The sequence below is a fragment of the Amaranthus tricolor genome, chromosome 10, assembly GCF_026212465.1.
Source record: "Amaranthus tricolor cultivar Red isolate AtriRed21 chromosome 10, ASM2621246v1, whole genome shotgun sequence".
NCBI classification, from domain to species: domain Eukaryota; kingdom Viridiplantae; phylum Streptophyta; class Magnoliopsida; order Caryophyllales; family Amaranthaceae; genus Amaranthus; species Amaranthus tricolor.
The window spans coordinates 1,093,319-1,165,407 of NC_080056.1; the positions used below are offsets into that span (position 1 = coordinate 1,093,319).

At 31.4% G+C, this 72,089-nt stretch overlaps 7 protein-coding genes and 1 non-coding gene across 8 annotated transcripts in view; 6 read left to right on the forward strand and 2 right to left on the reverse strand.

The window, feature by feature from the left end:
• Positions 1 to 76: 76 nt before the first annotated feature.
• Positions 77 to 1,178, reverse strand: LOC130826093 (uncharacterized). The gene has a single exon (XM_057691631.1). The coding sequence runs from the start codon at positions 813 to 815 to the stop codon at positions 273 to 275; it is 543 nt and encodes a 180-aa protein (XP_057547614.1). The 5' UTR covers positions 816 to 1,178; the 3' UTR covers positions 77 to 272.
• A 7,533-nt stretch (positions 1,179 to 8,711) lies between these two features.
• Positions 8,712 to 8,826, forward strand: LOC130826381 (U5 spliceosomal RNA). The gene has a single exon (XR_009047084.1). It is a non-coding gene; the product is annotated as a U5 spliceosomal RNA (small nuclear RNA).
• Positions 8,827 to 9,894: 1,068 nt separating this feature from the next.
• LOC130825900 (uncharacterized) lies at positions 9,895 to 10,869 on the reverse strand. Its single transcript, XM_057691360.1, has one exon. The coding sequence runs from the start codon at positions 10,867 to 10,869 to the stop codon at positions 9,895 to 9,897; it is 975 nt and encodes a 324-aa protein (XP_057547343.1).
• Positions 10,870 to 27,971: 17,102 nt separating this feature from the next.
• LOC130825901 (agamous-like MADS-box protein AGL29) lies at positions 27,972 to 28,445 on the forward strand. The gene has a single exon (XM_057691361.1). The coding sequence runs from the start codon at positions 27,972 to 27,974 to the stop codon at positions 28,443 to 28,445; it is 474 nt and encodes a 157-aa protein (XP_057547344.1).
• Positions 28,446 to 29,719: 1,274 nt separating this feature from the next.
• On the forward strand, positions 29,720 to 34,191 carry LOC130826094 (probable auxin efflux carrier component 1c). Its single transcript, XM_057691632.1, has 6 exons — positions 29,720 to 31,270; positions 32,290 to 32,566; positions 32,648 to 32,733; positions 32,854 to 33,011; positions 33,103 to 33,179; positions 33,663 to 34,191. Exons 1-6 carry the CDS (start codon positions 30,118 to 30,120, stop codon positions 33,733 to 33,735), a joined length of 1,824 nt encoding a protein of 607 aa, XP_057547615.1. The 5' UTR covers positions 29,720 to 30,117; the 3' UTR covers positions 33,736 to 34,191.
• Positions 34,192 to 44,088: 9,897 nt separating this feature from the next.
• LOC130826095 (transcription factor bHLH106-like) lies at positions 44,089 to 48,957 on the forward strand. Its single transcript, XM_057691633.1, has 2 exons — positions 44,089 to 44,499; positions 48,200 to 48,957. The coding sequence occupies exons 1-2, from the start codon at positions 44,197 to 44,199 to the stop codon at positions 48,659 to 48,661; spliced, it is 765 nt and encodes a 254-aa protein (XP_057547616.1). The 5' UTR covers positions 44,089 to 44,196; the 3' UTR covers positions 48,662 to 48,957.
• Positions 48,958 to 54,203: 5,246 nt separating this feature from the next.
• On the forward strand, positions 54,204 to 58,524 carry LOC130826097 (dol-P-Glc:Glc(2)Man(9)GlcNAc(2)-PP-Dol alpha-1,2-glucosyltransferase). The gene is made up of 8 exons (XM_057691634.1): positions 54,204 to 54,583; positions 54,689 to 54,777; positions 56,052 to 56,385; positions 56,472 to 56,736; positions 56,988 to 57,125; positions 57,263 to 57,467; positions 57,958 to 58,100; positions 58,188 to 58,524. Exons 1-8 carry the CDS (start codon positions 54,494 to 54,496, stop codon positions 58,445 to 58,447), a joined length of 1,524 nt encoding a protein of 507 aa, XP_057547617.1. The 5' UTR covers positions 54,204 to 54,493; the 3' UTR covers positions 58,448 to 58,524.
• A 10,756-nt stretch (positions 58,525 to 69,280) lies between these two features.
• The window catches only part of LOC130826098 (CDPK-related kinase 7-like), a 6,139-nt gene continuing 3,330 nt past the window's right edge, over positions 69,281 to 72,089 (forward strand). The window contains exons 1-3 of the mRNA XM_057691635.1: positions 69,281 to 70,362; positions 71,427 to 71,557; positions 71,971 to 72,012. Coding sequence (XP_057547618.1) covers positions 69,877 to 70,362; positions 71,427 to 71,557; positions 71,971 to 72,012 — 659 coding nt within the window. The 5' untranslated portion in view covers positions 69,281 to 69,876. The remainder of the gene's footprint in view (positions 70,363 to 71,426; positions 71,558 to 71,970; positions 72,013 to 72,089) is intronic.

The following is a 72,089-nucleotide window of genomic DNA, read 5'->3' on the forward strand; positions in this document are numbered from 1 at the left end:
AAATTAAAAAACATTAGATTTTCATGTTTAAATCTTGGAATTTTACAAGGATTTCTATTCAAAATTCATTTTTTTAGTTCCAAAATTTCCAAATTCAAAAGCTTTTTGATCAAATGGAGATACATTTTCAAAATGGATGGAATTATTTAACTTATGTATTGTTCATCTTAACTTCATGAACAAATAGTATCAATTTTGTAACAAACAAATATTTATTCTAAATTAAATAAATCTTGGGTTAAATACAACAAACCTAATTAATTCTTGGATAACTATAACAAACGAACATCACTAGAAAGCAAACTAAACATAACCATATCACAAATCTTCCCTTTTTGAATACAGTACTTTTTCAAAACCCCCTCTTTTAAAAACCCTACCTTCTCCAACACCTTTTGTGAACCCTTATTATCCACATCCACCAAAGCCTCAACCCTCTCCAACTCCGGCTGCTCTTCGAATATCGTAGACACCACCATCTTCACCGCCTTCGTGGCGATCCCTCGACCCCAATATTGGGATGCCAAGACATAACCCATTTCTCCCCTACACTTATCTCTACCTTTGTTACTTGTAACAGAAATAGCACCAATTGCCTTATTGTTTAGGCATACTACCCTATAGTAAGGGTGATTTAGGACAAAGTTGTTTATATACTCTATTGCTTGATCCCTACAAGTGTAGGTATCCCAACTACAAAATTTTGTCACTTCATCATCTGATGCCCATACCATTAGATCATCAACATCAGTATCAGGATCTAACTGTCTAATTGAAAGGGTGGAATCATGGCATTCAATTTTTTGATTTGCCATTTTTTTTTTAGTTTTTTGGGATAAAATTTGGGAATTGGATTTGTATTTGTTATTGGGTTTGATTTGATTTGATGATTACACAATTAATGCATACACTTCTTATATCCTTAGAAATGCAAGTTAAGAAGTTTCATAGAAGATGATTTTTTTCTTTTTGGTATTCACTTGTTGTCCAGCCACCTTCATTGACTTATCTTGTTGATATAGTGATAGGATTTAGGAGTGGGTCACAGGCGAATAATCAAAATTTTAGTTTAAAGTGGATCGAATATTCATTTCTATATATAAAATTCAGCGCGTCTCACTCATTTTTGAGCCTCAAAGCGAGAGATGGAAAAGACCCTTCAAACTTTAAGGTGTAATAAATAATATGATACTATTTTGTTTTGTATTGCTAACATCAATTTTGGTACATAAATATATATTTTCTGGGCCCTAAAAAATTTAAGATCCTAGGCGATTGCCCACTTTACCCTTTCTAATCGATAGCTATGATAAAATCAATTCGGTTGTAAATCTGTAATACTCTTGTCATGTTTTAATTTTATTCTATACTATTTTAATTTCGGATGTGTCAATTATATCGCTAAATGTTCTACTTTTTACCACTTTTATTTATTTAGCTCTCTCTATATTTTTTTTAATATTATACACACAATCTAAAGTTATTATCTTATTATCCTAACAAATACTAGTGTATCAATTTGATGGGACATGAGTATATAAACAACTCTACATAGACCATTCCAATTCATAATATCTCATTTACTATGATACATTTTTTAATTTGAAATGATTTCACATTTTCCCTCATATTATCACTACAAATATAGATATGCCAAAACTATCACTCTCAACCAAATTATTTTGTGCTGCGTTGTTTAAAGCATAAATTGTTGTATGAGACAGTCTCACCGAGAGGCGTCGTATAAATGGGTTAAGTATACGCGAGGATCATCATTATCATTATCAGCATACACGGGCAGCTCACCCGCCTAATCAATGGAGATAATGCCATCCATGGAACATATGAAGTAATAGTTACACATTGTGTTTGTGCCGCCATACCTTAACACGATGTAAAAACCGATTAACTTAAGAAGAAACTTATAGAGGCGGGTTAAACATTGACAGACATACCGAATAATATAAGCGCTCAAAAGTCTGTTTAGCATCATGTGAAGTCTGACTGTTTTCTGAATCACCGGAATCTAAAGAGAATAATGATGCTAATAATTCGGGTGTTCCTGGGCCATCCGACTCTATGCCTGTTTTGGCCTCACAGAGGGTTTCATTTGCTTGAACTTTAAGAGAGATTGACTCAGCCGATTGAGAATGTTCGAGAAAAGATGAAATCGAATCAGTTTGTGCAGAGACAGGTTTGGATAGTTTAGCATTAGCATTGATTGTGGGTAGTAAAGTCGAGTTCATGAACTCGACGTTTTTGTTCTGATTTGTTTGTGCAAGAAAATGCTCGGGCAGTTGAGCAGAAGCATTGGCTGTAGGTGGTAGAATCGAGTTCATGGACTTGACTTTCTGATTCCGATCAAGAAAATGATTGGGGAGTTTAGCAGTAGCTGTAGTCATAGGCGGTAACATGGACTCGACCTTCTTATTCTGATCAGTTTGTGCAGGAAAATGACCCGGAAGTTTAGCAGTGGCATTGGCGGTAGCTGACACTGACTTCATGGAATCGGTTCTGTTTTCTGGCTTCTTTGGTGGATTCGTTGAATACAGGATATCGGTAGCTGCCACTGACTTCACCCGAACCTGTCTATTCTCAAATCATTGTCCTGCTGCAGTAAAGAATGAGTGCCATCGAGATTTTGTTGTGCCTGATTGGAGTGAGCAAGTTGAGCCAGAGTCGTCGTATGCATCTGATTCCCTAGGTGAGGTTCCATTAGATCATCGACGAGTTTACTTTTTGCCAAATGCAGCTTGTGAAGTATACTAACTATGTAATCTTCCTGCATGACAATATTAGGGGAAGAAAACTTATCATTTACGAAATCAATCGTATGAATCGAAGTCTATGATAGTAGAAATCGAATTACATGCTTACAAATAAACACCTAAGAAGTTCAACGATATCTATGATCGAAAAACATACGATCAAAATCTGAACATGTTGAGATGGTTTAAGGTGTTCATTTTGTGTGCAATGTACACATTAATCGTTCAACGTAATAACTTTTAAGCTTCAACAACGTTAGAGCCTTAGTGTCAAAATATTTTGATCGTCTACCCGAACCAATATCAGTTCCACAATTGACATATATTATTCAGCAAACCAATCTCCAAACTTCACTTTACATACTTGTATGTTTATATATATTCTTAGTCAATTTATGTAAATCTCTTGTATAAGTCATTATTGAATTCAACTACACATTTGTATAAAGTATATAGCAAATTTAAAAGAACTGATGAAATAATAACAAAAATATAGTAGCTATTTAAGGGCAAGATTAATTTGGATTCTTCATCAAAAGCCATTAACCTTATAGTTGTTAAGTACTACATGTACAATGAATGGTAGATTTTAATTAATATAAAAAATCATAGAACATTGAAGCTATGAACTATTAAGATCTAAATTTTACTAAGGTTAATTTTTTATTTAGCAAAATAAGTTCAATTTAGTAAAAAAATATTATGTGAAATTACTAACATTGATTTTAGTCTTGCAAAAGCAGAGTTTATTATAACAAAAATAAATTCGATTTAGTAAAAATAAATTTAATTCAACGAAATTTACACAGAAAAAAAAACCCTGTTACAACATAGAAATTTCATGTGAATACCTTGCTTGTTGCCTTGCTAACCATCTTCTCCTCTAACTTGTAAACTAATTGATTTAATTTGAGTAAAATATCTGGATTTTTACTGTTCTCTGTATATTCTTTCAATTTCCTAATAATCCTATTAATTAAAAAAAAATTTAATTCATTAAACAGGAAAATAGTTCTTACGAAAATCTAAATATATACAATATTAAAAAATATATAAAAATACATTCATAAAATACAACGTTAATCAAAGATTTATCTTAACGACCTTTTACTGTAAAAAGAGTTAATAAGACGAAGTATCAAGTAACATTGTTCAAACAAAAACGACTTAATAATATTGGGGTAATTAGAATTGAGTCTTTTTATGAATTGGTATAGATAGAGTTCCCGACAAATTTTTCATACTTAAAATTCGTATTTATTAGTGCCCTTAAATTTGTTTATTGTCATTTTGTTTATATTAGTCCGGCCATTTAAAAGATTGTTCAAGATGTGCACGTGAAGATACACAGAAATGACTTAGGAAAAAATTAGCAAAAGCAACAAATATAAAAACAAACTAGTAGCAAAAAAATAATTACACATTATTCAACACTTCTAGGCGAAAGTTGATTTTCAATTCATCCTTTTGATCAATTGTATCCATTCTTTTTGACCACTTAACTATTATTTGTTCCAAAAATTTAAATCAAATTGAAAATAATTATAAGAAAAATAAATTAGGGAATTAAATAGAAAATAAATGGATATTATTATGAATCATATAATGGAAGAGAAAATAGAGAACAAGTAGCATTTATCTGAAATATGAAAAGTAAAACTCGTTAACATGAAAATTAAGAGTTTATATAGAAAAAGTAGGGAAGGGAAAAGGACAACAGAGTTATTGACTTTCTTTTTTTGTTTTATTTGGTTTATTGACTTCTTAATTATATATTGCCTTTCACTCCCCTTTTATAAAATAAGTTAAATTTTTCTTAAATGATATATAGTGCTTAATTTCTCTTAGTTTCTTTTCTTTTTTTTTTTTTGAGATGAATTTCTCTTAGGGTTAAAGCATTATGAAATGGCGAATTAAAAATTTTAATTATGATGTTTAAATTAATTCTTTTTTGCTTTATTTTGTTTGTCCAATTTAAATTTTTTCACTTTAGAAGTACGAAATCTCCAATGTAGTTATGTATGATTGGTGTGAGAATATTGTTGTCCATATAATAGCTAGATGAGATAGATGTATGCTATTGGCTTTTCTTGATTTGTCATAATGAAGCTTTAAGTTAATTAAAAAAAAACTTTCCATGTAAAATAAACTAAAATACCATTATTTATTGCCATTTGCCACCACAAATTTGAATTTTTTTTCAAACATAAAAAATTGTAAATAATACTCTTATATATTGCTCATTGACTTAAAATACCTTAAGCTATTATTTAATTTTGTATACCCTTAAATATTGGAATACTTAACCTTGTATACCGCATCCCAAACTATTGCTCATTGACTCAAAATGTACCAAAATAGCCGGATAAAAGTAACGTGGATAGTGTTCGGTTAAGTATCCCAAAGGGTACACAAATTTAAATAATGAATGGAGGTGTTTTGAGTTTATTAACAATAGTTAGAGAGTACAAATTTTAAAAAAATCAATTGTCACCTTTTATTAATAGAAGAGTCCTTATTCTATTTTTTTAAGAAAAAGTTATAAAAAACAAATTAAACCATGACATATCATTATAAAATCTGTTCCCTCTACTTTCAACAATTCTTCTTTTATTTATTTTGAGCTATTTTTTAAAGTAGACAACAAAAAAAAAGGGTCAGAAAATAAAAGATTTTTGATTTAAAATAATCTAAATATTAGTATCTTCCCAGATAAGGTGATTGGAACCATAGACTAAAATTTGATTATCGCAACATTTCTTGAGATCTTGTTGATCACATAAGATCATGATTTTAATCAATGATCACTTTGAATTACTAAACAATTTATTTTCCGATTCAAGTCTAAAATTTGAATGTATGCCTAAAGAAGATTTCAATGTCGAACTATATATAGTTTGACAATTGCTAGTAATAATGAGATCATTGAATTGTAACTTGTCTTTCAATATAGGAATGACAAATTACTTTCTTGTCCTTGTTAGTTGTTTATCAAATGTGTGATTTATTTTTGTGTTGAGTTTTCATTGTTTGTTAGTCTACTTTTGAATATAATATTTTGAGTTGATTATTTAAGAATTTTTGTATGCATAATCATTTTAGAGTCATATTTATATTCATGGAGATTGGATATGATTTACAACTCTATTTTTATAATTTTTGTTTTAAAAGATCAACTAGACGCGTCTTGGGTGAGCAATCGATCGGATGGACGCTTAAGCAACATAATTCCCTACAACCGATGCCTAAGAGGACTTATTAAGTCTAAGTTAAGAGCCTCACAATGCCTTAGAGTGCCCAGTGATTTTAGTCTCCATGAAAACTTTTTAAATGGCATATATATATATATATATATATATATATATATATATATATATATATATATATATATATATATATATATATATATATATATATATATGAAACGGAAACGAAAACAAAGAAACGAAGACATAACTATACGAAAAAGATAAAATAAAGGCCGATAAATAAAAAAGTAGACCCACGTACAAAATAAAGGGGACAAAAAAATAAAAATAATAAAAGAAACAAGAAGAGTAAGATGGTAAGAACACAAAAAGGTAAACTACGAGGACATTAGTAGTCTATCATATCCCTCTTGTTTTGGGGATAATTTTTTTTTTTTTAATTTTAAGTACCTCACGCTTAGAGCTGTTCAAAACAAACCCGACCCGAAAATCCGACCCGGAATCGAAAATTATCTGACCCGAAAAAATGTAAGTTTTTAAGGTTTACCGAACCGCAATTACCCGAACCGATACTTCACTCGAACCGTTTGATAACCGAAAAGGGCAAAATCGAACTCGAACTGCAACCGAATTTTATAACCGACATATAAACCTTAACCGATGTTACCCGAACTGAACAGTGATCGATCCGAATCAAATCCGACCCGAATTATGCACGTAACCGATTGTAACCTGACTAAAACCGATTAAGATCGATCTGTTTTTAACCCGAACTGATACAAACCCGAATCGATTATTAATCGAACTGTTTTTAACCCGAACTGATACAAACCCGAACCGATTGTAAATCGAACTGTTATAAATCCTAATCAAATTTTCACCTAAATTTAGCAAATTAAGTCCAATTTCAGTTTTCTAATAATACGGAAAAAGGAAGAACACAAGTTTTCGGACTAGGTATTTCATTTTCAAAGTCCATCCTTATTTAAATAAAAAACAATTATATACTAATTCAAAAAACAGTTATTGGAGTAATTGAATTCATGGCTAAAGCAATAAAAAATAATTATATACTAATTCAATCTTGAATGTATTCTATATATGTACACACTTTCAAAGCTAAATATTAAAAAACTAAAGCTAAGAAGGACAAAACTTTCAAAGCTATGAACAAAACTTTCACAGGAGGGTCAAGACACCGCGGTGGGCCTTGGTGGTAGTGCAGACAGCCGTAGCTGCTGGTGGTGGTGCACGAAAAGGCAGCAGCTGCTGCTGTTTTGTAGGCGGGTGTAGCGGGGCTCGAAGCACATATATCTAAAATCAAGAAATATTCAATAATTCAAGTATTCAAGATAAACAAATACATTAACAAACACATTAACAATAACAAAGATTCAATCACTCCAAAAACATAAACAAAAAAAAAATCAAGAAACAATATTCTATTAAAATTCAAGAATCAAAATTAACAATAAAGATTAGAACAACAAGATTAAGAATTTAAGATTAAGATTAAGATTACAATTAAGAGTGAAAATACCTAAAAAAATCAAAAATTTGATTTTTACGGTTTTTGTAAAGAGTAGAAGAGGAATACAGTACAGTCGACCCTCGACTTTCGACCAAGTGAGGCGTGAGCAGCAGCAAGCAGGAGCAGCGCCAGACTGTAGTGTCAGAGCCACCGGCGACAGGCAGTGACGGTGAGGAAAGCAGAATTAGATTAGCTTGCGGCAGGCAGCAGTCTTTTTTTTGGGAAAGCAGGAAACTTGCAGGAAGGAAGATTTAGATTAGCTTAGAAGTTAGAAAGCAGAATTAGAAATGTGAAGTATTGTTAGGCTTAGTTTTTTTCTTTTTTTTTCTTTTTTTTATTTTTTTTTACTCTTATGTCAATATTAATGAAGGGCTAAGATTGAAACCATTTTGAAATCAATGGTTAAAATCCAAAATCCATGTGACATTTATAGTTGTATGTAATTGGTTATTGAAAGTTTTTAAGGATAGAAGAGGTGGACATTATCAAAACCATTCATTCATTCACATTACACATTATCAATGGCTTAAATTTAATTAATGGTAAATACTATTTTAATGAATATTTTCTTAAAAAAGCTAATTAGCAATAAAATTGAATAAGAATTATTTATAATTATGAGGTTATTAAATAACTTATATATTATGTAAACATAATTAAATAAAATTTTAATTCGTTATTAGTGGTTTAATTTCGTTGAATTCATAATAATTGACAACTTGCAAGTTACAATTAAATCTTTAATATACTATCGATTAAGTATCTATGTAAGACAATAAGTCTATGATAGTTTAATAGATTGTTTTGATTAGTTTTGTTCATTCAACTTGATCAAACTTACAATATTCATTCTCACTTACAATTTAACGACATAGCTTCAAGTCTATATTAGACAAGTTCCAATTAAATCTTTATTAAACGATCGATTAAGTATCTAATTGATTAATATTAATTAATATATAGACTAATACTATATTTCTAATAGTTTATTTAGTTAATTTTAGGTTTCATTATACTTAAAAAACTTCAAAACTATGTAAGACTGTAAGTTTATAATAATCTAATCGATTGTTTTGATAAGTTTCATTCACTCAACTTGATTAAACTTACAATATACAATATTAAACTTACATCGGCTATGAAAGATACTAATAAAAGAAAAATCCTTTAAATCACTTCCACATATCTCATATTAACTTACGCAGCCACGTCGTGAGCACAAACCGAACTATTCTTTCGCCTTTTACTAAAGAATACCATGTGCTTGCTGCATTAAGTGGCATACGTTTATTTTTGGAGGAAGCTTTTAATTAAGGTTAAATGGGTCAAATGACCTGAAATATATGAATTTAATGACCTAAAAAAAAAAGCAGGTTAAATGGGTCATTAGCAGGTTGACCCGATCTGCTACAGATCAGGTCGGAGTTTCAATTTTTGACCCATTTAATTAAATGGGTCAGGTTCAGGTCAAGGGTTTATTGACCCATTTATATATGACCCGAACCTGAAAATGACCCAACCCGACCTGTTTGACACCCCTATCTGCTATATCTGATAAAAAAATCGTTAATTATTTTTTGTAAGTAAATGAGCATACATCAATTAAAAACCTGACTATTAACTTATTTCGATATTGACCCGATCAATAGTTATCCGTAACCGATAACTACTCGAAAAATAAAGCTCGAACCCGATCTATACCCGAAAAAACCGAACCAATTAGTAATCGATGACAACCCGAGACCGATTGACACTCGACACGAACTTCAACCGACACCGAACTGATGCAAACCCGATAGCTTGAATAACCGATCTCCAACCGAACCGTGACTAACCGACTCGACCCGAGTGTGACCCGTTGTAACACACAGCCGAAAAATAACCGATCCGAAATGCAACCGAACCGAATAACACCCGCCCGAAACCGACCCGATCAACCGAATGAACACCTCCACGCTCAAATGCTAGTGTTTTCTTGTAGCCCCTAAAGCTTAGACCTTGGAGGACCCTTAGCATCTTAATTAGTGCGCCTTTTTAAAATTGACGCTGAAGATTTAGTTAGTATCGGAGAAAAAACTGAAAATTTCATGTATATCACACCAATTTTAATTATTTCTATATAAATTTCTAATTCCTTTATAGAGGCACAACTTTTTCATATTACAAGAAAACCATCTAGATTATGTCAACTCAAAATAAAGATAACAGTAGTAAATGCATACATGCATTTACACATACTAAAAGAACATGTATTGAAAATTTAACATACATATATATGATATAGGTGTATTTCAATATATGTTCCTAAACATACAACTAGAAAATATCTTTTAATATAGGAAAAAAAATGCAAAGGGAGAAATTCACTGAACCTATTCTTGATCGATCAAAGCCTAAGGGTAAGATCAACTGTTTTAGATTCATTAGGGTGTAGTGATTCCGAGGATTGGTTATTGTTCACAGACCAAACATGTGTCAAATTTGACATGTTAGAAGCTGCAAAAGGATTATAGTTCATGGAACTTGAGCCATTTGTTGTCACAAAAAGCGGCCTCGGCCAGCCAGGGTCATATGCAAGATTCATTGGCCTTAAAGAAGGATGTCCAAAAAACCCTCCTACGTTATGAGTAAGACTTGGTTGAGATTGAACAAAGTTGATTCCTAGGGGGTTATTATTGTAAAATGGTCTTATTGGGTGTTGATGCCATCCTTTAGGAGCTAATCCATGGTAATAAGAAGGATATTGAAGTTGTTGATGTTGTGCATAATAGGATCCTTGAGGTGAAGGTGCCCTAATTATGGTTGGAGATTGGTAAATATAAGGACTTGTTGCATAATCTTGTGCAGCTTTTGCTGCGCGTTGCATCTCTCGTTCATGCTTGTGTGCATTCTGGTGACCACCAAGGGCTTGTGTAGTTGAGAATTTTTGGCCGCAGAACTTGCAAACGATAGGATTTCGAGGTGGAAGGGATGGTGGAGGAGATGGTGGTGAAGGTGGATCTTGGGGATGATTAATAGATGATTCTCCTTTTGTAGAAACTTTGGTAAGGTTTGAATGAAAATTGTTTTCTAAATGAGACTGTTGGCTATTTGGTTGTTTAGCGTTTGTTTTTGGTGATACTTGCTCATCAAGTAAAGCTTCCTCATCATTTTTTGGTGCAATTTTTGGGTTATCTAAGGGAGATGGTGATATTTCAGTGGAGTTTAAATCTATATTTAATTCATTTTTTTCTGTTGGCTCATCATCAAGAATACCGGTTGCCTTCCCCTTGTCCGTTCCACGTTTCTTTGGTGGTAGCTCTGATACCCCCAAAGAGCTTGAATTGGCTTGAGAGGATATTTGAGATCCAGATGTTTTCATTGCGTTTTTGAATTTTTAACCCTAAACGCTATAGATGGATTGAATGTGTGAAGATCAATGAGGTTCAAAACATAGTTTTTATAGAGATGATAATAAAACTAGCAGTAAATGCATACTCTCAAATAAGGTGATAAAATCGGTATGAAAAAACTTCTCAAGATTTATGGTCATATATGGTATTTGTGTAGAAATTAAAATGAATTCTCTTAATGATACTTCTTAAGATGTTTTATGATAGCTTTCATAACTTGATTGTAATCATAATATATTACACAATTATACACCAACTCATTTTTGATCTTGTTTTTCTTCTATTCATAGAAGGAAGTAAATAATACTTGCAATATGATTGTTTGTTGTGCATTGATGATATATGGTAAATAAAATAATGCATTTTGCTAGCTAATAAGACACATTACTATTTTTAATCTTCAAATGTTGACTAAATAATGTGATGTTTAAAACTATAACATTATCTAACACTTAAATAAAGAAATCAAACTTCTTTCCTCCAAAAAAATAATTTTGAAAAGTTTCTTTTGATTTTGTTTTTATTATGTTAATTGTACTACCAATTATGCAACAATCAATCATAAATATTTCCTTAATTCATTGCTTCTTTTCTCATATGAATGAATGTTGATTTCTTTCTTAGATAAGCCTTGAATAAAAGGTGTGTGATGTACATATGGTCCAGTAATTGAGATATTTATTTAAAAAGTTGCAACTTTCTCCGGTAAAGAATAGAGTTTGATTCTCACTTGGCTGTTTCCTTTCATTAATTTGAAAAAAATATTTATAAAGTTGCGAGTCGCAATTGATAAAAAGTGCATTATAAATCATATGACATCCTATTAATTGGATTAATTAATAGTCGATATTATAGAAAATTTCAAAATTTTTTTCTAATTTTATATTAATTTTTTGTCTACTTTTTTGGTGAATTACTTACAATAGCGGGTTATCGACTTACTCTAGGCAAATGTTCTTTAAAATTGAGATTATTCATGATTAATCAATAGGTAAAATTATTATAGGAAAATCATATAAATATTAAATTATTCTATATAATTTTTTCTAATTTAAAAATCTAATTTATAAAACAACTACGACATAGCGACAATATACAACTATATAGTTGAATAGATATGCTCTCTGCATCCATGTCACGCAATTTTGGTACATTTTATATGAGGATGTGAACTTATTTGTCTTATCCTATTTCATACTAAAAAGGGTAAAACCAATGGGATGGAAGTTCGTTTTGCCATTTAAATTTTATCTATAACAAAATTTAACTCATTTTTGTTTTTCGATTTAAAGTCAAATTCAAATCTCATTCGATGGAAATTCATTCCTAATTAAATTTTCAAATACACTTTAAATCTAAACCACAACGTAAATAAAAAAACAAAATATAATTAAAACCAGATTCATAGCATTAAATAAAGAGCTCGACAAAAATGAAACTCAACCTTTTAAAAGTGACTAAAGGTCATATTTTGTTGTTAAACATGTCTAAGGGATGTTTGGCAAAATAAATTATTAAACAATTTTAGCTAATTTTAATACAAATAAGGGTTGGGAGGTTAAACCAGTCAATGCTATGTTTGGTAAACAAGTTGATTGAAACAATTTATTGATATGAATAAGCTGTTTTTAAACAAGCTGCTCACAACAGCGGATTCAAAATTAGCTGGTTAAACCGATTAATAAAACCAATTAGTCTAATCAGTTACTATAGTCAGTTATCAGCTACCAGCTATCAGTCATTTGTTAAACGTTAATTTGCTTATAAAAGTCTTCTCAATTGCATGTTAAGCTGGGCATGATGACATGATCTACTTTAAATTTAGTAGTGTTTTAGCCCAATTCAAAATATTTATTCGTACCACCTCCATCCAGCCCATCTGTCCAAGTTTTTCTAGAATAATGGTATAAAATAAAATTTAAGAAAATCTTTCAAAATAAATTTATTCATGGAGTAAGTGTCGCTATATTCGAACCTAAGGTCAAGGTTTGTTCGATGTTAATAACATCATGCAAGAGAAAAAATTTACTACAATTGTGTTCATTATTACTACCAACAAATAAAAGAAAAACAATGTCATAACGTTTGAAAGGACAAAAAAACCCAAATAGTATAAACATTTTGTCCTTTTAAACTCATAATTTTATTTTCTTTTTGTTCTCTTTTAGGTAAACTTTTTTTTTCTCTTGTTCGTTGTTAATAACAGCAAACAACGTTTAAAAGAAAAACAATGTCATAACGTTTGAAAGGACAAAAAAAATCCAAAGAGTATAAACATTTTGTCCAATTAAACTCATAATTTTATTTTCTTTTTGTTCGCTTTTAGGTTAACTTTTTTTTTCTTTTGTTCGCTGTTAATAACAGCAAACAACCATAACTTTAGGCCCGGACACGAACACATGTTAATAATACCAACTATTAATTAACCATAAATATTACCAATTTAGGAGATATTTTTCTAGAATAATAACAACTTTAGTTTATTAACTAATTTACTAATTTTTTTGTCTTATAATCACTTAAAATTTAAATTTTAACATGTTAAGAATTTTCTAGGAAAACACTTGATATTATTGATGGTTAATCAATGATTGGTATTATTATAGCGAAATTAATAAAAAGTTGTATTATTCACGATAATTTTTTTTTTCAAATATGTAATTCACGATAATTTTTGATCAGTGCATATATTAATATATTAATATTTATTCCATCAACGGTTTTCTCGTAACCTCCTCGAACCGACTGCATATTCATACCGTGCGGAGTTTTAAGGAAATCTCGGGTTATAGCATCAATGGCTGCCGGCGAAGAGCAGACAAACAAATCTTTCAGGTCTCGCCAAGCCGTCTCTGAAAAGCGACGTATAACAAGAAATCACTCAGTTAATGAGTTAAACAATGATAAAGACAATCCTGTTCAAAATCCTAAGGTTTATCAATACTTCTCATTTCTTCTCAATCAAATTGATGAGATTGTTTCATTTCAATTCATTCAGTCGTATTATATAGATGTTTGATTTTTTATTTTTCTTCAATTTTGTAGACGTTTTCGTTTCGTTCAAATGCAAAAGGAAAACGTTTTCGTTCCTATTATTGATCGCAAAGTTGGTGATTCTCCGCCGTTTGTTGTACAGTTCACGGTTCTTCTCAGGTGTGTTGTTGATTTGCTTGGATTTGTGTTTATATTGTTGGTTTAAATTGAATTTGTGCTCGTGTAGTTGCTTTTAGTCGAATTTGTGTTTGTGTTGTTGGTGTTATTGGTTTTAATCGAATTTTTGTTGATTAGTGATTGATATAGTTTCCTGTTTGTGACTTTGTTCTGTGTTTTTGCTACTTGATATTGTTATGGTAGGTAGCCGGTAGGAAAGCCCAATTCATATTAAATTTACCTGATGTCCACAGGCCTATTACTATTGTATCAGGTTTTCTTCATCAGAATTTTCGTAAGTTTTATATTCAGACAAATGATGTGTTTTCCTTAGTGGTTAATAAGGTATGAATGATAACTAAAGCAATAACATGCTGATTCTGTTCTCTATTTCTGGCCTGTGGGGGGAGTGTTCTATTGTTTTAAAATTCTTGGTTGTTGGGGATTTAGGTTTACTGAAATAATCTAATCGGTTGGATAGCTCTTGAAATGGAGTAAGATGTTGCCTTTTTTATTCTAGGTAAATAAAGGCATGTTTAGTTTCTGGAGTTCCCAAAATGAAATTAATGCCATGATTGATTGTGCAAAGTTTTCTGAATTGGCTCTGTTTCCGATTAATGGAAGTTATGGCTTTGAAATGGTGAATTTCTTTCTAATTTCTCTTTTAATTAAATAATGTTGTAGAGTCAAATATTTATAGCTACTTGATTTTTGATTATAGCAAACCAATAAAATGACTCATTATATGACAGACCTTAATCTTATCTTAAGTTGAAGATTTTATCTTTTGATTTTTACTATTGTAAGGGTGCAAACATTCAACCCTCTTAACTTTTAGTAAATTATTAGCATTGGGGTAACACAATATTGTTGTAGTTGTATTGTTCTAGATTTTTGCTCTACCAAATTGGTTTTCCGTCACTTACTTTCCATGAGTGAGACTAGACATGAAGAATAATTTGGCTCCATCATATATATTTAAATCCTGTTCCTGTATGGTTTTATAGGACAATTAGTTAAGAATTTAATCCCCTGATTTATAATTAATTAAAAATTAATTATTGGTGGAAGTCTGTCTTTGCTATCTTGCCAAGCTATGCAGTAAGATCTTTTGAGAAGATGGTTGTTCCTGTAAAATGCAACAAGGGGTTAGCAAGGCTCGGAATGTTTTTCCGGAGATCCACTCCAACATCCAAGTCAGTATCAGTTTGAAACAAATTGCCTAATAGCTCATTCCAGGAGCACTGTGGTTGCAAGGTGGATTACTACTTAGGACTTATTCTAACATGAGGTCTTTTGTGATTAAAATCTGACAAATGTTCTTTTGAAGATTATTTATGACAATAGTAATTACTCTCTTAGATTTATGATTATGCAATTTAATGTTCTTTTGAAGATCAATATGGGTCCTTGAAAATCAAATGTAATAACTCCTTTGCAATAAATTACTAAGAGTTCTTTATATCTCTCTTAATAGTAGAAATTAGTTCAAAATTAATTAATTATCTCATTTATGTGCTCCTTGATGTGTATTTATAGTCTATCATTGTACATGTAGAACATTTTTCTGTTATTTTATCAATCCCCAAAATTCCCATGCATGCCACTGTAGTTGTCTTGGACGTGTTAAGTTCCTTTTTATTTTAGTGATTTTTCCTTTATTTTTCATGGCGCTCTTTGCTTCTCCTATTAACATGTGTCCTGCTAGCTTATACTGACCTTCTATAATTGACAAGTGTCTTCCAACCGCACGTGACCTTCCCATGCACTAATATTACTAATGTATGTTCAATAATTCTTCAATTCTCCCAGATGAATGTAGTCAGATTACCTTCTAAACTTATTAATTCCGCCCAGATTAGCACTAATTTAACCTTTCCGGACGGTTTTCTTCCACAATTACTTGTGACTAATATGTTACATATACAAGTCCTAAAATGATATTTGAGACATTGTTAAGACTTTCTTAATTTTTTTGACATCCTTAAAGTTATCTAAGTGTGTTAAGAAGCGAAATTATTCTACTTGTGTTGAGGTTGATTTTCGAAAGATGGTAAAGTTGTTGAATTTGTCAAAGTGACGATAATAATTCTGAATACATTGTGTCAAATATACTTGATAAATCCTTAATTTGCCCTTGCCTTGTAGCTTATTATGGCTTGTTTGCACTTGATTTTCATTCATATATATGTCTTTTTGTTGGATTTACACCCTCTTCGAGGGTAGCATGTTTTTGCCCATGTATTTGCAGGTTTTGCACATATTTTCGAACCAAAGCATGCTAGGGATGGTGGTTCCTAAACCCCGAAGGTGTCAAGGGAGGAATGAGATCAAGCCATCATAAAAAGATAGAATCCAAGCCAAGACAAGGAAGAAAACAAGATTTCAGCAAGAGAACGACCACCCGTTCCCAGTAGAATGACCACCCGTTCTCTATTGTGCAAAGTCAGAAAGTGGAATGACCAGCCGTTCCCAAGGGAATGACCACTCGTTCCCTAACCTTGAGCCACAAGTTGTAGAATGGAGACCAGAAAAGGGAACGATCACTTGTTCCCAAGAGAACAACCGATTGTTCCCGAGGGAACGACCACCCGTTCCCTCAACCTTGGACAACAATTTAAAGGATTGAGATCAGAATGTTGAACGACCGATCGTTCCCAAGGGAACGACTACTCGTTCCCTCAACTACATCAGCACCATGAAGCCAACTGAAAACGACGATGTATTAGAGTTCGAACAATGTGTTTCAAACTCCAATATTACCAAGATCGAGTGTATGAAGTTTTAGTGACAAACAAATTACGCTATCAATGATATCAATGTTTGTAGGAGAAAATAAAGCAATAAAATGACACAAAGATTTAACGAGGTTCACCCAACTAAGGCTACGTCCTTCGGTGTGTAGTATCTCTTATATTATCAAAAGGAGTTCAAAGAACTCTCAAATATGGAGAATTACAATAGAGAAGAGATATAAGCTAGTGTTTGGCTTGGGGTGTATTTGTGGATTATTACAATGTGAATGAGAGCTCTCTATTTATAGGAGAGATCTCACTAAGTAACATTAAGTACATTAAAACTATGAATAAATGATAATGAAACATCCCCAAGTATATGAAGAGTCAAAAACAGCATCCTAGGAGCATCAAGAGTTAAACCTTTGCACTTCTTCATTAAGTCCCATAACTCCTATGAATAACTCATACTTCATTACCTCATCAATCCATACTTTTAATCACCATCATAAATCACAATCATCAAGACTCAACTTAATACACCCATTTATGACAAACTTATGGGATTTCATCCCAAGAGTCACTACATGAATGCACACACCAAATGTGCACTCAAGTCACACAATTCATAACACCAGCATAGATCAAAATGTGGAACGACCGATCGTTCCCATGAGAGCGACCGAGTTCCCTCTTCGAAGAGGGGCTTTTTGGCTTCACTGCTCTCTTGACGGCCCTTTTACGTCATTTGAGGGATTATTTTCTGTTTGGAAGACCTAGGTTACTTCATCTTTGAGCACTACTATATAAGGGAGAGGTTTTGTAATATGAGAACTCTCTATCTTTTACCTTAACTTTTACATTACTTGTTCTAGCTTATTTTAAAGAATCATCTTTATGCTTCTAGTTTATTTTCCTCTTTGTTCTTAAATCCAAGGTTTTATCTTCTACAATCAACATTGAAAATCACAAAAATACTTCAATCAAAGTTTAATTTAGTTATATAGTTGTTCAATCTATATTGTTTTATTGCAAGTTGGGGCTTCTCTTCTTCATCAACCTCCATTGTTGAAGGTTTAAGCTTTGATATTTTTGTGGGTTTTTTTTATCTTTGTTCTCCAATTGTTCTCATCTTTTGTTGGTATCTTCTAATACTTCTTAGTTATTATTGATAGTTTATTTTTGTTTTTATGTGTTTTTGTGATTTTCACCATTGTTGCTCAATAGCTTTATCATTTTGATTTTTGTGTTTGTTGATCATTCATTATCTTTATATATTATCTATTATGATATTTTTAAGCAATAGAATGAGTAGTGAGTAGTTTTTTTAGGATTAGGATTAACTTAACCCTTGTGATGACTTGATGATGATGAAACTCTAGTTAATTTTGGGTTAATTAAGTGCTTAGATGAGGGGTTATTTTACCCATTGGTTAAGGATTGTTACGATTGCTTTTAATATACCAACGAAAGTTGAATCGGGTGTAAGGGATTAATGAGGATTGAACCTTGCATCCACCTTCTCATCTAAGGGCTTTATTCCACCTACGAGAGTAGGAAAGGATAAGCAAGTAGTGGACAATTTATAGCCCAAGCCCTTCATCTTCAATCACGAGAGTGAGGATGGTGAATAGCTTGGAGGCAATCCCAGGCCCGATCCAGGATTGGATTGCTCTTCTTAGTGCGATTCACTACCCTTTAATGACCTTTAAGAAGCTAGTGTATCGCCATCAAAAAGTCATCATGAATGAGTTAACCCTACCTTCTCTTTTTCATTGATTGTTAACCCCTTATTTATTTTGCATATCTTTTTGTTATTGTATTCAACAATCTCCTTTTATCCGACTAATACGCAAAGAAAATTGCATACCCTTCCTCCTTGTGTTCGACCAGTATGCTACAACATTGTGCACTTACGATAACTGACTCATTGAGATAAATTCGTGTGAACAATACTGATACCTAATATAGGTGAACCGACATCCCCTTTTCTTTTGCTTGACTTCCTGACACTCCGTAAAAAATTTCCTGAAAAGGAGAAGTGAATGTGAGACAAGTGTTGTATTATGGACATTTGTTTTGATACGAGAAGCTGTATAATTTGACAGGCTACAAAAGAAAGATTGGCAATAAATCATAAGAACAAAGAAATTTGAGGACAAGATCCTTATGATTGATGTTATGTTCATCATAACATGGGCTACTGTGGTTCTGTGGACACCCGGAAGTTTTTCGACCATCGACAACAGCCTTGCAACCTCGCGAACTTCCATATCCTCTCAATGATGATTACATGGTACTGCACTCTTTCGTACTTTTTTCGTGCTCTAACTTCAACATGTTGCCTTATGAATTCTTTGGTTGGTTGGATGTGTGTCTTGAAATAGAGTTCGCAGTTCTCTTTGTACTTGTTTCATATCCGGTTGAAAGAATACCGAGAAAAATCAACCCATTATTTATCCCCAAGTTACTTCAACAAGCACTCCGATCTGACTCAAAACCCAAACACATTCCTAAGAGAACCTCGACAGAGATCAGGTTATTGCTGAGGGATTAATCTGAGGAAAAATGAAAACTGATTTTTTGGGTTAAAAGGAATACTGTATTGTGTTATTTTTCATTGTAATTACAGCCCTAATTTATACAGAGACTATGAACTAATTAAGGAAATACAAAACTTGGGAAACCAGTAATTCCCTAATATATTGGACTAATTTGAGAAATAAATTATTTGCTAAATCAGAAAGATATTCCCTAAGCTCAGAGAATATATTTCCACACTCCCCCTCAAGTTAGGTTATGGGATTCACAATACCTAACTTGGATAAAGTAGTTTCAAAGACTTCAACAGGAACGGCCTTTGTGAGAATGTCGGCTAACTGATCTTCTGATCTTACGTGTGGAATGCTGATGATTTCGGTTTCCAATTTTTCTTTTATAAAGTGTCTGTCAACCTCCACATGCTTTGTTCGATCGTGTTGGACCGGATTTTCTGAGATATCAATGGCTGCTTTATTATCGCAAAATAACTTGCAAGCTCCTGTTGGTGGAAAGTCGAGTTCGTATAAGAGTTTTCTTAGCCATAGGATCTCTGTTATTCCTTTTGCTACCCCTCTGAACTCTGCTTCTGCACTTGACAATGCGACTACCTTTTGTTTCTTACTCCTCCAAGTAACCAAGTTTCCCCCTACAAGGGTGAAATATCCAGATGTAGATTTTCTGCTGTCTCGATCGCCTGCCCAGTCAGCATCTGTGTAAGCTATGAGATCAAGATGATGATTTTTACCAAAGAAGACTCCCCTATTGCTGGCGCCTTTCAAGTATCTCAAGATTCTCATAACTGCTTCCATATGTGGAGTTTGTGGTAGGTGCATGAATCGACTCACGACCCCAACGGCGTATGCTATGTCTGGTCTAGTGTGAGATAGATAGATCAGTTTGCCTACCAGTTTCTGATACTTCTCTTTGTCTGCTGGTTCTCCTCCAGGAGTCGTCTGGAGTCTATGATTAGCAACTATTGGTGTTTCTGCTGGTTTGCAGTCAAGCATGCCTACTTCTGCTAACAGATCTAAGACATATTTCTTTTGATTGATGAAAATGCCCTTCTTGGATCGGAAAACTTCTATACCAAGGAAGTACTTTAAGTTCCCCAGGTCCTTCATCTCGAACTCCATGAATAGTTTCCTCTTAAGTTCCTTTATCTCTTTTTCATTGTTTCCTGTTATTACCATATCATCGACATAAATGATAAGACATGTGATCTGACCATTGTCTTTCTTTAGGAATAAAGTATGGTCGGAATGGCTCTGTTTATACCCAAATTTCTTCATTGCTGAGGTAAATTTACCAAACCAAGCTCTTGGAGACTGTTTCAAGCCATACAACGCCTTTTTGAGTCTACATCCTTCTCCTGGAGCGAATTCACCAGAGAAACCTGGAGGAGCATGCATATACACTTCCTCTTCGATCTCGCCATGTAGGAAAGCATTCTTTACATCGAACTGGTAGAGAGGCCAATCTTTATTTGCAGCTATGGAGAATATAACCCTGATGGTATCTATTTTGGCAACTGGAGAGAAGGTTTCGGAGTAATCAATCCCGTATGTTTGTGTATATCCTTTTGCCACAAGACGAGCTTTGTATCTCTCAATGGTTCCATCTGCATGATATTTTATCGTAAAAACCCATTTGCATCCTACTGGTTTCTTTCCTTTAGGTAGAACACACTTGTTCTATGTATTATTTTTCTTCAGTGCTACAATCTCTTCTTTCATTGCTTCTTGCCATTTGGGATTTTGGAGAGCTTCTTCAGTATTATGAGGAAGAGAACTTGAGTATAGACTGGTTTGGAATGCCACCGCCTTATGTGCTAATTTATCCATATTAAGGCTAACTGGATATCGAGATCTTTGTGACTCAAACTCTGGATCATACCGCTTTGGAGGGATACCTCTTTTGCTTCTTGGAGGTAACTCATACCTGCATGGGGAATTAACAGTATTGGGTACATCATCAATCTGAGAGTCAGGTTCAGTAATTACCTCTTGAGTGTCATGAGTTTCACAAACGGCCTCTTGTTCACTGGATGCTTCAGACAGGGTCAGGGGAGTCCGAGGAGAAAGAAGAACTATGTTTTCAGTGGCAATATCTGCGGGACTACCTACTTGCTCTTCGGGGTTCAGGCCATCAATTACAGACTGTGTAAGCCAGCTCAAGTCATCACATATAATCTCCCCCTGAGGACGATGCTGGGAGAAAAAATAGGAGTTTTCAAAAAAATCACAATCCATTGTAGTGTAGAGTTTATTTTGAGTAGGGTCAAAACAGCGATACCCTTTCTGGTGAACACCGTAACCCACAAAGATACACTTAATAGCCCTGGGTTCAAGTTTATTTCTAGCAGGTTTAGGTAAATGGACATACACCACACAACCAAAGATCCGAGGAGGTAAGGAGTGAAGAGAAGGAATGATTTTGTGATGATGGAGGGTTTCAAGAGGAGTTTTGAATTTTAATGCTTTTGAGGGTAGTCGATTTGTGAGATATGTGGCGGAGGCGATAGCTTCGGGCCAGAAGTGAGATGGGACATGGGCTTCAAACATAAGGGCTCGGCTTATTTCAAGAAGAGTACGGTTTTTTCTCTCAGCAACCCCGTTTTGTTGTGGTGTATAAGTGCAAGAAGTTTGGTGAATAAGTCCATGAGCGGTGAAGAAGTTTTCCATGTTTTGATTTATGTATTCCCCCCCATTATCAGATCGAAGAATTTGAGGTTTAGTCTTAAATTGGGTAAGAATCATATTATAAAACTTAACAAATACATCAAAAACTTCAGATTTATGTTTCAAAAAATACACCCAACACATCCGAGTACAATCATCAATAAAGGAAACAAAATATGAGTAATTGTGATTGCTAAACTCAGGAGCAGGACCCCAAACATCAGAATGTATTAAAACAAAAGGTTCACTACTCTTATTATGACTCGGGGGATAAGATTGTTTATGACTTTTGGCAAGAACACATGCTTCACAGTCTAGAGTAGCATTACAATTGTTTAATGATGGGAAAAGACGTTTTAGATACCCTACTGACGGATGTCCCAAACGTCGATGCCATGTCCATAACTGTTGATCGGAGAACCCATGAGCAAGCGAAGTATGACCCTTTTGAATCGCCTCGTCCACATAGTACAAGCCATCTCGTTCAGTACCACGCCCAATAATCCTCCCGGTCTGAGCATCCTGTACAACACAATCAGAAGAGGTCATAAGCACAGTACAATTTAATTCCCGAGTCAATTGACTAATCGATAATAACTTATGAGATAAATCAGAAATTAGGAGACAATTTCTTAATTTTAGAAATGGAGAGATAGAAACGGGCCCAGATTGATCAACATTTACACATTCTCCATTCGCTGTTTGGATATAGGAGTGGGTTTTTTTATGGGTGGATAGGAGATCACGAGGGTCAAATGTCATAGTGTCAGTGGCCCCACAATCAAATATCCACTGAGATTAAACAGGTTTACACATAAGGCCAACTCTTTGAGGTATTAATTTTTGGGTTGTAAAGTAATGGGCTGGTTGAATATTGGGTAAGGGTAATTGGGCCGATTGGGTTGTGGGTTTTAGGGTTTTATTTAGGGCTGGGGTTGGTGGGTTATATAAGGGGAGTTTCTGGAAGGATCTCACTTGTTCCCCTTCTCCTTCTCTCTCTCCTGGGCCGTTTCTCTTTCCCTCTTCGATTTGTTCACCTGTATCGCCATTTTTGTTATCCTTGACCTCCATTCTGTGGGTTGGTTCATCAGTTATGTCGGAGGTGTGAGGAGCACTGGTGGCCATGTAAGCCTTGCCGCCGGTTCTATTAGTCGGAGCCTTGGTGGCGGCTTTCCATTGTCGGTGTTCCTCCCACCACTCCGGGTAGCCGATAATTTTAAAATATCCCTCCTTTGTGTGTCGACTTCCTCCGCAGTGGCTGCATCTTAGGTGAGTCTTGTCCTCCAAATCACGCCAGAATGATGAATTTGACCGGTGGTGTTTGACGGCCAACCCACTTCCAATTTCTGAGGAATTTTTTTCCGATGATGATGCGTGGATCATGATACCACGTCTTGAAACCTCTCGCCTGATTGTAGCATAAGCTATATCAACAGTTGGGAGTGGATCAAGGTTCAGTAAGTCCTTCTTTTCTTTGTCAAACGTCTCATTTATTCCGGCCAAAAATTGAAAAAGACGTTGTTTTTGGATGAAAGTGTTAAAAATGGTGATGTCTTCATCATGTACCATCGGGTTTGGTTGTCGTCGGTCTATTTCCTTCCAGATTGTAGTCAATTTCCCATAAAAGACCTCTAATGGATCTTGGTTCTGTTTTAGGTTATTTGCTTGTGAACTCAGATCAAAGATCTGGAGTTCGTCTCTTCCACTGCTTAATAAGACTTCAATTCCCTTCCATAAGTCTTTTGCAATATTGTAATCTAGAAACTGGTTTACGAGTTCAGTATCAATATTTGAGATAATCCATGATAGGACTATCGAGTCCTTTGCTTCCATGTTTTGTAATTTGGATCAGTAATGCTAGGAGGGTCGTCAATGATGTGGTTGAGACGCCCTCTGCATTCCAAGGCTATTTGCATCATTTTACACCAAGTTGTGTAATTTTGATAATTTAATTTTTCGGCCAATTTTAAGTCTGGTGAAATAGTTTCGAGGGTTGTGTTTGGTTTTTGCATCTGTTGAAACAATCTGAACATGTGTTCCATTTGTTCCATTGTTATGATCTGGTTTGGGTTTGTTTCTGCCATTGTTACAGGTAAGGTTTTAGGGTAAATGATGATGCCAAAAAAAGGTTTTAATCCCGGATTTGAACCTTTGGCTCTGATACCATGAGGAAAAATGAAAACTGATTTTTTGGGTTAAAAGGAATACTGTATTGTGTTATTTTTCATTGTAATTACAACCCTAATTTATACAGAGACTATGAACTAATTAAGGAAATACAAAACTTGGGAAACCAGTAATTCCCTAATATATTGGACTAATTTGAGAAATAAATTATTTGCTAAATCAGAAAGATATTCCCTAAGCTCAGAGAATATATTTCCACATAATCTACTCACTTAACTTCTGCCAATACATAAGTAAATGAACCAATTTCTTGTTTGTTTACATTGCTGATCAATAGTACTTGCTACATATTTTCTTATTCATACTAATGTGTAAAAACATCAAGTTTGATCTCTATCTCTCTCCGTTTTATCGTTTTTTCTTTTGACTCCACCTTGGTCCGGTCGCGCGTTTTACGCGACTGAATGTTAGAAATCACTGCAAACTTTTAAATGGTCGTCATTTCTCGCTTGATTGTCAGAACTGGGCATATAATATGTCTTTGGAAAGGTCTTGAAGTCTAATTTCTAATGCCGCAAACTTTGCTTTAATACGTTTTTCCTATAAAAATTTATGTCCAAAAGATTGAACATGTATCAAATTTCAGTACAAACAAACTTTAAACGATCGTCATTTCTCGCTCGGTTATCAGAATTTGGCATATAATATATCATTGGAAAAATCTTGAAGCCTAGGTTCTAATACCCCAAACATTAAAATCATATGATTTTTCTATTTAAATTTATAGCTAAAAGAGTGAACATGTATTAAATTTTAACACAATCATATTGATTCTGCAATCATATTGATGCTCATTTTGGTTGCCATTTTAATTCGATTTTTAATTTTAGCTTGTTTTAGTTCAATGAATGTTCGATGAGAGTTTCTAAAGAGATGTTAGAAATTGAAGGTTTGAAAAGTAATCAGGGGCAATCTTTGAAACTCAATATATAAAAGGTGACGATAAAATAAAAAAGGTGGCGAAGTTTAATAATAACCTGGTATGATTACATTGATTAGGAATAATAACCATAGAAATCAGAACTCAATTGTTTAATGGGAGTATATTTGCTTGAAGTGATTCAACCAATAAGAAAAGATATTATATCATGATGATATGTTTTGCTATGTAGAAGAAAGGAAAACAGAAAGAGGAAAAAAAGAGAGAGGCAACCGCAGCTCGAAAAGCAAAAGAAGATTGTTGGTGTCAAGATCTTAAAAAAAAATCACTTTTGTCTTCCGTCTTCTTTTAAACTCTCTAGTGCTCTACCTTTATATTTTCTTAAAAATTATAAATTAAGAACCAAAATTAGAATTATATAAAACTTGGCTAAATTCCAATAAAAGCTAAGAATTATTCGAGATTGTAATTTCTATTTTTGGCTAAATTCTAATAAATTAGATTAAAAAGATTCAATCCAATACAAGGAAAAAACAATATTTAATTCTTAATTAACAAAGTTTCTTTTTTCAACTTTAATTCACATAAAAGATCGTATTTCTATTTCTTTAATCAGTTGAACGGCAATTTCTAGCTCTTTGGACTGTGAATTGGGTAAGATATCGGTTTTTAACCCTAGCCTATAAAAAACATAAATGCCGTCGAAAAACGGTAAATATGACGAGAGATGATCGACTTAGCTCAGAATCAGATTCATAAGGTGGCATTGTCAATCTCTCTAAGAGACTCGAACCCAAGAGATTAAGAAATAAAGCAAGTGTCTCTACCTTAATTCTAACCTAAAATACCTTGGAAATAAGATCTCCGTAAAAGCAATTAACTTACCGTAGCTGTTTTAGTAGGAAGAAATTGAAGCCAAATTAGAGGTAGTTGAACAAAGAAATCTTATCTGAAATTCCGTAGCTTTTGTTCTTCTAAGTTCTAAATTTTTTAAAACTATTATTGGCTTTTAAAATTGAGCAAATTTTGTAAGAGATCGTCTTAACATAAAATAGACTCACAATCAATTTAATTTTTATAATTGATCATTTGAGTGTAAGTGACCTTTTAAGATTATAGATGGTCATTTTAAGACTACAAAAGTAATCATTTTAAGATTATTATGGGTCATTTTAAGACTATAACAATACAGAAAAAATTGGACGAGACGGTCTCATTATAAGACTGTCAATTTGGGCCGACTCAATTCGCGCATGTAATAACATTTCAATTTTCTGGGCATTTATCAATTTTGACCTTAAAGGTATCAATTTTAAAAATTGATACCTTTAAGGTTAAAATTGATACCTTTAAAATCCAAATTGAAAAATGCCCAGAAAATGAAAAAAATGCCAAGATTGTTACACGCGTGAATTGGGCCGGCCCAAATTGACAGTCTCATTATGAGGCCGTCTCGTTCAAAACCAGCTAATAACAATATATTTGATCAGTCTAATAGAAATGGTATCATCGTAACATTGTTTCATTTGAAATTTATGAAATGCCATTTTTACATGGGAAAGAAGTCATTGTGGACTTGTAGCCTAGTGTTCGGGGATGGGCTTAGCCGCTTTGTGGGGGGCTAGAGGATGAGAACGAGAGGACCCAAGGTCATACTAATTGGTTATGATCACAAACAAAAAGGTATATATATGTTAATAATTTGTATTAGTTAAACTATTTAGCCTATGTATAGAGTTCATCTTCCAGTGAGATTTTCTCATACAATAATTTGTGAGATCATAAAGGGGCAAAAAGATCTCGGCATAGGACCTAAGATCATAAAATGCTCGAGGCTCATTAGGCAAAAGGGAGAGAATCAGTCCTTTTGGTAGCTCAAAGATGATTAGAATCGAACCCTAAATTCAAGTATGGAAGAAATAATCTACAACCACTAGCCTATGATTCACACCTATTAATGTTTTAAGCCCTATCTGATACTTTAATTTCTATCTACATTTAATATCTAGTTTTTTAAAAAAAATAAAGAAAACCTGATTGAGTTTGTATTTCAACTTCTCCTAGAAGAGAATTAATGAAGTTGAACATTTATACTTTGTCAGATTTAACAGACATATGCACATTTATTTAGTTTCTCTAACCATTTAACAAGGCAGTACTCTCTCTCTTCATTATTTCTCTAGAATTTACGCTATTAATATCTTCAGATGATCAATGAATGATCAATAGAACTAGAAAAAAATTGTATACATTTGGTGAGTATCGACCTATTACAAAATTAGATTGAAAAGCATTCTACCAGTATGTTAAGTTGTCAACTCAAATAATTTTATGTAACATTTTATATGTTATATATAAATGATAATATAGATGAAAATTAATTGGTGAATAATGATATCTTACTAACAAAACTCGAGATTTTTAAAAATTAGTCAATAAAATTATTACGAATTACGAATTGAGTCTAAAAGTAAAATCAAACAAAAATAAAGAACAGAATGAGTGTTTTTCTAGATACTTCATTGTGCTTACTTGAATAAACTTGACAGTTACAATATAAACAATCCCTATTGGCTATTAGGATATAAGTAACTTTATATCCTTATCACTTTCTAAATGTAGTATATATGATATCAAAATGAATATCAAAAAAGATTTTCTTCCTATTATAGAAATTATATTAAAATTAGTTCAATTTAGGGAGTACTATCTTAACTCCTATTTGGTTTAACCAAGTTAAATATAATGGAGTGGTTGTAGATATTATTAGAGTGAAAATAGACATTTTATTACAAATAGAAAGGTATGAACATCACTTGTTCTACTTAAAATTGAGTTTCCATCCATTGTTTCTTAAAAAAATTAATTTGGGAATTCCTAATCTTCAAAATTCAGGGGCAATGGGTCGTAAAAAAGTTGAGATGAAAAAAATTGAAAATAATTCATCAAGATTAGTGACATTTTCAAAGCGTCGATCTGGTCTTTTTAAGAAGGCAAATGAGATTTGTACCTTGTGTGGAGCCAAGATAGCAATAATTGTTTTTTCTCCTGGTGGAAAACCCTATTCTTTTGGCCATCCAAGCATTGAGCAAGTTCTTCATAAATATCAAAATGACTTTACTCCAAAGAAATCTAAATCTCACAAGGTTAGAACTGCTAAACTTAGACAAGAACTTGCTAATTTGGATGATCTATTAGAATACGAAAACAAAGTTGAGTTTACGAAAAATCAATCAATATCACAACTTGATCTTGATCAACTCGTGAAATTACAAGAGCAAATGCAAGATCTTTCAAGGAATGCAACTAGGCATGTGCAAGAAATTGAAGCATCACAAGCTCTATTGATGTTGGCAAATAGTTCTTTTGAATAGTATATGACTTAATTTAAGAGTTAATTAAAAATAATCTTTTTTCTAAGGATAAAGTTTATAGTAACCCATCTTTTAAATTTATTTATGCTAAAATATAGATAGAAGTCATTTTATGATGTTGTGAATGCTTTATTTACTTGAACTTGTGATTTTATGGTTTAATGAATAAAAGTATTTCATAAACGCCTAGTTTTATGTATATTAATTTACAAATTATGAAATTCAATGTGTGAATTTTATATTCAATCTTAATTGTTTTGTAAGTTATAGTTTTATAACCGTTTTATATTATAAGGACAACGAATAATAAAAATTTAGTAATAATCAAGCGAAAACTCACTTATGCCAACACAATTAAGGTTGTTATCTAAAGATTAAAATAATGTCTATGTATAATACTTGAATCAAATCAAAGCACTATAACAAAAGTTTTAACTGTCTAAAAAAAATTACAACCAATCAAATAAAGTTCATAAGTCTAAACTACAACTTTAAATAATTCAAATTATTTCTAAAATATCAACTATTGTTTCTCAATGCATAAAACTAATCTTGAAAACATTGATAAAGATAATGGAGTTGTACTCATGCACATATTTACTCTTGGCGTCTTCTTTAATACTCTTTTGAGGCGACACGAGGAATTGAGGATTAAAAAGCACACAACAACATAACATGCATTTAATACTAGTTTCTGTCAAACAAGTTATTTTTATTGGAAATCATAATAACAAACTGATTCATCTAACAATTTCATTATTAAACAGTTTTATTTTCGACCAAAGTTTGATTCTCATCACCTATTGCAATGATTTTTTAAATAGTAAAAATACTTATTAGAGCACATTATTTTAGTTCAAATTTTTTACTTTGCCACATTTTCATTATGGGTAATCTCTCCACCTTTCTCTTTAACTATCGCACATCTTCGATTAACTTTTTTACATTTTAATTTCATTCACACAAATTTAAGGAACTTAATATTTTTCAAATTTTTATATCAATTTCCATAGTAGGAAACTCTTGGAGATTAAGGGACTGTAAGGTGTTCATTCGGATCATCGAGTTAATTTTGGGTTGAATATTTTGTGTTGGTTTAAAATCGAATTTTGTGTCCATATTATTTTTACATAATTGTTAATTATTTTAAAATTCGTGTCAAATCAAATTTGTTTACAAGGTCGTTAAATTTCAAGTTATTAAGTTTATTTCGAACACCTATTATAGATAGATAGATAAAAATTAAAAAAAAAAAAAGGCGCATGGCAAACAAAGAACACAAAGAACCAGCTTTTACATTCTTGTCTCCCATAAACCAATCCTCCATAAATATACTCTTCTCTTCACTTTCCTTTACTTCCCATCACCACTCTCTTTTCCTTACACCTTCTTTTCCTATTTTCTTGAGCCCAGTGTCTTTTCCCACTAAAAAGCTCCTAACTTTGCCTAAAACTCAATTCTCAATCCATTACCCTTCAACATTTATCCATTTTCAACCTCCAATCTCAAATGGGTTAATCCTACTTTCCCCTTAAACCTTTCAAAAACCCCATTTTCCCTCCATTGTTAAACCATCTTACAAGCTTACAACCATCAAAACCAACCCAAAAACTTACTTTTTTCCCCTTATAAACAAAACCCATCAAACATCTTCCTCTAAAATCACAAAAAGATGATAACCTGGCTAGATTTATACCATGTTATGACAGCAGTTGTTCCTCTTTATGTAGCCATGATCTTAGCTTATGGTTCAGTAAAATGGTGGAAAATTTTCACACCTGATCAATGTTCAGGTATTAATAGATTTGTTGCACTTTTTGCTGTTCCTCTTCTTTCTTTCCATTTCATTTCAACAAATAACCCATATGCAATGAACTATCATTTCATAGCAGCTGATACTTTACAAAAACTTATAGTTTTATGCATCTTATTTTTATGGGCTAAACTTAGTTCTAATGGGTCTTTAGAATGGTCTATTACCCTTTTTTCCCTTTCAACTCTTCCAAATACCCTAGTAATGGGAATTCCTTTATTAAAGGGTATGTATGGGGATGATTCAGGTACTTTAATGGTACAAATTGTGGTTTTACAATGCATTATTTGGTATACTTTGATGTTGTTCTTGTTTGAATATAGAGGGGCTAGGTTATTGATTTCAGAACAGTTTCCTGATACTGCTGGTTCAATAATTTCATTTAAAGTTGATTCTGATATTATATCCCTTGATGGGAAAGAACCATTAGAGACTGAAGCTGCAATTGGGGAAGATGGGAAACTTCATGTAAAAGTAAGGAAATCAACAAGTTCAAGATCAGAAGTTTTTTCAAGGAATTCCCATGGAGTTTCTTTGACTCCAAGACCATCTAATTTGACTAATGCAGAGATTTATTCACTCCAATCTTCTAGGAATCAAACTCCAAGAGGGTCTAGTTTTAATCATACTGATTTTTACTCTTTTGTTAATGGTAAGGGTTTGAGTAGTGTGAGTCCTAGGACTTCTAATTATGGGAATTTGGGTTTTGATGAAGAGAATGGTGGTGGTTGTGTTGGTGGGGGCCCACAATTTGGAGCCAAAGGTGGGACCCAAGGTGGTGGTGGGTATCCAGCTCCACCAAGTGCTGGAATTTTCTCCCCTGGTGGAGGGCCCACTGGTGGAAGAAGTGGTGGTGGAAAGAATAGTAAGAAGGGTGGTGATGGTGGAGGAGAAGATCTTCATATGTTTGTTTGGAGTTCAAATGCTTCACCTGTTACTGAAGGTGGTCTTCATGTGTTTAGAGGTGGAGCTGCTTATAATCATGATCATGGGACTCTTCCTAATACCAAAGGTTTGTTTCATATTTTTCATTAATTTATACCCTTGATTTTCTTTTTTATGTTGATATTAATTGTTTTTTTATATATCTCCTCTAGTTCAAATTAGTTGTTGCATGTAAGTATTATCCATCTATCAATAATGTTCTACTTTTTATTCTTCGTTCATGTCAAACATTTTATTATTTATAGTCATGGGTAACTTAGACAAATGGGTGTTCAGTAACATAGCTTATTATACAATTTTTTTAGTTAATTTTGATATAAATAAATCGTTAATTTTTTGTAAATTAGCTAAGTTGTTTGTGAACAAGTTGCTCATAGTATATTAATAAAATCAATTAATCAAATTAGATATTGTTATCGACTATCAGCCGTTTGCTAATCATCCCATATAGTTAAATCAGTGCATGTAAAAACAAGACCGGTAGCAACTAATATATAGATAAGTATTGTGAATAGGTTGTTTAAGTTGTGTGGAGTAAATTGTAAGTCGTTGACTAAGTGTGTTTTAGTAAGATGTGTTTCAACCTTATTTTTTGGTTTCTAGTGATTTTTTTGGTATTTTTAAGTATTAATTAAATACTGAAATAACCTGTTGATGTTGCTATTTATGTTGTTTTCATGTTTTAAATTTTTTTGGGTGTTACTTAACCTGTATTTGTGGATTGTTGAATGCCTATGATTTCTCCTTAAATTATGGGAGGTTTTATTGGCTTATGTTGGGGATTTTGTGGCAATTTGACTCTTGTCTGTCTAAAATGTCCAGAATTTTGAAGGCATGATTTTTTTTAAGCTCATGATTTTTGGCCTTATGTTCTAATCTTGACTTTGAATACGTATTTCATGTCTTCCTAGCCCGCAACCTCATTATCTCCTTAATATGGATATTGACGGTATTCCGTCTTCGAATTCTTTTTGGACTCTGATAATAACTTTGATGAGTGGGATATATTGCGTATGTTGATGTCTGATGATGATGTCATTATGTGATATTTTAGTGAATGCTTCACTAATATCTCCTATGTTATAGATTATGATGATTATGGAAGAGATGAGTTTAGCTTTGGGAACAAAAATGGTGGTAACGGCCTTGAAGTCGATGGCCCGACGCTGTCAAAGCTTGGTTCGAGCTCAACCACCGAGCTTCGGCCTAAAGCCGCTACTCATGTTGAAGCAAAACCTACTTCCATGCCCCCTACTAGTGTGATGACTAGGTTGATATTGATCATGGTTTGGAGGAAACTAATTAGGAACCCTAACACATATTCAAGTGTCATTGGCCTTGCCTGGTCCTTGATATGCTTCAGGTGTGTGTAAAATTCAAAATAGTATTACATTCGCTATTGAACTATGAAAATGTAGCAATTTGAGTCGGATTTTTTTGGAAGGTGGCACGTTGAAATGCCTGCAATTGTGGCAAATTCAATCAAAATTCTCTCCGATGCTGGGCTCGGAATGGCTATGTTCAGTCTAGGTTAGCAAATATGCTATGTTCCCTTTGTGGCTACGTTTTTTCGATAGATTGGAGTAGCAATAGTTTTTTTTTTAACTCGAGCGCACAACAATTGGGCTAACTCTATAGATCGGAATGTAGGTCTCTTTATGGCATTGCAGCCAAAAATCATTGCGTGTGGAAATTCAGCGGCTACTTTTGCTGCAGGCGTAAGGTTCATCACAGGGCCGGCTGTAATGGCGGCTGCATCCATTGCAGTCGGGTTGAGAGGAACCCTCTTACACATTGCCATTGTGCAGGTATTTCTTACAAATTATAAATCACCCCAAATTTAACTATGTTTTCACTTCGATTTAACCTATCTACGTAATTTTTGTATTTGCTTTCTAGGCTGCTTTACCTCAAGGCATCGTCCCATTCGTGTTTGCCAAGGAGTACAATGTTCATCCCGCAATCCTTAGCACGGCGTACTAATTCTCTCCCTCCCATCCTTAAAAACTCGATTCTTTAAATTGATTGTTTAAACCATAAAAACAGAAAGAATTTACGTAACATAAAACTACTACAAACGTAGCATTGAAAAAAATCATCTTCACTGAAAGGCATTATATTATTAGACCATCTGTCTTAAACACGAACATGATTTCTACTTTCTACGCATTGTTGTCCTACATGTTATTTTAATTTTTTTGTCTTAACCGCAGTCATCATCCTTTAAATATTACTCAAGGACGTATAACTTCTCAAGGCTGGTGGGGGTCCGACCCTCGTGGCCTACGCTCGTACCCCTTTTTTGAGTCTGACCCAACAATTTTCGCTCAAAACTCAAGTTCATTCCATTTATATGTTTTCGGCTCTTTTAACGTTTACAATGTAAACTGGCGTCTGTATTTTCGTGCATGTAGAGGTGATGTTGACTTGACTAAAACATGCAAAGAATTTGAATGCAGGGTGATATTTGGGATGTTGATAGCATTACCAATCACATTGGTATATTACATATTGTTGGGACTTATGAGATGAAACACCAACTAGCCAACAACATCAGCAAAGCCATGATCATTAAAGGAGATGCTTAAGCAGCCCCACTTTACAGTAGATTCTTACCTTTTGCCAGTTCTTTTTTTTTTTTCTCATTTTTGGAAGCCTTTTTTGTAATTTATTATTATTATTTAAGGAGAAATTCAAGGAAATAGAAGAGTTGGAAGGCAAAAAAAAAAAAAGAATGAAAATGATGGTAATGAGACAATTTTCTCTAGGAAAACAAAAAAGAAAAACAGATGGAGGGAGACTAGTGGCATAGTAGGGGAATTTTTAGGGTTTTTGGTGTTATTGTGCCTCCCATTAGATCTGAACTTGGTGCTTTTTGAGGCCCTTTTGAGCTCTTTGGTGAACAAAAAACGTAATAAAATCTTAGTATGTATTTAAAAGTTTGTTTTTACACAAATTATTATAATAAGACGGTCTTTCTCTGTTTCATATTAATTTTATAAAATAATTTCTCTGTTTCATAATAAATTCTATATTAGAATATTGTATTATTTATTAATTAATTTTAATTTGTAATTAATTACTAATTCAATAGTTAAAATATAGAAGAGTAAGTAAATGTTAAAACTATGTAATGGACTAAAGGCTTTGTGACCCTTCATATATATTCTTATTTGAAAAGCCAATTTTAGGCCGGCTATTGAACACTCATCCTGGCTTTGTGTACTAAGCCATGCTGATTTTCATGTAGAGACAATTATGACTTATAGCCTAATAATAGAATATTTTATTGCCTTTGTCTTTTTTAATTCTTTAATCAACACCTAAAATTCTCTATTTAATTTGCGTTACATAGAAATATATATAAAAATATTAAAATTATAAGAGCATAGAAAAATTGAATATAAATATGAATTTAGCGTTTAGATTTAGTAAAATCATTTATTAATAAATCGATATTATTTATATAATCTATTAAAATCCTAATAACACATTTAAAAAACTATATTTAAATTTAGATCTAAAATTTATGCATATGTGAATATGATCGAACTTAATCTAAATTTGATTTACAATTATTTCAATTTTCATGGAACACAATTTATTATGATCAAAAGTCTACAAATAAAAAAAAATTTATATCTAAAGTTTTAATGCATAAACTAATCAGAAATTCAAAATTTATTTTAATGATGATGATTAATTATGAAAACATCTTAATCAAACTATCAAAGGAGACAATTTCCTGTTGTTTGTTGGCTGCCCTTGTCATCTTGTTTTCTCTACTTTTTACCACTTTTTTCTTAATTTATTTTAGTCACTCTGATCAGCACACATGCTTTGAACTACTTTTAATATTTTTTTATTTTATTTAAATATAAAAATAAATTAGCTTTTTGATATTTTTGTAATGTTAGTGAATGGTGACAAGAATGATTATACCATACTTGTTTGTTTCATGTGCAACACATTTTCATTTTTGCAGAATTATTTGGGGACTTATTATATTTCTTCCCACGAAATTACGTATTTTCCCCTGAAGTTTAAAAAATTACAAAATTGCCACTCCTTAAAAAATTTTTATTTATAATAATAATAATAATAATTAACTTTTTATATTCTTAAAAAAGAATATAAATAAAATTAATAATAATAACAGTAATAATAATAATAATAATAATAATAATAATAATAATAAAATTAAAATTAATAATTAAAAAAAAAAAATTGAGTCGCCCAGAACTGTGCGATTGAACCATAGTTCAGCCGCCCAGAACCGGGCGACTGGACCCCGGTTCAGTCGCCCAATTTTGGGCGACTCAATTTTTTTTTTTTTTTTTTTGCTTTTTGGAAAATAATAATAATAATACTAATACTAATAATAATAACTTATAGATTAATGTGGCCTATTAGCTCAGTTGGTTATAGCGTTGTACTAATAACATAAAGGTCACAGGTTCGAGACCTGTACAAGTCATTATTTTATAAAATTAATAATTATTAAATAATGACTTGTACAGGTCTCGAACCTGTAACCTTTATGTTATTAGTACAACGCTTTAACCAACTGAGCTTATAGGCCACATTAATCTATAATTTATTATTATTTGTATTAGTATTATTATTATTATTTTCCAAAAAGAAAAAAAAAAAAAAAAAAAAAAAATTGAGTCGCCCAAAATTGGGCGACTGAACCGGGGTCCAGTCGCCCGGTTCTGGGCGGCTGAACCATGGTTCAATCGCCTAGTTCTGGGCGACTAGACCCCGGTTCAATCGCCCAATTTTGGGCGACTCAATTTTTTTTTCTTTTTTTTCTTTTTGGAAAATAATAATAATAATAATAATATTATTATTAATTTTATTTATATTCTTTTTGAAGAATATAAAAAAGTTAATTATTATTATTATTGTTATTGATATAATAATAATAATAATAATAATAATAATAATAATAATAATTATTATTATTATTATTATTATTATTATTATTATTATTATAAATAAGAAATTTGAAATGAGTGGTAAAATTGTAATTTTTTAAAAATTAGGGGCAAATTCGTAATTTCATTTGAAGGGGGTGGCGATAAAATGAAAAAGATGGCGAAATTTAAGGATCGGGATTATTTGTAGTAGTGTTTGTTGTAGAAAATCGTTATTGGATAGTAAGTGTTTAACAGTTATAAATTAAGTGGCATGGTGGTCGGATAGAAGATTTATTTGCTCATTACATGTTTGTTCTTCCATAGCCACTTGATCTACACTTGTATGTTTCCTATTATATTATATACTTTATATTTTTTAACAAATTGATATATTATTATTTATATTATATACTTCCACTTTTCTAAGAAAATATCGGAGAATTTTTGAAAAGGATAAAAAAAAAAAACTGATAAATTATTGAAAATTTTAGTTAGGTATGAAAGAATAATCCTACTAAACCATTCATTTTACTATTCATATTTATCTCTAGCTAGACTTATACCTCACAATAATCTTGATTAGCAATTAAATATTTTTATTATTCTAAATAATGATTTTCAAATTAAACTATATACTCCCTCTAATTCTTTTCAATTGTCCCATTTGGATTGGGCACAAATATTAAAAAAGTGGAGGGGACCACCTTAAATAGTATACCATGTGATGTAATGCATATTGGAGGGTTAAATAGTATAGTTTAGTAAAAAAATAAGGAAGTTTTAGTAATTATATGAATGATATAAGAATTATTTGGTCTAAAAATTATATTCTAAAATAGAATTTGGACAATTAAAATAAATTGCCCAAATAAAAAAATTGAACGATTAAACAGAATCAGAGGGAGCATCATGCAACAGCATGTAATTAGGCAATTGTCATCACATGCTTGTAAGTTAAGTTCACAAGTGGTGTTGTGAAAATGGAAAAAAAAAAAAAAGACCATGTTAGTGTCCACTATTTGAAGTTAGATACTTGTAAAAAAAAGGTGTGTTCAGTATTGCGGAATTTTTTCCCGTAATATTGCAAAAATAAAAAATATTTTCCACTGTGCATGAAATGGAAAAGTATTTTTCACAATACCGTTCATGTGGCAATTTATTTTTTTTAAAAATATTTTAGACAAAACCGCCAAATGAGATGGCGGTTTACCTTAACCAGTAAACCGCCACATGAAGTAGCGGTTTGGTTAAGGCAAACCGCCATCTCATTTGGCGGTTTTGTCCTGGTAAACCGCCATCTCATGTGGCGGTTTGCTCTGTGCTCGTCCAGCGTTTTACTTTTTTCTTTCAATTCCCATATAGTTAGCGCAACCTGCATTAAACTAGTTCAATACCATCTATTCCATAATAATCAACCACGAACTAGCTTGATTTGAAAACATTAATTATGAAAATAATGCGAAGATATATTACAATCATGGAAAGTGATACAAGAAGTTCAAATCATATAAGTTGATACAAAGTTTGTTAGATTATAATCCCTGGCCCCTTTTGTTGTGCGCACCGGTGGTTGATGATGGTGTATACTCGTCAACCTCTGCAATGACATTAAGAGCAAGAGCTCGTCGTTGACTAGCACGCTGATATGTGATGATCCTTTGCGGAGGCGATGGATGTGGAGGAGGAGTGGTCATGGAAGCTGGAGGAACGAATGGCGACATAGCACCGCATGTCGATGGGGATTTGGAAGACCGGCCTCGAGTAGATGAACGCTCGCGACCTCTTGTGGACCGAGTACTTGATCCTCCGGAAGAGCTACCTCGGTGGCCCGAACTCCGTGGAGAAGGAGTGTGAAATGTGTCATCTACCTCGCCAATGATGGGTGGAGTCGGAATGAGGTACTCATACCCCGCCTGACTTAATGCATCGGTCAATAACGTGTTCATGGAGCCAAGGGTATGAGAACATAGCCGATACCCCACATCAACTGGCGATGTAGCGGCCCCGTGAATCGTGTCATTGCATTGTATGAGCACCGATCGGATGCACTCATCCTGTATGTTATCATTAAATTGTTAAAAGAATCACATAAAAGTATTACTATATGTTATGAGTGTTAAAAGAAGACGTACCAGTAACGTAGATGTCGGATGGTAATGTGATCCTGGCTGCGCAAATGTGGTGTTCGTTAGGCGTAATATGGAGATATGCCTATACCAATTCATGTACGTACCAGAGCTATGACCGGTGTAGTTATCTCCTCGAACCAATCGAGATGCTCGGTCATTCCACGCATCTACCTGCGATCTATGTCGTACGACGTAGTTCTTGTCCCCAGTCCTCCGATCAATCGCATGTAGTTGAGGTTGGGTGTCACAGGCATGCGGAATAACCTGCTCTAAACCGAATTGACGCATGACACGATCCGAGAGATGTAGCTCGACGATGTCAAAGCAAATAAGTGGACAACACGATCTCCAAATCTCGTGGCTCGATGTACATATGTGTGGCAGAGCGTCCATCTTAGCCGCTGTGTAAGGCTGTCATGTCATCTGTAATAGAAATCAATATACTCAGTAATATATACAATTTATTCATAACTAATACAAATAGTAAATGTTAATAACCTGCTCGTCCCGTTGTCGATCAAGTGCGTCTCTGTAGTAGACGAGAGTATGTGGGGAGTGGGACCTCGAAAGATATACACAAAGCCAGCTGCAAACAAATGAACATTGTTTAATATTTTCATGTATCATAAAATAGTGAAATTTTTGAATTTGAATAGTGAATTGAGTGTTGCTACCTTACCGCTAAAGGATCCATCCCACGACGATGCTGTAACACCCCCGAATTTCCTCCCGTCCTTTACGGTGGTGTTACAGATGCTGTGAACCTAACACCGGTTCAAAATCTTTCGCGTCATCTTCCTGATCATGTTGCCCAGCAGGTCGAATCGTCCGAATTATAGGCCTTCCTATATGAATATGCTCCCACGACCATATCTGTAACAACATCAAGCAACCTCCAATGTCCTTGGCACCCTTACGAGATGCTCGACATAAATTACGATACAGATACGCTAGGGTATCACTTCCCCAACTATACTCATCTACCCGCTCCAAGTCTCCTAGTAGAGGGAGATAGATCATTGCACCGACTCACCGCTCTTGTCTGGAAACAAGATGCATCCAAACAGGTACAAAATGTACGCTCGCGCATGTCTATCCACCGTAATATCATCCGCGTCATCCTCTAGCGCGCTAAAATGCTCTTTGAGCCAAGTCAACTTCAACGACGATCCAGTGATGATCTTCGGCTATGTGGGGTCTTGAGGGTTTTCTGGCCAAACCCCTAGTAGCTCATGAACTAATGTTGGCCAATTTCCCTCTCCATGACCTATCACTGTTTGTTCTTTAATGGGCAGTCCCATTATAACTGCCACATCTTGCAACGTGATCGTTGCTTCGCCAACCGTGAGGTGGAAGGTATGAGTCTCCGGCCTCCACCTCTCCACTAATGCAGTTTATCATTGTTAATTCAGGTTTTTTCAATGTGTTTAACTTTGGTTGCTGGTTAAAGTTTTAATTTGTTACTTATTATCATGATGGTGTAGCAAGTGTTTAATGCTTCTCAACTTATTGTTTTTTATCACATTAAATCCAATATTTCAATTGATGATTAATAAATTTATCACAGTGTATTGTTGAGTAAATGGAAAATCAAAATGATGGTGGTTCTAGTCAACCTACTAAGGATCATATTCATGAATCATATGGGGAATTTGAGGGTAATGTTGATGATGAGATTGAGAATGAATCTACAGAACAAATAGTGCTAAAAGTAAGAAATTAACTTCAGAAGCATGGACTTATTTTTAATTATTTATGTGAATTTTATTTTAACTTGAATCCATGTTGGTGTGTGAATTTTGTTTAGGTTTTGTTATGTTCCATATCCACATATCAAAGGGGTTCTTGCCAAGATATTATTAGATTGTTTTTCTCAATTCACCTTGAAAAATAAAATCTCTTCGATTGTTGTTAATAATGCTACCACAAATGATGCAACGATGAATGTCTTGATGGATAAATTAGAAACTAGTTCTTTAATGAGGTGTAGTGCTCACATTCTTAACTTGATTATGAGAGATGGTTTAGATGTCATTGATTTTTCTATTTGCAAAGTTCGAGATTGTGTTGCATTTTAGATGTCTACTCCTAAAATAAATGAAAAGTTTGAGGAAGCTTGTCGCCTTTTGAATGTAAAAGGGTGATTTGTAAAAGCTTGCCAAGACTAAACCTAAAAGAGTGAAATAGAATATTTTTTAAGCCTACATGGTGTTTAGTGATTTGTTGATCCTTACACCATGGTCCCCTTCTCTGTCTTTTAGTACAACTACATGAGTAAGGTACGAGATAGGTGTGGTGCTTGCCTTATACAAGTATTTACAACTTTTCTGAGTATAACAACAGTTGCTTCCAACCACGTCGTCATTTTCGTTGTCATCATTCTGTAGGATTAATCATCCTATAGGTATTTATATTTTTCATTCTCTGCCAAGGTCCTTTTGATATGACCTTAATGCTTCTGTGAGTCCTGTAGTCCTGAACCTTAGCTAAGGAGTAAGTTTAGTCTTCTAGGGAGCTAAGTCGTCCTTAGGGAGTCTGGACCTCTGAAGGGGTCCTAGTTGCTTTGTCCAGTCCTTCGTTTATAGTTGTGATTGGGGTTTCTTCTCTTTCAGGGTCTTGGGACTAAGGGTCATGTTCCAACACATACACCCATCTTTTTACTTCTCCATAAAGCTTCTAGTTTTCTCCCTTACCTTAGGTTGCTTAGAAATTATACTTGTCATAAAAAAAACATGATACAGATGGAGTATGACCAACCCCATAGTAAACTCGGTCCGATCTTTCTAATGGGCTTTAGACAGACCTCGTACCCCTTATCAAATTATAGAATCAATTCTTTATTGAGGTCGTCTCACCATGAGGCGATTTTAATTGGGTTAATCCAAACTATTACAGTTGGGTTTGGCTTGTATGTGGGAGTTCAGTTTTTCTTTTTTTGAGTAATTTTGCCCAATTGACCGTTTGTATGAACCCCTTTTACAATGAAATGCTCTCATATAAGACCGGCTGATTGTGGATTGGCCTATAAAAGCAAAGGCCCAAAAAACTACATTAAACTTTAGACAGACCTCATACCAGTTCAAATTAGAATAGGAATGGCCCAACTCACGTAGAATATAATGGGCTTTTTGATTTTTTTTGCTTGTTCAAATAGGAAAATCCAGATCCTAAATATGTAACAATTTTGTTTGGGTGGTTTGGCCTGGTCTGGTGGGATTCGAGTTTGATTGCTGCACATCCCTAAATGCAACGAGGCTTGAACATGGTATGATTTTGTCCTTAAATCATAGAAATATCAAATTATAAATAGTCCAAAAATTCTTAATGAGAAGGTCATATGGTCGGACTAATTCTATTGGGTTGGATCATTACATTTAGTCTATCAAAGCATCACTTACGATTTCAAAGTGATCAAATATAAAAATGAGCTAATTATATGAGTTCATTTCATGATGAGACGGACTCATACAAAATGAGTTGTAAATTGTGGGATAGAAACTTAAATTGTATCAACTCATTAAATATTGCGAACCATAAATCAAAATATGTTATATTATTACCATCTTAATTTTGTTTCATAAATTTTTCTTTAAATTAAACTCCTATAACTTTTAGCTTTAAAAAATAAAAATTTTAGTAAAAATATATTTATTTGTTTGCTATATGACCTTTTAGAAAGCTAGATGGACACATAAAAATGTGAAGATATAGTAATAATTGGTTAGCAAATGGGTGGTGAGAATGGACTCAAATCACTCAATTATACTTCTTCCAAGTCAATATTACCATAATATAAAGTTGCATGACGGAAAGCGATGAATAAACTTAGTATAATATATTTTAGAATCGACAAAGCTAAATTTGCCATAGATTTAAATCTCTAAAGGTTGATTTTAGATCTTATCTTATAATATCAAATTTATTGAAAGGCTTAATCTTAAGAACTGTAAATATCGTATTGATTGTATATAATGGTCGTCCTACACATGTTGTTTCCAAAAGCTCACTGTGTTATTTCAATTTCAGTTGGAGTAAGTATTGTTTCTCTCATATAAGATTCTGAAATTGATACTCACCTAATTTTTTTATTCTCTCAGTCTATTATATAATCCCCAAAAAAAAATGTTGTAATAAAGAATTACGATTTCACCTAGTACATAGTTAAAGTAATTCTCGTCCAACTTCGTATTAAGGATTTGATTCTCAATGCATACAAAAGATTAAATCTTTCATCTATCCTCTATGTTATATATATACCCAAAAAAAATGTTTTTTTATAAAAGAGTATTAGAACAAAAAAGTGGTTAAAGTCATGATTATCATTTTTCTTTAGGTAAGATCATGTTTGGTATCAGTTGGAACAAGTATCATTTCTTTTAGGTAAGATTCCAAGTTTGAACAATGTTCATAGCTAGAACAAGTTTTGTTTAGTGATCGATCACCAATCGTTCATGTTTCTTTTTCTCATGGCAATGATAGTGAACACTTTTCAGATTGTAACATTTGACAAATTTATATGAGAATTTTCAAAAAAAATATTATAATTTTTATATGACGAAAGATATCAAAGCTAAAGATGTATTTGTAAGATAATTATAATTAAGAGATCATAGGTAAAAGATTGTGTATTGAGTAATTGTATGTACACAAACACCCATTTTGTTCGGGACCAAAGTGGTGTATACGGTATCTATCAATAACCTCATTATTCCACGTTATTGCTCTATAAATAAATACTCGTACAAATGAGTAAGAGTAAAAAAGATAGCAATAGATGACCACATATTCTATAATAACCACACCATTTTTTTAATTAGCCCTTTTCACCGCCAAGTGACGTGGCCATTACGCCTAATTGACGTCGGAAAACCAAGGGCTATAGAAGACACCACCAAAAGGAAAAAACACACTAGTGGGAATTGTAGACCCCACCTTCATTATTCATACTTGAGTAAAAAACTAATACATATTATAGACATAGTCTATTAAGTTTGGACTATTTTTTTGATAGATTGACAAGAATTTAGGATTAAAGTTTGATATGGATTGAAAGACAACAACCTCTCTTATTAGATGATATAAAAATGTTATAATCAGTAAAATTTTCAATTTCACAAAAAAAAAAAAGCAAATAAAAATAAATAAATGGAAAACAAAAATGTATTACTCTATTGTTTCAGAACTAGTATTAAATTTATATTTTGTATGCGTAGTTTGACTATGCTTGGAGAGGATTAGAAGACAATATACCACACCATTATACTTTGTGTCCTGTGATAAGAAGTTGTAACCACCAACGAGAACTTCAATTCGAGAAAAACTATAGACAAGAGAAGACAAAATATGCACCAAGATATTAAGGCTAGCTAGATAAAACAAGTATTATGGCTAAAAATTGCTTTAATTCTCCTATAGTTCTATAATACCCAAAAATAATATAACTTCTCTTAAATGAGATCGTCTCAACATGAAATGAACTATAAAATTAACACATTTCTCTAATTGATCAATGTACATATCAGCCCAATAAAATAATCTCACCGTGAAAATGTCTTACTTAAAAATTTGTGAAAAAGATCACAATGTGAGAAAGCATTGATGATACATCATCAACCCTTATAGGCCTCAAGTACAACAAAAAGAAGGTGGGTTCATCATCCTACCCTCCAAGCTTTGTTTCCTCCTCCTCAAAAGCTCCAAAATAAAACAAACAAAACCCTAAAAATAACCTTATTATAATATAAAAAATACCCATTCATACTTTATTTTATATATATATTTATATATATATATATATATATATATATATATATATATATATATATATATATAACCAAACATATCATCATCTTATAAACTGCTTCAATCTCCATCAGCTTCATCTTCATCTTCATCTCTCTAGAAGCTTCCTATTTAATTATACATAATATATATAAAATTATATGGAGCAGTTTCCAGAAGATTATCCAAACAGTTATTCAGAAATGGATATGTACCGGTATTTAAGTGGCGTAGGAGGAGTAAACGACGTCGTTAATTGGCCAATGAAGTTTAATAGCAATAATAATTATAGTAGTAGTGGAAGTTGTAGTGCGTCGTTTTATCAAGGTTTTATGAATGAAACGACTGAAGCTAAAGCTTTAGCTGCTTCAAGGATTCATCATAAAGAAGCTGAGAAAAGAAGGAGAGAAAGGATTAATTCTCATCTTGATCGTCTTCGTTCTATTCTTCCTTGCACTTCTAAGGTATTATTATATTCCTACTTTTCTTTTTTAATTATTAATTTTTTAAAATTATTTGTTATTATTACATATTATAGGCCGACAGAAATGGAATATTAAATGAGAATCAAATTTATGATTATTTTTAGTTTGTGATATTTACCCTCCAACTGAGATTGTGTTTATTTTTTTAGTCATTTTTATGTTAATTTTCTTTTTGTTATGATTTTTAATATCTGTATATAAATCATATATTTAGTATAAATTAGGTTTTTTAATAATTGAAATTTTTAATGGGTACAAATGGATCATTTGGGTGGTTATTGAAATGAAACTTTATCTGTAGAAATTTATATTTAATGAGAAATTATTTCCTATTATTTTTAGAAATTAAACTACATTATTTTTTGATCAAAATTTATAAGTAACATTTGAATTTGTAATGACCAATTGTAATCTGGTTATCTAATTAGTAATTCCAAAATTTATAGTTTAGATGGTTGACCATAAAAATTCAACACAAAAATTTAATATGATTGACTGAAAATTTTAAAAAATTTATGAAATATATACACAAATAAATATTTCCTTAATTTTTTTAATATTCTTCCCATTTAAAATATTTTATTTTGGAGAAAGAAATTTGATTAAAATTTTTAAGACGTATATAGATGATAAAATATATCCATGTGGAATCTTATTAGATTCGTCTTAAATTATACTTTTTTATTATATATGTTTTATTATTTTTTATAAAGCGTATATAGAGATATTAAGACTCAAAGTATACTTTGAAAACTGTACAAAAAGGAAAGGACATTAGAAAACGAGGAAAGTAATCTTTTAATGTATTGTATATGTTTTATGAGACTTAATTTTTTGTTAGGTTGATATCTGAATTTTTTTTATAAAATTATTCAAGCATCAGATATGATTATGTATTTATGTATATTGATTTAATTAAATGCTAAATTCAAAATTAAATAAGAGTTTCAATTTAAAATATAAGATAATTAGGTCTTACATATATAGCTTAGCTCAATGTTACTTACAAATTAAAGTCATGTTGGTTTGTCGATTAATCTTCAACGTTACTAACTTTAAGATACTTCCAACTAGTTAATATGTAATATAATGAAATAAAGTACTACTAATATTATGACAAATTATATATTTTTAAACCTATGATGACAAAATTTAAGTGTATATTTATATCTCGATTATGATGTAACCTATCATAATTTTAAATTTTAAAGTCAAATTTTAGTGTGTTGTTTAGGTAGAAGCGGTATGTTATATATAAACTAAGTTTAAAGTTCGTCATAGCGAACATAATACTTAAAGTGTGAACCGCTTAATTGTATTTAATTTGGTTAAAGTACAATTTATGACATGTATATGATAAATAATTAGATTAAAAGACATTTTACTTAACCTAGTTTGCCAATTTTAAAGGAAATCTAAAGAACAAAACTATAAACATATTTGATTGGGTTTAAGCGAACCGAGAAGATTGAACCCATTTGAACTCGATTAGCTACTTATCTAGTTCATTGCACACGTCTACTTATGACATATAGTATTCCTACATAAATACTCTTGACTCTTGAATTTTTGTTATATCAACTAACTTTGAGCATAAAAAAGAAACGAAGATTTAAATTGGTATCCCTAAACTGATTTCTCGTAATATATTAATACATTATTTATAAACAACGACATCTTATATCCTTATAAGAGTAGTATTTGCAGTCCACAAATGAGGATCGAACTGAAAGTAATCAAAACACAAAGTTGGACTTTTTTATTACGGTATGTTGAAGGAAGAAGATAATTTGATAAAAATCGGACCTAAGACCTTTATAACTTATCCCGAGAAAAATAATATTTGTTTTAACTGAAATAAGACTCGATATCCAATAATGTTAGACATAAAAGTTCATTTTATAGTTTAACATTTATATGTAGAGTATTTATTTATAAAATAGATTTTAAGCTAAATGTAAGTATAAAATAAACTTAGTATATATAATATTTTTAGTAAGCAATATTTTGTAATCTAGTATCCATAAATCTACACTTCTCATCTTTTACTTCACTTAATTACACTTTCTAAAGTCCTTAGAAAACTAACTCTTAAGATACAACAAGCCTTAATTTCACCAAAAAGTAACACTAATTTAATTAAAAATTAAGATTTTCTAAGAAATAATTTTTTTCGGTTAGAGCAGGTACCACTTTTATTAAGTAATCTTAAGTTTGATTTTTGTTTTTTATTGATAAATGTGGTTATGGAATTGGTATTATTATTATTTAGTCCCATGAATTTCTAAATATATTTTCGTTGAATACCTTAAAAAACTTGTGCGAATTAATTTCTTTCCCTTTTAGTATTCATTCTTAAAAATGACAAAAAAGTTGAATGAACAAAAAAAAAGTTTTGACCATAGCAAGCTAAGCTTCTAGTTGTAGTATTTGCAGAGATTCTTTTAGTTTCTGATCATCTCACAACATTCTGTGAAAATTGTCTCACTTTCTATACACAAAAAATTACATTTTCTTTTTTCACATAAAAAGCAAATCTTCTATAAAATGGTTTCATTTTGAGATATTTCGATCATATTAAAAGCGTAAAATAAATTAAATTTTTTTTAATATAGAAAATTTTCTTAAATTAGAATTTCTGAAAAACAAAGTATGAACCCAACATCATCATCACGGCGTGAAGCAAAAGAAATGAAATTAACTTATTCATCATGCCTACTTTTTTAAAAAGATATTTATAAATTTATATTTATTTTAGTTTGTTTATTGGTTTTAGTGGGACAGTCAAAAAGAAAAACATTCAGAAGAAAACATGCTTTTTCTAGAATTTCAACCATCCTCATCATCAACCCTTAGGATTCAGACTTAGGGTTCATCACACAATAAAAGTATTTTACCTTTTTTGAACTCCTATTTTGAATATTCCTTCATTTAATTATTGTATATACGTACTTAATTTCGATTTGGGTCAATTAAATTTTATGTGTATTTTGGCTTTTATACAAGGAAAACGATATATATATTGTCCTAAGGACTGTATATAAGATAAAATTTTGTATTTTATTAATGTACTTTAATATAATTTTTGCTTTGTGAACATCAAAATTTAATTATATTTTATTATTTTAGTGTTTATTTTTTCTTGGAGAGTAAAAATAATTATATAAAATATTAATTTTTTTTTCTACTTTAAGATAAGATTCTCTTGAAAATTTAAAATTATTAATAATAAATAAAATTTGTTTTTATGTACAGCCCTGAGGGTTGTATATATTATTTCGCTTTATATAATTATAAATTAATATTCTGGTAAAAGTTGAACTTGATTAGAAAATTGGTTCAATATTGAATCGTTAAATTTATTTTAAACACCTCAACGTATAACAAATCTTTTATTTTTATTTTAATATGTTTGTTTAGAACACTTAGACACTTTTTTTGAAACGGAAGAAATATTATTATAAGGTAAAAAAATAAATTTTAAAATATCCTTATTTTGTATTTCTTATGCATTGACCACACTAATTTTGCATTGATAAAATAATTAATATTAATTATATTATTTTTGAAATATTTAAAATTTATGTGTGAATTTATGTAATTTTTTTGAAATGAAATGTATATGCCCTCATCTCAGTAATAAAAATTAATTTTGTAATATTATATTGTTGAAAAACAGACGGACAAAGCAACGCTCCTTTCCAAGGTAGTGCAGCGAGTAATGGAATTAAAACGACAAACATCGGAGCTTCATCAACATGAGAACTTAATGATTCCTTCCGAAAACGACGAGTTTGCTGTTTACATTCATAATAGTAATAATAATGAATGTGATAATAATAATAAGAATAATAATGAAAATAATTTATTAAAAGCTTCATTATGTTGCGAAGATAGGCCGGACCTATTTAGCGATATAAATGGGGTATTAAATTCCTTAAATTTAAAAACCGTTAGGGCTGAGATATCGTCTCTTGGAGGCCGAATTCAAAGTGTTTTTATGGTTAGCTCTGATAATGGATCATGTAATGACCAATGTGCCCTTTTTTTGAGGGATGCTTTGAAGGGTATTGTTAACCGATCAGGTTCTGAAGAACGATTGAAAAGACGACGTAGGGTATTTGATGCTGCCCATTCTTAAACTAACTAACTCTCCAACTCTGCTGCCTCCTTATTTTTTAAAGGAAAATAGTATTCGGACTCTTATTATTATTATTATTATTATTTCTCTGATAGTCGGTCATTAGCTAACAAGGGATATTGCTTGGTTGTTGGCTAAGAGTAGACTAAGCTAGTTTATGTTACTTGTTTTATAGTTATGTATATTTTGGAATTTGGTTCAAATTTTATATGCTTTTTTGTTGTTTGGTTTTTATGGGTATAACTTATAATATGGTGAATGGAGGATATTGTTAAATTCTTCAACTTTGAAGGCAACTATTTTCTTGTGATAACACCTCTTGCTTTAACTTATTATGCTTCTAGTTTGCTATGAAAATCATATTCATACTCTTTCAGGCTATGTTTAAGAAAATTACAGTCTAAAATATTTATATAAATTAATTATGAGTTCATTTTAAAAAATAAATATTATGAGTTATCACAATTTTATTATAAATTTTACTCCCTCCAATTTAGCACTAACGTTTCATTTGCTTTTTGGATACTATTTATCTCTTACTCTTAATTTGTATTTTATTATTAATCTATAAGTTAAAATATAGTCATGTGAAATCTTGTTTGATTCATCTCAGTGCAATAGGATTATTCATATTAACTTTCCATAATTTTTAATAATACACAATTAAAGATATTAAGAATTCAATAAGTGCATTAGATAGAGTACATAAAGTAATTGGAACATTAGTGATGAATTGGAGGGAGTATAATTTAATATCAATTTATTTATCGAAATCTTTAAAATATAACATGTTTTTCTAACTAGCTAGTATATAAATAACATGTCATGGAGTTGGAATTTTTCTCCCCTTTAATTTTAGCTTAATTATTTTTGTATGCACTTATTATTGGAGTCACACTTTTGCAACTTAATTTAATTCAATGTACGGTAAATTTCTATAAATTCTAATAACTTATTGAAGTAAACTTAAATAAAAATATTTGTAATATGTTGTGTAAATTTAAATTGAATTAATAATTTAGTAAAACTAAATTAAAACTTCTAAAATTTAAAGAGAACAAATTTCTTTTAATTTTAGTACGTTTACTTTATTTAATTTCACTCCCCTTATAGTTTTGTTTTCAAGACGTTAAGCTAAAATACAAATATATTTGATACTTCGTTGACTTTAGAAAATGGAAACAAAATCATAGATTTGGCAATCTTCTTAACCTAACCTTTTCTTATCGTGCTCGTGGAGTTGCACATCAAATTACCGAAAGATCATCTAATTTAAAATTGATGTCATTTCATTACAAAATTTTAATTGTAGCGATTGATGTTACGTTATCTACAAGTCAAAGTTGAATTTTTTTTTAACCCGCAATTAATAGCACTTTAAGCTGTATATGTACTGGTAACTGAATAAACTGTAAAATCTTGATTTGTAACCCTAGTCAACAAAGAATTACAAAACCTATAAACCAGTCAAAAACTAGTCTGATCAGATAATCTGGAGGTGGCATTTTCAACTTGTCCAAGAAATCCGAACCTAATGAACCAACGAATATGACAAATGTTTCTCCCTTGATTCAAACCTGAAATCTCATGAAAAGAAGAACTCATGTTTCTTTGATTTTGCTATACATATGTAAAAAAAAGCTTTTATTTAATTAAATTTCGGCAATGTGGCTAAATTGTGAGAATTATGAGCTGATATACTATTAGAAAATATTATTATAGGTTAAATCCCACTCATTTAGCTTTATTTGTTGTTTTAGTTCGTTTTACTCAATGTGTATTATTTTTATTTTTATTAATAGCTTATCACTTTTTTTATTATTTTATATACATTTTAACTATCTTTTAATTTATTCAAACAAATCGATTCTTTTCTTATTTATTACCAAATATTCATGTGAAAAAAACAGCTACTCTTGTGAAACACCGTCTTTCAAAAAGATGATCTCCAAACAAAAAGTTTATATTCTTATTTTCTCTTTAATTTGTGTTAATTGGGATCTAATGCGTCTTATGTAAAAAAATATACATTATTTGTCTCTGAAACCAAATGAAGGGAGGAAACAGTAATACTTCTATTGATCATGACAAGAGAACAGTGCTCCAATGTCGTAGCCCGATTTTATTTGATGATAGTCAATGATGACTAAAGACTACAAAATGATTTCCTCTTTGGTAGCGTGACTAACTTATGGTCAAATGTTTCAGCTCCCTTGATAATTACTCCTCAGGTAGTGGAATATTTTTAACAAAAATAAAGTTAAAAAATGAAATAGAAATTGAATTATACTTCTATAATAAGATTAATGTTGGAAGGGAGAGAGTATAAATTATCAACTCAAAGTTTTTGATATCATTAATTATGAATTTCTAATTATAATTAACGTTAAATTTTAAAAAAATTAATCAAGCTCTTTAATTTAAACGTAAACTATGAGTGATTGAGTGAAATAACCAAAAAAGGTTTTTAGGAAATAGTTTTAGGATCAATTAAAAAGCTAAAGTTTAAGATAAAAGCTAAATATTATTATGGGTAGTTTTTTCATTGAGTTTTGTATTATTTTCTAATAAGCAACCAATAACAAAAAACCTAATTTTTTACTAAATATCTTCACAAAAATTAACTTAAATATTTATATTATCACTCATTACTTTTAGCTAATCAAAACAACCCATTATTAGAAATCTACAACAAACGAGTATTTAGCAACCAGTGGGAGATGTGAAAAGGGACAATAAAAGGAAAGAATAGAAGAAACCATAAAGACAATGGTAGTAAAAGAGAACGTGGAAAAGGTTGGGAATGAATAATAGGGTGCAAGCGTGAATTAAGGAACACAAGACCTTGAATTTCACCTAGTCTTGTATAAAATTACCATATTAAGAAAAATAAATTTAAATAATTAGCTATTTTTGTAATTGATCACTTTATAATTATCAGTAATCATTTTAACATATCAAATATATATATGAGTAAACTAATAAAGAATATAGTTTCACCGTAAAATCGTTTCAATTAAAATTTGTGATGGGATTTTCATTTACATCATTCACAAATTATCAACAATTACAAATTAGACTAATAGACCAATTTTATTAATAAAGATCTTAATCTTCCTATTAGATTCAGCTTTTTCTGTAGTTCTATCAATTATATAATAATACGGTCTTATACCAAATTTACTTATTAATATATATATATATATATATATATATATATATATATATATATATATATATAAAAGTGACCGACAAATGACTCAAACATGAATTTAAATAATTAATCTTCTATTAACGTTATTTTAGCCACTATAACCTTAATTAAAATTTATTATTTAATTATAACTCTGTTTCTTCGACCAATGCTTCACATCCCTCCAATAACCAAGACGTTGAATTTTAACAAGTCTAGGTACATTAGTGAACATATATAATATGTGAGATTATATATGAATAGTTAAAAGGCAATTTTATTTTCAATTTATGGTAAATAGGTTAAATATAAATGTGATTTTTTCATAAATAATTTTACTAAACATATTCATTACTGACTAATACAACCAATTTGATATCTAAAAAAGTTAATATCATGAACTAATCAAACTAACTTAATCAACAAATAAACCAATTGTAGAATAGTTTAGTGTATGTAGTTGTTTTCAAAACACTAAAACATATAGCCTTCTTAAATTAAATGTAGTATTTTAAGATCTTCTCTATATTTCACTAAATTGATCATATTTTAACGGCTATCACAACTACTGATTTATCAAAGAAACATCTAGACATATAAATATTTATTAACTATAATTAAATTTTTAACACAACTCAAACAATTAACAATTGCACCATAACTATCTTAAGTTGAAAACGTAAAAGTATTCGAAACTGACCCGATATTCAATCGACCTTGTAACCGAACTCGACTTCAAAATAATATTAAAATAATGTAAAAATCAAAATGAAGTGTGGACACAAAAATCAATTTGAACCAATCTGATTTGATGATAAAAAAATGAGAAAGAGAGTGAAGGTAGGTGGAAGCATAGGGAGAAGTGAGTGTCCCCCACACACCCCTATTGTTGTTTAGTAGTACGCCGTTGTTGCGCCTGTTTAGCGTGCTCTATGTATCTTCTACTTGTTCCCCACGCCAATCATTATTTTCTCACCTTTTGTCTCTTACTCTCTTCACTTTTTCCTCCTTCCCTCACTTGTTTTCATTGTTAAATAAATGTAATTGTGCAAAACAAGAAGTATAATTTATTTATCCTTCTGTATATATAGTTGTTGGCCATGAAGATGATAAGAAAATTAATTTATGCTGTAATTTTTAACGATACTTATTATATTATTAGTATGCTAATAAAACTTTAATTATATAAAAAGATTTATTTATATAATATTATATTAAAATTCAGTATCATATTTTTAAATGATAATACATTAGAAAATACTTTGAGAATAAAATGAGATGAAGAAGAAAAACAAGCATGATCTTTAAATTTGTAAGACTTTTTTATTAAATTACATAAACTTTTCATTATTATTCCACCATCTAATAGCGACTATGAAATTGACCTTCAAATTAGCTCCAAATTCTAATTTAGTTCTAATGTTGTTTCACTTTTTTGCATGACTTTTTGTTGGTGGTGTTTTGGGTGTCCTATCGTTGTTTGTCTGTTTGTTTTGTACGAGTGTTTAGCAAAGTTAATTTTGTTTTTATAACTTTTTTAAGAATTAGACTCTGTTAACTTGAATATGAGAAGCGTTCAATTTACATAGCAATGGTAAAATGAACGGGCGAATGCAAATATCATGTCTTTTATATACATTACACGAAGTTACTTATTAGACTATTGATCCGACTCATCATGAGAAAATTTGAATAAAATAAGATGTTTTAACAACTTAACTCAAAAAATAAGCTTCGTGAAAACTTTAATCTCAAAATAAGCGTTCGTACATCCCAACCTAGGCTTGGTGTAATGTCGCTGTTACTAACAGCGACTTGAAAAAAAAATATTTTTTATTTTATATTTTTTATTTATTTTTAAGTCGCTGTTGCTAAGCAATAGCGACTTAATGCGTTTTAAATTTCCAGTTCTCAGTTACTTCTTCATTCCAACCTACGAGATTAAGGAGTTGACCAGTTAATTTTAAAGTCGCTGTTAGTAACAACGACTTTAGGCTTTACTAATTTTTTTTTATTTTGCTGTTAGTAACAGCGACATTACACCAAGCCTAGGTTGGAGTGTACGGACGCTTATTTTGGGAATAAAGTTTTCACCAAGCTTATTTTGGGAATTAAGTTGTTAAAACATCTTATTTTTTTCAAATTTTCTCATCGTGATAAGATTTTTTTTTAGCAGACCCAATCTAATTAGAAGTCACCCATACCTGAATCGACGTGCCTAATTGAACATCTATATAAAAAAAAATTCTTATACGAGACGATTTCATTGTGAAATGCGTCTTATATATAATTAAATTATCCAATAATAAAATTATTAATGTATAAACTTATTATCTTAGAGTCGTTTCACCAAGAGTAACCCTAAAAAAGCTTACAAGCTCGGGAAGAATTAGGCAACTTGAATAACAAAGGTGAACATCTGCCTAATTGGGCTGTTTTCCTAACCCATCCAATACTCAAATTGAGCCCATATTTCCGAACAGATCCAACCCATTTGAACCATATTCGTAATTTGTTGGGCGGTATATCCAACATACTAACTGGATCATAGCAGATGAACCAAAACCCACCCGGATTCAATCATCTTCTTGTGGTTCTTCAAGAAATCAATTCCAGATTTGCCGGGTTTCTGGGGAAAAATGGGAAGAACAACAGTGATTTTGATTGTGAGTTTGTGGGTGATTCCAATTTCAATTCTTGTCAATAAAATTGTTCCTAATTCTTACATGGTAATCATTTGATTCTTCCCAATTTTCTGTATCAAATCTTTCTTTGCACAAAAATGTCTGTTTTGTTTATGGGTACTGAAAAAGATTTGATTTTGAATGTTACAGGATGAAATATTCCATATCCCACAAGCTCAACAATACTGTTATGGCAATTTCAAGAGTTGGGATCCAATGATTACTACTCCTCCTGGCTTGTATGTCAATCTTCTTATTTAAATTTTGAATTTGATGGGTTACTAAAGTTTTGATCTTTATTTTGTTCTGCATATTGTTTAGATTAAGGTTTTGGCAATGTTGTTGTAGTATCTCATTTTCCTTGAAATGCCTTGATTGGTCTTGTACTACTCAAAACACTAGGTTAAGCTGATTATGGAAGTTTAGGAATATGTGATGTTCTACATTCCACATACTCTATCATGCTTCATAATACAAGAGCATTTGGGCTAAAAGTGTGTATGCAGCATATGACGTCTAGGCCGCAAAGGTGTTCATTCGGGTCATTGGGTTGATTTCGGGTTAGGTGTTTCGAATCTGTTTGAAATCGGGTTTTATGTCAATGTTGTTTTTTACATAATTGTAAATCATTTTCTAAGTCGGGTTAAATTGGTTTCGGTTACAAGATTGTGTAAATTTCGGGTCATAAGGTTTGTTTTGAACACCTCTTTATTAAGGGTGGATGAGAATCAGACTCGTGACCAGCTGTCAGCATTTGATACCATGTATTGAAAACTAACTACACTAAAAATTTTAAAAATTTTGGTTGAGTTGGTTCTTTAATACCCGTTCCTCATGAAGTGATCTTTATGTTTGTTTTTGAACATGCTACCTCCTTGTTTGACTACAACCCTGTAGGATAAGTTACTAGCTGTGATGTGGGGGTTTCGATTTGCTAATCAGTTGGTGATTGAGACTTTGAGATGCTAGATTATGAAGCTATTATTTTGTTTGAAAATTTAAATATGAATGTAGGAAGAAAGTTAGTTATCATCCATTGCCATTTTTGCAAATAATTTCGGTTTTTGCAAATAATAGTATACCGAATTTTCCCAAATGTACTATTATGATTTTATGCGAGTACTTTTGTAAGGCGCTATTACAGACCCATTCTTCTCAACCAATTAGAACCGAACTTATAAGTGGTGACTGAACGGTAACAGTGGTAAATTATGAGCAGTTTAACATAATTCACGATGCGCTTAAAATGATCCTAAAATATGCCAAAACCGACCATAATTCACTATTTTTTATCCGCGATTCGCGAGGATATTAGTGAATCATGTGATAGTAGTGATTATGAGAGATGAAGTAATGGGCGAAACTTAAATAAACCTACTAAAAATTAATTGAACTGAAAATACGTTCTAATAAGTTGAGGAGTACGGGTTGAATTCTGATTTTTCATATGCTGTACAAATTGTACAGTTGTACCTTCTGGTCTCATAGATTTGGTAATTTAATACGTTTGCAGGTACTATCTTTCACTTGCCCATGTTGCTTCTTTGTTTCCAGGCTTTCTTTTGCTGCAGAAGATCTCAAAATTTTCTAATCTATGTTCAACGACAACCCTTCGCTCCGTCAATGGTGCATTAGCGATTATATGCAGCATTCTTGTATATGAGACCATCAAACATTTAAGACCCGGACTTGACCGAAGAAAGGCAACACTTTACACTGTTGTACTTTCATTGTACCCTCTCCATTGGTTCTTCACTTATCTTTACTACACGGATGTGGCATCTCTGACTGTGTTTCTTGCTATGTACTTGGCGTCCCTGAAAAAGAATTACCGTTTGAGTGCTTTGGTAATGACATTTGCTAATATATCATGCTTTTACTTGCATTACGTTTGGAAAATTGATAATGACGTTGGTTACTCGGATTTATGCAGCTCGGGGCATTGGCTGTTTGCATTCGACAAACCAATGTCATATGGATGCTCTTCGTTGCATATGATGGCATAATTGATACGTTGCTGGTCGGTAACCAAAATATTCAAAAATCTAATACGTATATTGCTGAAAAGGATCAGGTGACTCCTAAAGATGATTTTGCAGCAAAACCGGGATTAAGAAGACGAAAGACGAAGAGCACAGAAGAAGTTTTCAGACCTGAGATTACTCATCCGATTGCTCTTTCACAATCTCATTTTTCAGGTGACTTATGCACTTTTGTCGTTTTTGTAACTTATCGACTTGCCCCTAGGCGCTAATACCATTTACAACAGATTTTTTTAATACATTTTTGCATGATTTTTACTTTAATTTCTGTTCGGCGCCTTACTTCGATGCGACATGTGCCTCACTCTTAGACCTTGCATCTAAGTTCTAATACCATTTACAACCTTGGTGCGCATTGCACCTTTTGAGCTTGGCTAATGCTAACTTTATTTACTCTGATTATGCAGGGTTGCTCGATGAATTTCAGTATTTTTTTGTACAAGCATGGCGTTCAAAATGGGAACTTGTGGCTTACTTTAGCCCCTTTATCTTAGTATTGGGATCCTTTGTTGGATTTGTTTACTGGAATGGAAGTGTTGTCCTCGGTAATACCTCATATTCTGTTTCATCTTTCCCGCAATACTTTCAAATCCTGTCTTCCTAGTTTTTTGTCTTACCTCTCCATCATTCTACTTATCGTATTAGGGCGTGCATCGTATTTTGTCTCATCTTTATGTTTCAGGTGCCAAGGAAGCACATGCCGTATCTCCACATTTTGCACAGATATTGTATGTCGCAATGGTTTCTGCATTATTTAGTGCGCCCTTCCACTTCACTTTCAGCCATGCTGCTGCTCTGCTGCGGTCGTTTTGGAAATTTAGGCCACTAAGTTTTCTCCTGGGATTTGTGGCCTTCGCTGCTGGTATACTTTCCGTACATTTTTTCAGGTGCGAAGAGAAAATTTAATCTATGTTCTTTTCAAATGCTATAAATTAAGGCTATACCGTAGTCGGTTCAACGAATGTAACATAATTTGCTAGCTAATTTGCCTTTTGAATTCTGAATTCGCTAAAAATTGTCGAAAAATAATTCGAAACCGACCGTGATTCTCTTTTTTGGATTCGTGATTCGCAAGAAGATTTGGAATCATGTGACATTGGGTTAAGCACATACAAATTTAAGTATTCGGCCCGCCTTATAATAGCGTCCTGGATTCGCCAATGCTTAGGAACCAAAGAAAGATGTATGCCTTGATTGTGGTAATAACCGAATCTATGCTGATGTTCAGTCGTTTAATTGCCGTTGTATTCTACACACAAAATGTGATTTCTACAACTTAGGACTTTATTATTTATTGTACGATCGATGAGTAAATATGGAACTAAGCCAAATTTAACTTATTGATACTTATGTTTGCTTGTTGGTTGAATTCTGCAGTATAGCACATCCTTATCTTGTGGCGGATAACCGGCATTACACATTTTACGTCTGGCGTAGGATCATCAACGCTCATCAACTGACGAAATACTTCCTAGTTCCATTATATGTTTATTCATGGCTATCAATCTTGTACATTCTAGGTCAGTAACGAACCTATATTCTAAAACTCGGGTTTTGTCTTCCAGTCTATAATTTGCTAACTACCTCTCTACATTTCCCGTCAACAGGAAAAAACCGAAGCAGAATCTGGGTGTTGGGCTACTTTTTGGCTTGTGCTGCAGTTCTCGTACCTGCTCCATTGATCGAGTTTAGGTATTACACGATACCGTTTTTCATCTTTATGCTTAATTGTGGAATAGATGATATCTGTAAGTGGATATTCTCGGCTATTCTATATGTAACTGTCAACGGCTTTACCATGTATATGTTTTTGTTTATGCCATTCGAGTGGAGCCATGAATCGGGTGTTCAAAGGTTTATATGGTAGGTTTCGGAGAACTATACTACATTTGAGTATATTTGTATACTTTGTTAATTAAAAGGGTGAAATTTTGCTTGTTAAGAGTCACCATTGGATTCTTCACCTTAAATCATTGTCATGGTATAGTTGTCGAGGTTGTTCTTTTTACCCTTGTGATAGGGCGGATTTGATTTCTATAAATAGATTAAGGGGGCGTTTGGTTGGGGGTCTTAAGGAAAGGGAAAGGGAATGGAAATACCCCATTCCCTTTGATGTTGTTTGGTTCGCATTTAGAATGATTTCGTTTCCCCATTTTAAGGTTTAGGTTTACCCAAATGAGGTAAACCTCATTCCCCACCTCCCCCTTCATTATCCCATTCCATTCCCTTCCCCATTCTTGAAGCTGTCCTCTCCAAACCCTACTAGCGTGTTGCCGCCATACTTGCCATCTCCTTCCATTCGTCGTGCGTCGTTCGTCTTCCTCAAGTTCTCATCTCTTCCTCGCGCGTCGTTCCTCCTGCTGCTTTGCCATTTCTCTCACGCTCGATTTTGCTGCATCGATTGTCAAATGTAAGTTACTTGTTGATTTGAATCTCCTTTCTCTTCACTCGTTCTTCTTCATTCTCTGTTGTACCGCCATTTTCGGATGTTGAAGCTCTGTTGAAGCTCTGTAACTCATGTCGATTCTATGCTGCTGCTGCTATTGTCGATTCGTGTTCTTCTTCATTCGTGTTCTGCTACTAATTGTTGTTGAAGTTGGATTAATGGTTCTGGATTCCTGTATTTGTTTAGTATTTATTCATGATATTATTATGGTTATACTATAATTTGGATTTCTGCTGCTATTGATTATATGAGTTATAGGATGCACATGATGTGCTCGATGAAATGCTCCTATGAAATTATACTACTTTTTGTCATTCCCTTAGCTTGAACCAAACAGTCACAAAGGGAATCATTCAGCAGTTCATTCCGTTTCCTAAACACAACCAAACGACTAGGCTAAATTAGGGGAATCCATTCCTTTCTCCTTCATTCCCTTTCCTCATTCCATTCCGATTCCCTTGTGCGAACCAAACGCCCCCTAATTCTATGTTTTGCATGTATGAAATTATCCTTACCTCTGAAATAAAAAAAATCATGAAGATTTTAAGGAGGGGGAGGGGCGGGGGGTGATTTGATGATTGGAGTGGACTTGGTGTTCTTGTCTATTGGATTCTCAACTATGTGGGTAATAATTGTGGAACATCCTAATGATGAAAAAGGGTCAAGAAACTTTTAGGTTGGGGTGTAAGAAGTACAAGAATCGGATGCTTTTTTAGTATTTGTTGGGTAGAAGGGTGAGGGTGATTTTAATTTTTTATAATTTATAGTTTTTTGATTTCAAGATACAAGGGTTGTAATGGAGTGTTCGACAAATGGTTGTTAGCTAGCTGTTAATTATTGGTTTTTAGTTGATTTGTTTAACCAATTGTCTGTTTTTGTTAGTTTTTGAGCTAGCTGAATAAGACAACTTTTCGGGGATATTTGCTATTTTTAAGTATTAATTGATAATTGTATATTAGAGAAAAGGTAGATCAACCAGCCAAAAACTCATGAAAAATGAACTATAGTAACTTTGTTCTGGCTTAAAAGCCAATTTTTCACCGAATTAAGTCATTTAACGCTTTTTTTTTTGTTTTTTGAACAATCAATAAGTATGAAATCAATCAAAAAGCTAACTTAAATATGATTTACCAAATACTAAATATGTTGTATTGTTTTGTTGCTAGGTGATATTCTATCACTTTCCTTTTCCATGTACTAGCCTTAGCTTTTGGATTATCATTTTAGAAAGGTTATAGTATCGACCTTTTATGTTTATTGAAAATTACCTAAACATATTTTTCTTGTATTGGGAATTCTAATAAAAGGAAAAGGATAGACATTTGATGAAGATGGTGGAGATGAGAATCAAATCTTTACCTTCTTGTACATGGGAATTGGATACTTATTCTCAACCTTTCTTTTTGGTCTAGCTTTCATGAGAAAACCTACCTTCAAAAGCTTACTCCTTATTGTGATATTATTGTTATTATTATCAACATCAAATTTAAGTTCGAAAGTTGGTTCCCGAGATGCCTAATCTAAATATATTCAGATTATTTTCATACAAATCTTTTGCTAATTCTTTATGATTGTTTTTGTTATTATACTTCAAAACTTTTTCACAATTATGGATCAAATAAATGTTAATATTAAAACAAAAATTCTAAAATGATAAATAAAATGATCTTTTTATTTTGAAGTTCTTCGAGCCCATAAAATGTCAAGACCCACAAGTTGGCACAATCTTTTCATTAGCTATGTTCCATACTAAGAATGCAAGTTAACAAGTTGTTCTTTGGTGTTCTAAGCGTGAGAAGGTAACAAAACTTTCCTACATTGCTGGATTGTGGGCTATAGAGGACAATACCAAAAGATAAAACTACACTATTATTCCCTCTCTTTCGATAGATTTGGAGCAAAGAGAAAGTATGAGATTTTTAAAAAAAGTGGATATTGGTATTAAATGAGGAAAGAAAATAAATTGTGAAATAAAAAGAGAGTTAAAATGTATAAATCAGATTAAAAGGAAAAGAATCAAAAATGACATAATTATCCAAAAATAAAAATGATGTAAAATGAGTAGGATGAACCCAACACGACAATTGATGCAAAATAAGTGAAACAAAGAGATACTTAAACCATATTGTGTCAAAAATCAAAATCATTTTTATTCCTACTATTTCATGTAAACGGTAAAGTTTTAATAAATGGCAATATAAAAAGAACGAAAAAAATTCTTAATATTCTATACTTTATAGTCTACACTTTATGTATTAGTAAAAAAGTAAAGCAATGCAATTATGTAATTTGGTATTCGGTTTTGTGATTGTAGTTGATGATACAACCAAATGATTTTACTGACTAATTTGAGTAATATTATATGGAAAATGTCGGGTAAAAATCTTAAGGTAAATTAATTAATTATTTTCATAGATTAAGGTCTTAGCATCAAAAGACAAAGTTTAGTCATTGAGGTGAACTTTTAATACTTTTTAAATTGGAATAATATACATATACATATGTTATATTGGTATATGATTAGAGCGGGGAAAATTTGAGACCTGACCCGACAAAATCCGAATCCCACCGACTCGAAACATAATCGACCCGATAATTACCCGACCGACCCTTTTTGATAGGTCCAATATTAAATTTTAGAATAATTTCAATGTTAGAATTCATTTCAAATAAAATTCTCAATATATTGAGTATATCACTTGAGTCCTAAAACTCATCAATAGATCTTAAAAAACACGCATTTAGCGTCTTTTTATCCATCGTAATTATTTTTCTTTAAAAAAAGGATATTATAATCATCTTAATTGAATACATATATCTTGTTAAATCAGTCAGATGAGTTTTTAATTCTTCTACATTTCCATAAGCAAATCGATATAATTTATAAGAACATTTTGCACATTTGAATGAGCTTTTCAAAAAAGGAATGTCGCTACCCTAAATTATAAAAAGCGTATCTTATAAATCGAAATAAGTACTTAGTTATTTGTATATCTTTCCAACATGAAAATTGTGAAGATATTTTTTATGAGGAAATGAGAAGATATTTAACGTCATTTTTATCTAACGTTACAACTTTAATAAACACAATAACTTTTATGAAGCGCGTATCTTACAAGTCTTTCAAAATAAGTATTAATTCTCCTATTTTCCTTACACTTAAATGAACCCGGCATACCAATTATATTTTGAAAATCGTACATCTGATTTCCCTAATGTGATCACGTATCTCACAAATCCAACTATACATAGAGATCATTTAAAGTTTAGAATACGAGCGTCGCAATTATTGGTTTCTTGTAACTTGAATTCAATCACATAAGGCTTTAATATTGTGTCAATTGATATGTGGATTAATGTCTTAGGGATGAGAAATAGTTTTTTTATTAAAAAAAGTTTCATAAATGATTAGAAAAATGAAAAAAAATCAATTTATAAATTTTATAAGTTATAACCCGTTGGATCAGACCGACCGACCTGAAATCGAGATTGACCCAGCCTGAGAATAATCCGACCCGAAAATAACCCGGCTGAAATTAATGCAACCTGTAACCCGTCCGACCGAACATTTTTCCGGGTCTACTTATGATGCGAATTGGACTAATGATGAAAAGGTCTAATATGATTACTTATAAATTAGCCAATTAGTGGTGTAATATTCTTCACCAAATTAGTTGACAATCAATTAACATCCAATTATATTGATCCAACATTACTTTATAATCCTATACTCTATATTAGAGGAGGCTTCAAGTATAAGATGCTTCCTAAATTAATAAGACAATAAATTAATTATGGCTTATTATTATATTAACGATCAAGGAATATAGCCAAAGAATCTCCAATCCCCATGAGCATAACCTTGATTTTCTAAGCTAAAAAAAAAAAAAATAAAATCCTAATTTGGCATGCTTCTACAAATAATTGGCTTATCTTTAGTCTTCCAACTTGCCTTTTAGTTTTAGAAACTTAATTTAGTCCTCTCCCTCCCCTTCCCTTCTACATTCTTATCCAAACAAAGTACTTTGTCTCTTTCTTTATAATTATCCACTCTTGATTTTCGAGCAAAAATTTGGATCGAAATCTTTACTTAATATAGAACATTTTTATAAAAGAGAAAATAAAAAATTCAATTATACTTTGAAAGGATAAATAAAAAAAATAAATAAAGATATGCCAGTCATTACTGATTATTAATATGGTAATCCATGTCTTATAATAATCCTACTTTCAGTTAGTTCAATGCTAGCATAGATTACTTAAACATAGAATACAATGAGTATAAGGATAATTTTGGAAACATTTATGTCCAAAAAAGAAAATGATTCTAGAGTGGACAAATTTATGAAACTATTCATTTTAGTAATGTGGATAAACAAAAAAGAAACGGAGAGAGTAATAGGGAACTAGGGATCAAATATGGACTAGAGTGTGGGTTAGTGGAGTGGATGGAGTAGTTAATAGTGTAGGCTAATAAAGAGACAAATGAAAAGTATTGCTTAATAATAATATTGTGTAATATGTCCATATTAAACTTATTTCCAAATTTATGATTCTAATAAAATAATAAATTGTATCCTATTAAATTTCTTATTTTCAATTAAATTTCTTCAATCCAAATAAAATATAAGGCACACAAGCTAAAAACAAAAATAACCTCAGAAAGGGATTTAGTGTTAACCATCATATTCATAAGCCTTGAAGCCACACGGGGGCCACGAGGGGCTCGACCCACACGCTGCCTATTTATATAGTTTATTTTTGTGTTTCGTTATTTAGTTCAGTCTTTGTAGATTTTTTGATTATATGTTGCTAGTATTGCTTTATATTTTCCCAAATCTATATTTCTTACTTGAGTAAAAAATTTACTATTATTATTTGGTTATGTAAGTAGAAAGCTAAAAACACTGAAATACTATCAAACTCCTTTTATAGATTCGCCACTGCTACTAAATAATCAAGTGTTATATATACTTAAATATGATATTAAACCCTTTTTATGTGAGCCCCTATCTATTTAATACTTTTATTCCTTTGTAAATTGATGGAGTGGAGTAAGGGTGGTATCAAAGAATCAGAATTTCTGTTTTTTTTTGGCTTTATTTCTTTTGTAAAAAGCTCCATTTAAATCATGAGTAGAAGAATACAGACTTAATGTGAAATTATTGTTCAACTTTCCACCCTCTTTTAGAAAGCGAGATTTCATAGCACTAGCTAGTTATAAATTTGTTGGCCCAACTAATAATAGGTTATAGAACAACTTCTAAAACCCTGGTTGACGTTCCATAAGTTTCCCATTCTTTACAAACTATTCGGATAAGCATGTGTCGGATTTTGCTCGAATTTAGTCAGACTTAAACCATTCATTGCGAATATAAATAACTTTAAAATTCGTCGATGTTTAATATTTTTTGTTCTATATCTAGACTTAATACTCTATAGGTCTAAAATGTGCATGCATTTTTTAATTGGGATATTCTATATGGTAAGCACCGACTATGGTAAAAAGCAAGTGGTAGCAATTCTTAAAATTTTTTCAATAAAATAGCACTCAACTCTTGAAAAACCAACTACATTATCATTTCCGTTAAGTTTAATTTTTGTTAAGTTGGACTTTACATTTGGGATTTATTAGGGGTATTTATGATTTTTACCAAAACTTAACGGAAATTAAACGTTTTTATCTCCATAATGTTACTGTAGTTAATTTTCCACGAATTAAATTTTGTGAAAAAAATTTTAAGAATTGCTACCACTCACCTTATGCAATAGTTGGTGTTTACCATATAGAATATCCTTTTTAATTTTTAATCCCTTTTATAACAATTAATGATAAAAAAATAAGACTATGGATTGAATTAAGGTCCAAACTATGTTTAAAATAAGTCATGAGTTAGGTTTGATTAGTACTATTAGTCACTGAGAAAAATAATGAAAAAATAGTGTAATTTAGCTATAAAATTCACTTTACAAGTTTTCACACTTGGAGTTTGAGAGTTGTATTACCATTTACTAACATAACACATTTCATCCTATTTTAAATATAATTCATACCAAAAAACGTTAATCAAATAGTTCGTTAATCTTATTAATCATTAAATATTTATCAAATTTATAGGTTATGTTTCTTGTTAGACATATCATCTACTAAATAAATCATATGTTTTTTTATTTTAGGTAGATAAATAGTTTTATATGTTAAAATATTTTTATAACTTATTGATCTTTATTTAAACTTATTAATTATTCGATTATAATTAATAAAAATTATATATAAGATTGACTTTGATGACCAGTTTTATCCATGTGTAATTATTGATTTGTATAAACTTATTAACTTTTATTTTAAAACACTTGTAAAACATGTCCTTAACATGTCATCCTCCACAATATATATTGTTTTCAAGAACCTCTTAAATATTAAGTATACATAAATGGTGAACTTTTGTTTCCTTCTTCACATTCATCATTATAATTTATAAATTATAGGCAGCTATCGACAAGCCAAGTTGAGATGTTTTTGCAAATATAAATCAATTTACTATTATTATTAATAAGTCAATATATTTGTGTATTATTCATTTATTAATAGAAATGAATAATGAAACATTACTATATGCTTAATGTATGATTCATATTGATGCATTCGCACCCAACTATAAATTTGCCAATCCAAAATTGGTGAATTGAAAAAATATTTGATATTCGAAAATTGGCATTTTATAGTATCTAAATATTTCTGATATATTTTCATATTAAAAAAATTCTAATCAAATATGGTGTTAAATCCTAGACCATTGAGGATGAGTTGAAAGTTTGAATTGAATATCCTAATTAGGCCAAAAAGTTTTTTTATTTTTATTTTTATTATATATTCAATGTTTATTTATACAATCATCTAATCGTTATTGTGTTATAATTTAGTCTATATTGATTATTACATTTATCAAAAATATAATAACGATAATATAAACATATATTAGATATTTCATGGGAAAAATGTCAAAAAGTACTTAATAATTTTTTTTTTCCAGAAACTACCTTCACAAAAAAAATTTTGCCAATAAACTACCTAACAAAATTTTTTCTTTTCTGAAGAGTATTAAGTAACGTTTTCCTTCAGTTGATAGTCAAATATAACGGTTGACTGGTCAAAATTGAAAATCTTCTTCCTCATCTTCGATTTCTTTTACAATTTAATTTCAATTTTGAGTTAAAAGTAAAGGAAAAAGATAGTGAGGAAATTGAATTGGAAAAGGAATTGAAGACGAGGAAGATGAATTTTCGATTTTGACTAGTCAACCGTTATATTTAATAGTCAACTGAAGAAAAATGTTATTTAGTACTCTTTGTAAAAGAAAAAAATTTTATTAGGTACTTTTTGACAAAACTTTTTTTATTAGATACTTTTTAGAAAAAAAATTTTATTCGGTACTTTTTGACACTTTTTCCTATTTCAATAAGAAATGTAATATTTATTTTGGGATTTCTATAGCGTTTTAAATGAGACAGAAGGAGCACATATTTACATACTAATAACTATGTGTATTACACGAGTTTTTATATATATTTGAAGCGGGAGTTTTTAACTTAAAAATTAAAATAAGTGGAATTTATATGATTTTTAGGTCACCCACCATTCATTTATTTTTAGTTGATCAAGTTTCCACATTTGATGTAAATAAGCTAATTAAATTATATAGATTTTCCATTTATAGCATTTATATATTTTTTGAAGAAGGAAATGGTGGAGTTCAAGAAACAAAAAGTTCTGAACAGTACTTGATTATCACCAAGTGCTAAACCTACTCCGTATCCATGGTTTAAATAGCAAAACTTAACTCTACTTAGTTTTATACTTAATTAGAAAATATTATTGAATGTGTTTTGGCTATTTTCATTCTTATACGTATCTTCGGAGACATCTGCTAAAATTAAAACGATACTACATTTAATCTTCCATATATCCATAATAATGTTGATGGTATTTTTTCATTTTTAATTTATTTAAATTTAATTTAAAAAGTCTTTTTTTAATTAATTTTTGTTGTTTTTATTATTTATCGTATTATTGAAATAAAAGGTCTTCTAAAGTTATGAGTTGCAATTTTTTTGAGCTCCATAATAATTTATTTTTCTTTTGATCACTTTGGATCAAAAACAAGATCTCAACAAATTATTTTTCGACAACACTTTTGATAAAAAACACTATGGTAATTATTTATAACAATAAAAATTGAATTTTGGTTCACGATTACAGGATGTGACCATGTTATAAAAAATGTATAAAAATGGTTTAAATTCTAGGCCATATAGCTTATTAATATTTAATTGTATGACCAGTGATAAATTAATTTATTTGATTGGAATAATGTGAGTTATGTAGAGAGTAGAGCACCTACCATTATATCAAACACACTATTTATTTGGTGCAACAATACATATTCGTAATCATTGTTAATTAAGAAACCCAACTAATTAATATTGAAAATATTATATTAATTAATTAAAATAAGAGCCATGCATGTGACTCATTCTTATATGTTTTTATTATTGAAGGGTATTTTCTACCAGAAATCCTGGAACAAAACACCCCTAATTTCCTCACCATAATTTATCTCTATTTGGGGCTAAAGATAATTAGACAAATTATTTTACTTTATTTCTATTGAAAATACCTTCTTTTTTAATGGCTTGTCGCTATAATATTTTTTAAAATTTTTGTTTGGGGTTAAAGACCTCTACAACTACAAGCAATAAGAAAGATGAATGAATAAATCTTTTTATAGGTGGTAAAAATTAAACTCTTATTAAACTATCAAGAGGAACAAAGAATATTATATAAATCTAAAAAATAAAAAATATATATAAAAATTAATAAAAATTATACTCCCTCTATTTTCTAATGTGAAATCTCCGTAGATTCGTCTTAATTTATATTTTTTTATTATGTATTTTTTATAATTTTTTATAATACTTATTAAAGACATTGAAGTTTAAAATTGCTTTAAAAACTGTAAAAAAGTAAATGAGAAGAAAAAAAAATTAATATACCAACAAAGTTTGAATATTAAGATACACCCTTCTCACCAATAGAAAGGCAAGCTCACATAGTCACATTCCATAGAAACATGGGAGTAATATTATGCATCTACTTGAAAAAATGTACTCCATTGGAAGTTGGAACACACATCCCACAACATGACAGGTAGGAAGAATCCAAACACATAGAACCCCACCTCCTCTATTATTATTTTTATTTTGTCCTTCCCTATAAATCTTCTTTTCTTTTTTTTTATAGTAACTTTTTTACTTATTTCACTTAATAATAAAAACCCAAAAATAAATATACTCATTATTATAAATAGGAAATTAACAAAAAGACTATATTAATGTTTTTGTTTAGGATTAATACTAATTCATGATAAAAGTCATATATCTACATTATAATTAATAACTACTCCCATTGTCCCACAAAATTAGCCACTAAGTATAAAGTTTGTATAAATTAAGGAAATGAGAAAAAGCGGTAAAAAGATATAGTTAATGAAAATGAAAGAAATGCGTGGATGAGGGTAAAAGGTAGGTTTAATATGTGAGGGAATTCAAAAAACTAATGTAGGTCATGACCAATAAAAAAATGAAGCAAAATTTATGGGACGAACAAAAATAAAAATAGAACTATTAAGGATAGTAGTAGATAATTTTATGAGGCAAATGAGATTAAAAATATAAAAGTGTTAAAATGAAGTAAATGGAAAATATGTGGAGGCCTTAAGTATTATTAAAATATTAAATCATAATGAATAAGGTTATTTTTGTTCAAAATTTGTGACAGATTTTTTAGGCTGAAAACTTATTTTAAGGTTTTATAAAGACATTAAACATTTAAAAATTATTATTTATATTAATTTTTAATGTGTTGAAATTTTGTATTATTTTTATGTAATTACTTATAATCTATATTGTTTAGTGCATGATTTTATGATTATATATATATACATATATATATATATATATATATATATATATATATATATATATATATTAGTAATATATATATCTCAATCTAATAGTAATACTTTTACAGCTTTTAAAATAAATTAATTTACAAATTTCACATAAATAATAATTTAAATTAGTTATTTGCAAATGAATACACCATTTTTATTTAGAAAAATGAAAAAAGAAAGAAAGAAAAACAATCAAAAAAAAGTGTTACATAGCCAAAAAAAAAAAAAAAAAAAAAAGAAAAGGAAATCTCATGTTCTTCCTCTTTCCTTTTTCCTTTCCCTTTCTCTTTTTCTCTCTTGATTCACTTCCGTCCACTTTTGTTTCCTTTTCCTTATAGGCATAGCCATTGCTAAGCGTCTTTACCTCTCCATTACTTTTGTTATATTTCCCAACATTTTATCTTTTATTTTTCACTCATTTGGGTTTAAACTCATATCCATTAGTATATATCTTTACCTTTCTTCTTCTTTCACTCATATTCTTCCCTTTGTTCTTTGCTTAGTTTAGCACATGTTTGTTTGATCATAAAGTTGGTAATTTGTACCTTTTCTTCTCAATTAACTAAGTTTTTTACTTCAATCTTGCTAAATATATTGATCCTAATCAAAACTTCTCAACTTTTTCTAGGAACAATTTGTTTTTTCATGTATTTTTAACCTAAAAAGGTATAATTTCAATCACCCAATACCTGTTTTCCAAAGTAAAGCTACTTAACTACAAAAGTTTTAATCTTTTCAATCATGTTGGCACCAATCCTATAAAAATTTGCCTCTAAAGAGGGAAATTCTTAAAATTTCATCTGGGGATTTGGGTTTTTGTGTATTTGTGCTGATTCAATGGGATTATGTCATGCAAAACCAATTGAAATTCCTGAAACCCAATTGGAAACTGAGGTTTTTAATGGAGAAAATCAACCCATATCATCAATTACAGGAAGTGGAAAAACCCCAAAATTCCCATTTTATAGCCCAAGTCCCTTACCAAGTGGTTTTAAGAATTCCCCTGCAAATTCTAGTGTTACATCAACTCCATTAAGGTTCTTTAAGCGCCCTTTTCCTCCTCCTTCACCAGCAAAACACATTCGGGCTTTGTTGGCCCGGAGACATGGGTCTGTTAAGCCCAACGAAGCTTCAATCCCTGAAGGGGGTGAATGTGATATTGGATTGGATAAGAATTTTGGGTTTTCAAAACAATTTTTTAATCATTATGAGTTTGGTGAAGAAATAGGAAGAGGACATTTTGGGTATACTTGTGCTGGTAAAGGGAAGAAAGGTAGCTTGAAGGGTCTAGATGTTGCTGTCAAAGTCATCCCCAAAGCAAAGGTTGTTTACTTTTTGCTGATTTTTGATTTATTTTTTGCTGTTTATGTTATGAATTATGAGTTTTATGTGTGTTTTCATATGGATTTATATGTCAAATTCAAATTGTGGGTTATGTTATATACTTGATCTAATTGCTTGTTGAAAGTATTAATCTTGATCTTTTAGAACTAATTTCACCCCGGTAACATAATTCGCTAGCTAATTCGTTTTTTGAATTCGCAATTCACTCAAATTTTCCCAAGAATAGCCCAAAACAGACCATAATTCGCTTTTTTCGATTTACGAGAAGATTAGTGAATCATGTGACACTGATTTCACCTAATTTATTGTATGAATTGGCAAAATGGCATAACATTTACTCCCTCCGTCCCATCATGTTCGCTACATGGAGCCACTAATGGCATTGAGATAATGGAATGTTGTTGTTGATTAGTTGTTCTAATGGAGTATGTAAAGTCGGTTCCCCATCCCTCTAGTTGGTTTGCTTAAGGATTAGCATTGTCAAGGGCTAGATGGTGATCTTTTTAAGATGAAGAGGAAGATTTTGAGTGACATTGCCCTAGGAACCAACTCAACCAAAAGCTTAAATTGTTGATTGTCACCTCAAGATATGTTATATAGTCTATCAGTCATCAGACATTTGTTTTGTATAACACTTCGAAATTTTTTGATTGTACTATGTGATTTTAAACAAGGTGGCAGTACATCAGTTTCTTGTTGAATGGAATTAAGTAATTCACACCTAGGACAAAATGTGTAGAGGGATCGAGTTAGAGAAGGTCCATGCTATGATGATATACCAATGTCACATGATTCGTTAATCTTCTCACGAATCGCAAATCGTAAAAAACGAATTATAATCGGTTTTAGGCTATTTTTGGGACATTTTGAGCGAATCGCGACATAAATACATGGGACCTTCAGCCAATTTTTTTACCATCAGCTCATGAATTACGATTTTTCAGTTACTTTATTATGGGTTAAAGTGAAATTGTCACTTTAGAGTTAGGTTCCTTAAGGCCTTGTGTAAAGTGGTCTTATGAACATTGTTCTGTTTCTGGCAGATGACGACGTCTATTGCGATCGAGGATGTTAGAAGAGAAGTTAAAATATTAAGGGCACTTACGGGCCATAAAAATCTTGTGCAATTCTACGAGGCTTATGAAGATGATGACAATGTTTACGTTGTGATGGAGTAAGTTACTATATTGTCTTGAGTTGTTTAGTTGTATTCTTAATGAGACATTAGAATATTCCACTCTTTCTGATATACAAGGACATAGCTCAATATGACTTCAAGTTCTTACTTTCAGCGGACTAGTAAATCGAAAATCTTTGTCTACGCATGATTTGGGGATTATGATTTGATGCGAATTTAGATTTTTGTTTACTAGAGCTTAAACTATACGATGATTTATTTTTTGAATTCGTATTCTCTTCAAGTGGGATGTTTAAGCTGTTGGGTCTGGTGCCAGTGATATGGGTTTACTAGTTCTTCGTTATATGTAGTCATCGGCTCTTCACTTTCAGCTAAATATAGTAACTCATATATCATGTAGGCGGTAATTATAATTTTAGTCTCACGTTATGCTTCGTTTCATTTTGTAGGTTGTGCCACGGTGGTGAATTGTTGGACCGTATACTATCAAGGTATTGTTAAGCCATGACACCGTCAATTTTACTAGAGAATTTAAGACTTTTATATGTTAGTATATAACATATCTTAG

Coding starts and splice junctions, on each gene's coding strand:
- LOC130826094 (XM_057691632.1), top strand. CDS start 30,118: ATGATAACCTGGCTAGATTTATACCATGTTATGACAGCAGTTGTTCCT. Junction 32,567..32,647: donor TGGTCCTTGATATGCTTCAG/GTGTGTGTAAAA, acceptor TTTTTTTGGAAG/GTGGCACGTTGAAATGCCTG. Junction 33,180..33,662: donor CCCGCAATCCTTAGCACGGC/GTACTAATTCTC, acceptor ATTTGAATGCAG/GGTGATATTTGGGATGTTGA.
- LOC130825900 (XM_057691360.1), bottom strand. CDS start 10,869: ATGAAAACATCTGGATCTCAAATATCCTCTCAAGCCAATTCAAGCTCT.
- LOC130826095 (XM_057691633.1), top strand. CDS start 44,197: ATGGAGCAGTTTCCAGAAGATTATCCAAACAGTTATTCAGAAATGGAT. Junction 44,500..48,199: donor TTCTTCCTTGCACTTCTAAG/GTATTATTATAT, acceptor GTTGAAAAACAG/ACGGACAAAGCAACGCTCCT.
- LOC130825901 (XM_057691361.1), top strand. CDS start 27,972: ATGGGTCGTAAAAAAGTTGAGATGAAAAAAATTGAAAATAATTCATCA.
- LOC130826093 (XM_057691631.1), bottom strand. CDS start 815: ATGGCAAATCAAAAAATTGAATGCCATGATTCCACCCTTTCAATTAGA.
- LOC130826097 (XM_057691634.1), top strand. CDS start 54,494: ATGGGAAGAACAACAGTGATTTTGATTGTGAGTTTGTGGGTGATTCCA. Junction 54,584..54,688: donor TTGTTCCTAATTCTTACATG/GTAATCATTTGA, acceptor TGAATGTTACAG/GATGAAATATTCCATATCCC. Junction 57,126..57,262: donor GAATGGAAGTGTTGTCCTCG/GTAATACCTCAT, acceptor TTTATGTTTCAG/GTGCCAAGGAAGCACATGCC.